Source organism: Bidens hawaiensis, unplaced genomic scaffold (genome assembly GCF_021521415.1).
Source record: "Bidens hawaiensis isolate Kalapana, Puna unplaced genomic scaffold, B.hawaiensis_p1.1 tig00010809_1, whole genome shotgun sequence".
In the NCBI taxonomy this organism is placed as follows: domain Eukaryota; kingdom Viridiplantae; phylum Streptophyta; class Magnoliopsida; order Asterales; family Asteraceae; genus Bidens; species Bidens hawaiensis.
Window position 1 is genome coordinate 82,299 of NW_027491831.1, and position 70,202 is coordinate 152,500.

Sequence of the window (70,202 nt, forward strand, 5' to 3'; positions counted from 1 at the left end):
CAGCTGGTCACTGTTATTACATGTTAGCCTTACTATCCTAGTACTAAATACTTCCTTGAGTGATGAAGTTTGTGTTTCCTTATAGAATACGAATGGCTAGAGCAAGGAAAGCGGTTGGTCAAGGAGGTCGTACGGGACGTCGTGGTAGGCCACGTATGGTCCGGGAACCTTCTGAAGAACCAGTTACTAACACGCGGGAATAAGGAAGTGCTACCGAGCGAGACAAAGGGTATGAAGTTGATCCTGATGTTCAAGCCGCTATTGCTCAAGTTGTAGCTGCTACAGTGAAGAATCTGCATCCTGATAAGTCTTTTTAAATCCATGCAAGGACTGCTGAGAAGATATGGGAGAGTGGTAGGAAGGATGATGAGAATGAGTAAGGAGACTCGAGTGAGGTTAGGTCTGTGAAAGTTGGTGAGGGAAGGAAGGGCCTAGGTGGGTGTAACTACAAGTCATTCAAAGGTCGACCCACCGAAACTGACTGGTTTAGGAGATGCAATCGCTACTCTCCAGTGAATAACCGCTATGGATAAGGTTGTGACATTTGTCAAATTTTTGTATTCGTATTTGAATTCGTTAAACCGACCCATTTTGTCGTTTCAATATAATTTTTTTGTAATTTATCAATTTATATCAATTTCAATGATTTAAAGTTCGTATCCTTTCATTTTCTATTCGTATTGTTCAATTAACGAATCTCCGAGCCTTAAAAGGTTTATAAAATGATCAAGTTTCAAACTATACGAGTATAAAACGTAAATAATCCAAAGATATTAACATATATAAAGTTTTAATCTAGTTATGTATATTAATAAAGTTTAAGGTTCAAAGAGTAAATAAAGTTTAAAAAAACAAATTATAAAGTTATTAAAGTTCAAGGGCTAAAGTGTAAAATTTCATTTAAATTATAACAAAATAGTTACCCAGCCCCCCTCCCTCTTCCTTCCACGTTTTTCCGGTAACCATGTCTGGCGGGCGGAAACCGTCGCCGGAGAAATCAAAAAAGCCACATTTAACCACTGCTCGATCCGTTAACCCGTCCTAAATGATATCTCCACTAACGCTAGACAATAATACATGATTAATATCATCATTAACAACCAAACTAACATTAATTAATCCTCGGAACTGTCGGCTATAATAAAATCCTGTTAGCTCAAATTAAGCACCAAACGATCCAACTAAGACTATAAATAGGTGATATTATAATAATAAACCGTTAAAATTCGTTAGACTTAAATATTAATATACTTTAAAATGTGTAAAAGTATATATATAAATAATAACGTATGAACTTTAAAACCAACATTATATTTCCGTTAATTAGTTAGTAATTCTCGTGTTTCTTATTTTAGCTCGTTAGATTCGATTATTTTGTTTCATATAACGAGCTTACTGTTTTATTTCCATGTTGTCATCCAAATTCAAATGTGAGTTCATCACACACCCTTTTTATTCTTATATTACTTTTGGGGGTAACATATGTATCCTACAAAACTCAATTACTTATATTTCGCTTACAAAAACTGCAATTCGCTACGTGGACTTGTGTGTTTACTTGTTACTTGCTCAAAATTACTTGCACATGAATTACTTCAAGAAAGTATGATCATGCACCCCACTTTGTGCTCAAGACCTTGTTGTTATGAGTGAAAAATGGCTTCATTATCCGAGTACGTTGGTTGTTACCATCGAAAAAGTACCTTATTTGCTTTTCACAAGTTTTCATGAAATTGTATGATTTTTATGTATTATATCAAAATCTGTGAACTCGCCAACTATTAAATTAGTTGACATTATTTTATACATATGTTACTTGTATTGTTATTAGAGGATGAAACAAGAGAAGACACTAGACATAGGATTATTAATAAAGTGTTTGGCATGTTTCATTTCCTTGTAATTTCTTATTTATAAAGAACTTGTTATTTGAATCATCAATGAAGCAATGATAATATTGTCACTTAATAGTGTCACATGTGTGTTGAACAATTCTTACGTCACATCCTAGCGTATTCTGCTTTAGTCAGGTGTTACAGATTGATATCAGAGTCGTGACTATAAGACAGGACATTAGACGTAGTGTTATAGTTAGTTATAGTTTATATTGCTTAATTGTTTAGGTTGCATGATTAGAAATTATGTGAGCCTTATGTGATTGTTTAAAGCACTTGTTACTATTTTACTGATGATTCAATTACTTCAATTACACAAGCACACACAAGTCCAAGGCTCATGCCTAAAAACAAAGATTTAGTTCGAACTACGAATGGCCTATGCTTGAACGATGAGGAATTGATGGTTTAATTGTACGAACTACGAATGGCCTACGCTTGAACTAGAATTGATGATGAAAGGTTGATATGTCTCAATTGTTTCTAGGGTTTAGTTCGCAAGGTTAGAGAGAAGGTGCACACGAGTTTAATTGAATTATTATAAACTCTATATGATATAATGCTATAATGGTAATAATGGTTGCTTATTTTGATCAACAAGATCAATTGTTGATCTTATTCCCTAATTATTTTGTTAGTGTAGCTCGTAATAGACATTTAAACGATCTTGAGAATCAACTTTTTTTAATTATACTACGAAGATTAAGGTACAAGAAAACCAATAGATCACGGGTTTGGCTCCGGATACGGATCTGAATGAGGAAACGGGTTTGGGTTAAAGAGGATATTATAATCTTTAGCTAAAGTTTCAAATTGGTCCCTGAATTTCATGTGTGGACACAATAAGTGTTAAAACTAAGTTTTTTTTTGTGGGGGGGGGGGGGGGGTGTTATATAAATCAAATTTATATTGGATAATTAACTAAATATGATAAACAATAATAATAATAATAACTCGATAAATGCGATGTGTTATTGATTACCTGAATATAGAAACGGGTCGGGTAACGACTAACAAAACAATAAACGAAAAATTCGGATTATTACAAAAGATATGATGTTGGAGGCATGAGATGGGGGGGAGAGGAAGGGAGATATGGAAAGATATATATATATATATATATATATATATATATATATATGGGATGGATCTTACGAGAAGTGATATTATAGAGAGGAGTGCGAGAAGTGAAGGTATAACTCCATTAATCCCTAATTTCACTTCCTTTCATATGATGTTACATACATATATGTAAGTTGGTTTTATTTATGTCCTAATTACACATTCAAACCTACCTACAAACATATAAATGTAACGAGCCACATTCAAACCTATGTACCTACACACATACAAACATATGTACACATATACATACATATGTACCTACACACATACATATGCACCTACACATAAGAAATGGAGTGAAATTAGGAATTAATAGAGTTACACCTTCACTTCTCGCACTTATCGCTGTAAAAAAACTTCTGAAATGATCCAATACCTATATATATATATATAGCGAGAGAGAGAGAGATGGAGAGGGAGAGACAGTGGCAAAAGAAATTCTTCTAGGTGAACTTAAGACATGAAAAAAATTAAACCAAAAGGTTTCCCTTGCATGAGCCGAAGACACACGATTAGTCTCCCATCATAGAAAAATCATAAGTGTGCTTAAATTATTTTTGGAAATTATTGAGGTACATGGTTTTATTAAAAAAGATGGAGAGAGCGTGCAAAAACGATCTAATGCGAAAGGTATATTATAATATTTTTAGGGTATTGAATTTGTGTTTTTTATATACGCGTTGGACGATATTTTAGGCATCCCAAATGCACTTTCAAAATATCTACAAAAAGTGAGTCAAGATTTGTTAGAAGCGCCTAAGTTGATAAACGAAACAAACTGGATATTGAATAATCTAACACAAAACGGGTTTGACAAGATGTTGGCAAGAGTGACATCTTTATATGGGAAAAAAACTAGATTAAGATGTTAGATATGACAAAAAGTAATGGTACTCAAAGAAACCAAAAGAATGTCATTACTAATTGATATCCTTTTGAGGTTGAACTTTTTACTTTATAATATGGTTTTAGATATGCAAATTCAAGAACTTGAAAATAGATTTAGTGAAATCTCAACTAGTTTGTTAAAAAATATGGTTGGTTATATCCTTGTGATGCGTTTTTTAAGTTTGGCATATCTAAGACAGTGACATTTTCTGAAATGTATCCGAATGACTTTAGTAACGAAGAAAGATGGTGTATTTCGGGTGACCTTACAACCTTTTATCGCACTTCAAAGTAAATGATAAATTTGCAATCTTGGTGAAAGCAGTGACACTGCTCATGTACTGGTGGAAATCGGAAAGAACGTCACTTTCCTTTGGTTTATTGAACATTGAAGCTAGCGTTTGTTTTGCCGGTTGCAACCGCAACCATTGAAAGATGTTTTTTTCTAAAATGAAGCTTATGAAGACAGATTTGTGTAATCGAATGGGTGGGTGATACGTATTTAAACAATGCTTTAATTTGTACGTTCAAAAGAGAAATTTTGATAAAGTCAAAGAGGAGAATGTAATGGCTCGACTTTAAGCTTTCAAAAACCAAATATGAGAAATTTACACCTCCGCATGTTTAAATTTATTTATTATCGTATTTTTTGTTTTTGTTTCGTTTACATTGATAAAATACGGTAAAAAAATGGACGTTACCCTGAAATTTTGGTTAGATTTGCACGGCTTGCGACCTAATATCAGTCCATATTGTGATGAGCGAAATCCTTGAGTTGAAAAATCAAAATCAACTTAATAAAACCCTGAGAGCCTAAAAGAAATCTATTTGGGAAATTATATAAACGTGGAAGAACATTTGAGTGTTGCAAGATAACTTCAAACACTATTAATCTAAACGAGTGAGTCCCGAGTCGAACGATATTGTTGTAGAAATCGGAAACAAAACCACATAAACAATTATCTTTTCTTTATTTATACTATAAGCTAGAGCTAGTATTCCAAGAAGATGCAACCGATAAAATCATTTCTGATTAATTAAATATGCATGCGATTTGTTTATTTAGTTACAGAGTTGGGTTATAATAAGAAGATTAGTTTTCCTAGGAAGGATAGGAAATAATCTTGTCCATTCATTTTAAAATTGAATGGTTGAGATTAAATTAGAGAGATTATCAAGTGTAAAATAAGGGTAAGGGCATAATAGGGATAACACATTTGTTGACTTTCTCTCTCCACATGCAAGGCACATGTCAAATTCCCCCATCATTTTAAAACGTCCAAAACATTTTTATACGACATTTTTTTTCAAAACAATTTCACCATAAAAACGAGTGTTTTTTTATCTTTTATATGAGTACCATATTGCTTTATAAAAATAAAATAAAAATTCGTGGGTTTTTACAAAGTGTGTTTTACCATAATTGTGTTTTACAAAATTGTGTTATACAAGTGTGTTTTATTTTTTCATAGTGTTTTTTGCATTGTGTTTTTTACATTATGTTTTTTAATTGTGTTTTTGTCATTGTGTTTTTATTTTCATAGTGTTTTTTCCATTGTGTTTTTTACATTGTGTCTTTTTCATTATGTTTTTCATAGTGTTTTATTTTCCGGCGAAATTTCCGAAGACTTTTCCGGCAAGATGGTGGCGGTGGGTGGCGGTGGTGGTTGTAGGAGATAAGTGAAAATTTAAGTAGATTTTAATTAAGTGTGTTTTAGTTAAGTGAGTTTTTGAAATTAAATTAAGTAGGTTTTCAATATTAAGGTATTAGACAAAACTACCCTCCTTCCTACCCTTCTTAGGAAAATTAAACATTTTATTTGATCCTTTCTCTTTAGTTACATATTAAAAGATTAGTAAGTTTTATAAAATATTATCTCATAACATGAAAAGATATATACAAATACATGGGGGCTATATGAACGACACAATTAGCTAATTAACCTACTGGGCTACTTAACCTATTCGGCTAATCTACAAGTCTATATGCCATAACTATTAACATATATACAAAATTATCAAAAGTTATAGCACGAGAAGGTTGAAAGTTTAAACAGGATAAAATCATAGAACATTATTTTTTTGGTTATAAATTATCTAATACGAAACCAACTATAACACGTATAAAAATTTCATAGGTATACATGAGTATATATGCAATTCGTTTTGGTGAGGGAAAAGTCGAACTACTAAAACCGCCAATATTGCAAAGATAGGTTCGGGAGTCAAACAAGAAGTTTGAAGTCAATTCATGTAAAAGGATGTTATGATAATGGGATTTTTTTATCTCAATATAACTTCCATTTTTAGAAAACGTTTACAACAAAGTGACAGGCAAACGGACAACAAGCTGCGCCGCTACCCTCTTTTGAATAGCAAAGCCAATCCTACTAAAACTGAAGCTTTGAGACCAGGAGTTGAAGAGGTTCCGTGTACAACACGCTGAACCCTACTCAAAAAGTTTACAGCCTCTGGGTCCAGGAAACCAAATGTATCAAAAGCAAATGGGAGAAAGACATGTTGATTATCTAAACAAGCTTTCTCATGTTTATCAATTTTGCCTGATTCAGCCTGTAACGCAGCCTGACCCACAACAAACCCATGGTCCCTGAGCCCAACAAGAGGAGACACTCCTGTAAGATCCACACAAGCGTAGAGGAGGCACTCCTGACCCACAACAAACTCACGGTCCTTGAACCCAACAAAAAGAGACACTCCTTTTAAATGGGAATTAAAAGGCTCAAAAGTGTTGGAGAACGTTGTGGGGCCAAATCCGTTAAAGCTACAAAGTTTCTAGTTCAGAAACAAGTTTGTCATTTCTGAATCATTTCTGAAAATATGGTCTTACGAACCGTAGAATGGAAATATAGTCTCAATAAAAGAGCTTTCACTCATTTCACATAACCCATAAACCAGCCGTTTGTTTTAATCTAAGGGTAATACAGACCATATAATAGTAATACTTTCCATGAAAGGTCATGTTGGTAACTAAAAATTGAGGGCATACGATCATCACTTATTTGCAAATACCTCTTTCAAAAAGTCTAGATCTACTTTTTAAGGACAAAAAAAATTTTGGAAACCCGCTTTCGGATTTCGGTGTTTTAAACACAGCATTTGAGTGTTGAGACACAAGTTTATTTTCAATACATCCGGAGTATGGTGTGTACACTTAATAATACATATGAGAGCATCTAAAAAATATTCTTGGTGTATCAGGAATTTCTCTCTCAAAGAGAGGGGGGGGGGGGGTTGATTTATAGAGAGAGAGAGAGAAAAAGTACCCCACATGCAGGTGTTGATGCAGTGTTTGCTCATATGTGAGAAGATCGTTGGTCTGGAAGGTATAACTCCATTACCTAAGCCTTGTAGGTTATGATTACTTACGATTGTGTTTAGGCTTTATGATCGGGTAGTCATGGGGATCAGGGATTTCTCTGAACATGGGTGGGCACTGTATATGTCCTCATTTGTACGTGTCAGACAGGTCTTGCATAGGCATGCCAAAGTGACAGCTATAAGAGCTATGCGTCAGTATATACTATGTGCTGACGTTTAAGAAGCAATGTTGTAAAAGTAGGTCTAAAAGGCCGAGTACTCGCTACAAGGTATGGCGTTGAGGGGAGTTTTTTTAACTCCGCCTAGTTACTTCAAAGATGGTCAACATTAGTCAGAATCACATATAGTCGGTTAACTTGGGTCTATTTTCACTTAAAAAATATAACATAATTCGTATTTCTATAATATTAAAGAAAGAATATCATTTTTTTAATTAATGATTAACATTTTTTAGAATAAATTAGTGTTTAAAAATGTAATTCTCTTATTTATATTGATATTCATTTATTTTGTTATAAATATTAGTAAACTTATGATATTTGAAATATATATATTACGCAAAATTAATTTTCTTTATATTTATCATGTCCGAGTACTCCCCGAGTACTCCGAGTACTCCCTCCAAGAGGGTCGGCCGCCTAGGGACCACCTAGCGACTTTTGCAACATTGGTAAGAAGGCACAATAGTGCTAATTGTTGGTTATAGACTGTGGTGATGCAAGGAAAAAACTTAGTGATGAGATAAACCCTAAGTCTAATTAACAAGGTGAACTGGACCGTTAAGGAATAAGCAATGTAGAGGGATTGTTAAGCTCTGAATGTGTGACTCCATTAGGTTTTATTGGATAAAGGATACTAGCATGGATGGAGAAGTGGGCTAGGTTATAGCATTCTCATCATATTCTCTAAAACTATGAGAGATAAGTTTGCAAATTAAAGGGTGAGGTTGTGAGTGTCAATCATATGGTGGAAAGAGAAAATGTAGTGATTTTTTATTAATTTGTTTGTCACTATTTATTTTTTAATATTTATTTAATTGGTTGTGAGTAGATGAGAGAGAAAACTATAATGATAAAAGTATAAAAAAATATTGTTTAAGGGGGCGGGGTGGTCCGTGAAGGGGCTCCCATCACGAGTGATGGCCTTTGGAACACCGTCGCCACCCCTTTCATCACGAGTGATGGGGGGGGGGGGGGTTTAGCATGATGGTGAACACACACACTCTCTCTCTATATATACCCCAAATACACTCATTTCACTTACACAAAAACATATATATATATATATACCAAAACCCATCACACTACCACTATCTTCACTAAATTCCATCACTAGTGATGGAATGTGGTGGGATGAGGTGGCACACCCTCATTGGGTGTTGCAAGTGATGAAAAAACAACCACCCCACTCCCGTATTTGAACATGAGAGAGAAATGTAGTGTTTTATTAGTGTAATTAGGCTATGTTTAGTCGATGAGCTACAAAATAGGACGACTTGTGACATGTGGCGCCCGGTCAACAAATGAAAGATTTTTGTTTTATGGGTGTAGTGGTGTTGTAGCCATATATATATGTGTGTGTGTGTCTAAAATCAAACAAGGAAATCACGCATACAAAATAAAATAATAATATTCAAACAAGGAAACTAGGTGACAATAAAAATCCCCCCCCCTTCCCGTTTCACGCTTTCTGTAGCCTAGGGGCGGTGTTCTCTCCCCCCCCCCCCCCTTGTCGCCCATATTTATCGTCCATTACACACACCACACACCCTTACAGAGATGAGGATGTGGGGTAGGTTGGGAATGCTAGCAAAGTTGAGGAGGAGTTATAGGAAACCCCTTTTAGTACCATTTGAGTTGGAATACGAATTTATTAAACTTTCTAGGGTTAATCTGTCTAATTGAAAGAACCGCTTTGATTGTGATCATTACTTTATGTTTAAAAGAGTATTTAGAGGAGTATGGTTTGATGTAATCACTCCCCTAGCTTATAGTCGTTTAATGATCTTCATTTGTATTTAAACCAAAAGAATGGCATTATGAAAATAATATGGTTTGTAGATGGTTTTGTATACCCCTTTCAAATGATTTGGCGTGTATATATGCCGTAAATGGTTTTGTAAACTCTCTTCAAATGAGTTGGCAAAGATAATAATGTATCTGGTTTTGTAATATTTTTCCAAATGATTTGGCATGCCTCATATATGCCGTAATGGTTTTGTTCTCTCTTTTCACATGATATTTGCATGGATACATGTCGCTAATGGTTTTATAAACTCTTTTCAAACTGCATGGCATGGATATATGCCGTAAATGGTTTTGTAAACTCTTTTCAAATGACCTTGCATTGATATTCGTAAATGTAAATTGTTTTGTAAACTCTTTTTCAATGATCAAGCATGCATTAATGTCTACCATAGAATACTTTGGTAAATCATTTATGATAATTTGACATGACTGTATGTTGTATGTCATGAAATGGTTTTAAAAATGATGAGTACCATATATGGTGCACAAAGAGAAACGTTTAAAAAGTGTGTAAATAAATTTTAACATTTTGGGACTCTTCTGTTCAGAAAATAAATTAGTCAAAATTATGTTTTCGATAAACTTTAAACCTAGCTACTTTTAGCATTTAAACAAGTGAATTGAAAATTATGTAGGTTAAACTGAGCACATGCTAGTTAAGTGTTTTATAAAGCCGGAACTCTTGATGCGATCTAGTAAATTAAAATAGTAACTGTTACTATATCACATTAAGTGTTCTGGTCATGGTGTCCAAATTCAAACATTAGGTTCATCTGAGTACTTAACCATAGCTCACGACTTAGGCTTCCATATAAGCTTCATGCCTTCGATCTTCCAAGTCTTCCACATCAAAGCCTTTGGCATTTGCTCTTTATACGCCATTTGATTCATCGGTTTTTGTGCAATTTGTTTTGTACATTTAATTGTTCTACGAATCTAGATTAATTTATCTGCTAACAGCAATGCACGTTTTTAGTTTATATTTAATTTTTTATACTATCAGCTTTTTGAAGGATGTATACAGTTTTCAAGTTTTCAGACCCGGCCCAGACGTCGACCCAGACTCCTTACCAGGTCAAAGGTCGGACCGACCCAGGAGGGCTGACCAGTGTTGACCCGGATGACGCCATAAATAATATTCTTTTTTATTTCTTTGACTGTTATTATGATAATATTATCATTATGGTTATCAAATTTGTATATAAAAAGGTGAACGATATCCAGTGGCGAAGCTTGGACGGAGGCACGGGGGGGCCAGCTCAAAATGTATACATAATTTCACAAACGAGGGGGGACCTCAAATTTTTGATTGAAAAAGGCTAAACTTATACTACGTATAAAAATTTTCGGCCGAAAACGAGTAAATTTACAATACTACGCATAAAACAGGGGATGCCAGGGCCACCCCTGGCCTCAATGAAGCTTCGCCAATGACGATATCCACAATAATTATTATTAATTGTTAAAAAACCAAATAATCTAGTTACTGGCATAGGTTATGTCACTAACTCTGTTCTTTCCTATCTTGACAAAAGTGCTCTGTTTTTCTTGACAAAAGGGCCCTGTAATAATATAAGTGTAAATATTAAAAATCATTTATTTGACTCTTCTTCTTCCCCAAATATGTTTGATCATCGGAAAAAAATACATAATCTTTTCTTTACCCTTCTTCTCTAATTTCTATTACTCCACCAATGATTATTTAAGGGTTAAAATATTAAAAAAGAAGTTATCTCAGTCATCCTATATTCATCAATTCCGGCCAATCTGATATTATCATTATAAACAACAAAAAAGCAAAACTGTTGGTCTGACCGCCAGGTCACCGGGTCCGGTCTGATCGGCACCCGTGAAGACCGGCCGACCCATTAGAAAACGGGTTATACACCACGACCCGGACCGGTATTAGTGTCGGGTCTCGGTCGGACCGGTCTGACCGGCCGGGCCGGGTTTCAAAACATTGCAAAAAGGTTAACTAGTTTCAGCTCATTTTTTTGTTACTCGTTTACTAAGTAGTAAAGTACGTTAGCATTTTATTATTAAAAAGTGAAGATACTCAATGTGTGGACGACTCGAGTCAAGAAATTTCTATTATTGTTTTCGTCGAAAGATTTTGAGTAGTATCATTATATCTAATATAAATTGTACTTAAATTTATTTCTTCATTCGGTTTTGTAAACCACATTGGACTAAGAAATTTCCTTGCATAACGGAGTATCATTATATTTAAATTATTGATTCTTTTTTAATTAAAGAGAACCCTACTCCTACCACTTTATAAGTTTATTATAGAAGATACGAGCACGAAACTAAAGGGTTAGTGGGTTGGTCTCTAATTTGGACCTAACCGAACTCAAGATTGCAATAAATATTCAGCATCGTGGCTGACACTGAATACAAGGTAATTTTTCATGATCAAATACATGGTGTAAGATGAAGTGACTTTTTGTATATATATTTAACAATGGCAACGCATCGGGCATGTCGGTAAAACTCAAGTGATGGTAAAACTTAAGCGTTAAATTGGTATGTTGATGTGATATCGATCGGTTGCGATTACATGTGTGTTATTGTACCGGAACTAAACCAAAATATATATTCGACGTTTATTTGGTTTGTAAACCCGGACAATGGTAAAACCCAAGCGTTGTTGATCGCGGGTATTGAGGTCACTCAACACGAATTTTGTTAGTTTCGGTTACGTTCATTACTGTACGGAAGCTAAACAACGGGAAAAAATTTATAAAAAGCAACGGTGAGTCGACGCGAATTCGGCCAGTATTTGTCACGTTCTTACGGTATATACACTATTAGTAAAATATGGTGCGTTAAAACCTAAAAATTTAATTCGTCAAATTAATATATTAAAAGATTAATATATAAAATAAAAATATTTAAAACAATGTTATTTATTTGGTTGGAAAACCTGGCGGTGATAAAATTCAAGGATTGTCAGTTCCTGGAATTAAGGCGCTAAGTCGAAACGAATTCGGTCAGATTACGTTTGTTACGGCACTGTGCTAAAAAACGAAAAAAAAATATAAAAATTGAGGTGAACCAATGGCCAATTGGGAGGGGGTAGGTAAACTTGCGCGTTAGTAAAACCCGAGTGTTTTCGATCACTAAAGTTGAGGCCGTGAGTCTACACTTTGTTATGGCACCGACACTAAAACTAAAAAAATGACGTTTTGTCGTTTTCCTTTACGTTCGTTATAGTAAAACCCAACAGTTGAGTCGGTAAGCCGCCTCGAATTCGGTCAGTTTTGTTTACATGTGTTGTTGTACCTGAACTAAAACAAAAGGTAAAAAGTTTATAAAAATCGACGTGGACCAATGGGGTGACGTCGATCGGTTAAACTCGAGCGCTGGTAAAACCTGACAGTTGTTGATCCTGAGCATTGAAGCAGCAGGTCTACGCAAATTCGCTTGCCTTCTGTCACCGTTACTAGAATTAAAACAAAATGTGGTGAGTTTATGCGAGTTTGGCCGGTTTATGTAGAGTTCGTTACGGTATCGATATAAAAAAACAAAATACAAATGCTTCGCACCTATACAGTGTCGCCAAGTGGCCCAATAGGCGACTTGCAGCACCAAAACTCTTAAATATTACTATTAGTAATTGTAATAATAATTTACAAAGTTTTACCATATGTTTATAAGTTATTTATGTAACTTTGTTTATTCTTAGACACAATTATGCAATTAGACTATGACGTTTTTCTAAAGTAACAAGATTTAAAAGTTAAAAGTATGAGTATTAATGTTTCAATTTTGTAACAATGTTAGATAATAACTTTAACTCCTATTAAAAGTTATCGTAATTTGCGTCGACTCGACGTTGTAACGCTCATGTGTATCAATGCCCAGGCTTTAACACTCTGATTTTACCAATGTATGAATTTTACCGATCGACAATCATCGTTTTAAATATTTTAAGTTTTTTTTATGTTAATATTTTTATATGTCAATTCAACAAATCTATATTTTGGGTTTTATTAAGGTATATTTACGAATGTAACCAATAACCACCGAATATACTTCAGCTCGTCGTCGCAACACAACCCGCCCGGTTTTGCCGACTGAATAAATATTGTTTTAAATAACTATACGAGCACCACTGATTTTATTTTTTGTTTTTTCTTTTTAAGTAAGTTAATTTGATGAATTTATTTTTTAGGTTCAATTCTTGTACCGTAACAAACGTAGTCAATACAAACCGAATTCACATCGACTCGCAACATCTGAGTTTTACTGACCAAATTCGCCGTATGTTGCGTGGAAACTAGTGATTTACCCGTGTGTTGTGCGGAGAATTTGGTCGGTAAAACTCAGGTATTGCGGGTCAATGTGATTCGGTATGTATTGACTACGTTCGTCATGGTACCGGAACTAAACCTAATAAATAAAAGACATCAAATTAACATACACAAAATAAAAAACAAAAATAAAATAAAATTAGCGGCGCTTAAATATCACATTATTTTTATATTTACGTTATTTAAGACAATATTTACTCAATCAGTAAAACCAGGCGTTGTGTTGCGGCGGTGAGTTGATGCATATGCGATGGGGATCGGTTACGTTCATAAATGTACCTTAATAAAATTCAAAATATAGATTTGTTGAACTGACACAAAAAAGTTAAAGTTTTTAAAACGATATTTTTTCTGTTCGTAAAAATTCATACGCGTTGAAACATGGGCATTGGTAAACCTGATTGTTATGACAACGAGTTGACGCGAATTCAGCTAAGTTTTAACGGGAGTCAAAGTTAGTACCTAACGTTGTTACAAAATTGAAAACTTAGTACCTATACTTGTAACCTTTAAACCTTAGTACCCAATATTGTTAATTTAGAGAACGGTCATGGATTAACTGCGTAATTGTGACTTATATTATTATAAAACTAGATAGCAACCCCTTGCGTTGCGGTGATGGACATGAATTCTGTTGGCATCAGTTAGGTTCATACATATACATACATTAACCCCAAAACACAAATTAGTAAAGATCTAGAATAGTAGTGATACCCGTATAACATATGATACAAAAATTTTACATATTTAAATCGACGTTTATTCGGCCGATAAAACACAGACGGTGAATTTGGTGGGTATCATCTATGTTATGTTTTGGAACTAAACATGAAAAATAGTTGCGTCGGCAAAAACATTGGGGTTTCGGTGATAACTCGATGCGAATTCCATCTATATGAATTAAGTTCATTACGTGTACCAAAACTAAACATAAATAATAATTTTGTCATATTTAAAAAATAAACAAATAAAACATAATAAAAAAACCTAGTCAATACATAGATGGATAACTTAAAAATCCCCTCAAAAAAATGGAAGCTATTACTCAAATACTCAAAGAGGACTTGAACTTGGGCTTACAATGGAGACTTAACTTGGAAAGTTTTGCATCAACTATCAAACCAACTCTACGATTTAGATATTTCTTGAAACTAATTATATAAATACTCAAAGTATTACTTAAAACTTTGTAACATTAAAATTCTCAATTATACTAATTTATAATATAATATATCTTTAGATACTCATTTGATCAAATACATAACTTGATATTTAACTTAGGTGATTATATATCTACTTGTTTGGTCATATTGATCTTTTTACTTTCAAACTAATATATTATGTTCTTTTATGCTCGTTTATGTTTTTCGTGTTCGTTTATAAAATTTATGAGTGAAAAAATGAATAAATTTATTACTTCAACAAATGGACATGCATGAACACGAAATTTTGTCCTTATATATGTTCGTGAAGTGTCCCTTGTTCATTAAAAAGCTAAACAGATAAACATGAACAACATATTGATATTTTTGGTTATTCTTTTCACACAATGATTTTCAAACCCATCTTGCATCAAAGATAACAATTTTCCTATTTACGAGAAGGTTAATGAAGAGAACTCCACATACATGATAACCAAAACATGTCAGCAATGGTAAAGTTCAAACCATGCTTTGGCTTTCTAGAACCCTTTTTGTAAATCACGACCCAGTAGTTGATGGCTAGGTTTGATGGCTATATATATTAAACGCTAGGTTTTCATAATTGTTTTATAGTACTAGCAAAAGTATGAATAAACATATTTGATTATCATACCTATGGATTAAGCCACGTTAATTAAAACAAATTAAAACAATAGAATGATTGGCTTGATGCCACATGGCATGATTAATCAGTAATATTTGCAAAAAAGCATTGTATATATAGTTATATACTAATTAACTTTATACTACCACTTGCCCACCTCCGTTGAAAAATGCAAAATAAAATAATTCTCACTTTTGGTCACCTTTGCTTCTCTCTTTCTATAAGTAGTCCGCATTTTGAGTTCAAAACCACATAATCCCTCTCTTTGTACTCCAATAAAAAACATGACTAGTGAACTTAGAATCTTAAATCGTGTCCTCGTATTTTTCGGGTTGATACAGGTTATAACACATGTAGTTGCTGGTCAACAGCAAGTTCCTTGTTACTTCATATTTGGAGACTCATTGGTTGATAGTGGTAATAACAATGAACTCAATACGGCAGCTAAAGCCAATTATTGGCCTTATGGGGCTGATTTCCCACAAGGTGTTAGCGGTAGATTTACCAACGGTCGAACCATTGCAGATATCATCGGTCGGTGAAGTATATCACTTTTAGATTTTTTTTTCTAGAGAAAACACAATTTAATATGTTGTTTTCATGATTACAGGTGCACTTCTAGGATTTTCTAAGTTCATTCCACCTTATGCTACAGCAACTGACCAAGAGATCAGTGCCGGAGTAAACTACGCTAGTGGTAGTGCGGGTATCAGAGAGGAATCTGGAAGTCATCTGGTAATCAAAATCTATTGGTATTCGATGATTTTGTTTTTGTTTTCGAAGCATCCATAAAATAAATTATATATAACAAAAATATTTATTAGGTAAAACGCAGTTATTAATAAGAACGTTAAGAACAAAATATATTATTCATATTTCGTTATTTGTTATCTCATTACAGGGTGATCGGGTCTGCATGGATGTTCAGTTACTTAATCACGAAAAAATCATTAATCGCCTTACAGGCTTAGACAACAACAAAACCTTTACCAATGAATACCTGAAAAAATGCATTTACTTAACAAATATAGGAAGCAATGACTACATTAATAACTACTTTATGCCTACCATTTACCCTACCAACACCACATACACCACCGACCAATATGCAACAACCCTTGTCCAACAGTACTCCCAACAACTAAAGGTACATAAACCTTAATATTTATTTTGTTCATATCAACAACACTTGTTTTTTAAAATTTGTTTCACATGATAGACGTTGTACAATATGGGAGCTCGGAAGATTGTTGTGTTTGGTCTTGGCCAAATAGGATGCACTCCAACTGAGATAGCAAGGTATGGCACCAACGGGAGACCTTGCGTACAATGGGTTGATGACACAGTTAAGCTATTTAATGACAATCTTAAGAGCCTTGTTGATGAGCTCAACTCTAACTTTTTGGATGCAAGATTCACTTTCGTCAACCTCACTAGTATATCATCACCACAGGGAGGTAAAGCACGAGTGTAAACATATCAAATTTGTAGTGTGTTCCATGTTGACTACAACATAATACGTAATCTTAAAAGGGGTCAGTTACACACACACCCTCTGACATCTAATATCACTCTGTTTTTAATGGCCATCCAAATAAAGGTTGGACCACCATTTTGGCTGAAAAAATTTCAAAATTTGACCGGCTATGGTTAGAATAGTCGTCAGGATAGAGGTCAGATGACTTTCTTACCATAAAGTTTCAAGTCCGTCCGTCTATAGTCATGACAGTCGTCATGATACTTTTCGAATGGTCGTTATAACCAATAATTTTCAAAGTTTGAGTTTTTTTTTTGGACAAAACGACAGATTAAGTGTTTTGTGGCCTCTCATTTAATGGTGTGAAATTTGATGTGGTGGACGTAGCTATAGTCTATGGCACGACCTTTTTTAAAATGGGTGGTATTTGTTTAATTGAATGTATGGATTTTGCAGATATACCAGAACCGAATGCTACTTGTTGTCAAATTAGGGATGATGGTCAATGTGTTCAGGATTCAAACCCTTGTCTTCTTCGAGCATTGACTATTTTCTATGATGGTTTTCATCCCAGCGAAATTACAAACAGTGTCATTGCATCAAGGTCATACATTGCGGTGGCTTCCACGGATACATATCCATATGATATTAATCGTTTGGCTAGCATGAACATTGAATAAGATTGAATGATGCATATGCCTTTGTCGTTCTGTTGGACGAATTAATTCAAATCTCCAAGTTATCTATCTTTTGTTTATGCATGTGTCGAATAAGGGGTTCAACCTTGGACCAAGCATTTAGTTTGATTTCGGATTGTTCCTATCTTGTTTATGCTTGAAGCTTGTTTAAGTTCAAAGCTTGTTCTATATATGTTACTTTCTGATTCATTCCAATCCAATCTTTTCATTTGACTTGTTCTTTTTAAAACCTTTTATCATTATGAACAGATCCAACAAGTTCCATGTATGCATTACAAATAAGCAAATCAAATATAAGATAATAACATCTTATAATACGTGTATGTTTGTATTCAAAGCTTCCGTTATAACAATATCCACAACTTAGTTAATAAGGATAACATATATTTTATGTGCAAATTAGATAATGTTGTTCACTACCATTAAAGGAAAAATAAAGCCCAAAAGCGAGGATCAAAACCGTCACAAAGATAGTTGTGAAGGTTTTTTTGCCAAGACAAAAATGTTGCCGCTAATATGACATGGCCGGGATGGTTTATGCCCAATCAACATGTCAATTTCAAGTGACATACAGGAAATAATGTCTTCTTATTTTCTGCCGATCAACCCTCGATTAACCGCTAGGACAAAACTGTTGCCGCTAATATGACATGGGATGGTTTATGCCCAATCAACATGTCAATTTAAAGTGACATACGAGAAATAATGTCTTCTTATTTTCTGCCGATAATCCTCAATTAATCGCTAGTCGTCACCCATCGACTTGTCGCTGATTGATCCTCACTTGTCCAAAATCGGTCAAAATTGAAAATTTTATATATAAATTTCAGAATATGTATGTTTATTTAAAAATTGACATATAAATTCCACTACAATTAATCACTATTAATCCTGATTAATATCTAGTCCATATTCCACCGCTCAGCTAGCCAAGGGAGTTCTACAACACTGATTACAAGACGAATGGAATGTTTTTGACACGTAATTTGAATATGAATGAATGTGATAGACCGTGATGTGCATGTTAGTAAGGAATAGTTGTTTTATACTTGTACATTGCGTAAATGGTAATGTATGAGAAACGATTATCTAATGATTACTTAAACTATAACTCACCGAGTGTAGCTAACAATTAGTATGCATGTAAGTTAGCGATGATGTATGAGAGTGAGGAATGGACGGCTATCCATGAAGTCATACGGTATCCCACTAGTTATGATTACCTTTGAATTTAAAGACAATTTTTATGTTAGCATGCTTATGACGATGTTGAATGATTATTTCAGTTGTTTTAAGTATTCTTTGAATAATATGTTTCAAAATAATAATAAAACCACAATTGTATATATATAAATCTACACTCATGACAAAGTTTTAAAATCAAGCATAGATATCTACAAATCCATAAAATTGCTTGAAACAGAAGACATTAATCTAAACATATATAATCACATAACAATCTATAATGCTAAAAGGCCAGTGCCTTAACTAGATGGGGATGTTTATTGGGTCGTGCGGTAGGCCATATTGTTCAAAGCTTTCTGCTAGGAATTTGTTGGAATTAATTGGATTAAGCAGACATAATTACAACTAGGGTTTTACGTCCCAACTTAACATCAAGACAAGACTCTATAATTTATATATTTTATTAAAAACTAAACCAAACAAAAAAAAGCGCTACATTAACACCAACGCTTATACTACATTAATGACAGTCCTATCTCATCTCTAACGGGCATGACTTTAATGTAATTTCAACCATAGATGATACCAACTATGACACGCCAGGTCATAACATAACAAACTGGAAACATAACAAATCTACTGACATAATCACTTATATTAATTTCACTAAAAATAAGTCATTTTCACACAAAAATTTCTTACAAATTTCATATGAGAAGTAGTTCCAACGAAAAGAATAAGCTCCAACTTTGCTACTATATTATAAATAAACATTATGCTTAGTCAAAATAGTTTTAGTAGAAAAGTTATAGGAAGTTTACAACCATGTGTTTTTGTAGCAATTTTGTAAAAAAATTGTTTGAAAACGATTTTCAAGCATTCGTTTTTCCAACGTAACTTTTTTGTTGAAAAACTGTTGGAAACTTGATTTTCAACAAATTTCTTACGAATTCAGTCGTAGAAAAAAAATCTCTTTTTCTAGTTTTGTTTTAAGTCAAGACCAAAACGGTAATACAAATAATAATTAATTGTCTCCCCTATTCAATCCAAGTTGTATCACTAACATAAGTAAACTAGTTGTCTAAACCCATTTTCACCAAGCTAATTAAGGGTGAATCCCTTCAATTGGTACCAAGCACGACTACACTCTAATGGATTATCAATCACCTGAAACAACCGAATTCCAACAATTGAGTATCAAAGACCCTAACCAACCTCTATTATTTGAATTTGTTAGGATTTTTATTTTCATCTCTTGCGACAGATTTGCTAGATTGCTCTTCATTGAGTTTGCAACTGATATTTAAACTTATTTTATGATCATTTTAATTATTTATTCATTTCTGTGGTTGATTTACGACCATCTTTTGAAGATCACAAATTTTGAGACTCATTTATATGTATATGATTCCGTTTTAGTTATATAACACTTTCATCGTTTTTAACTTGATATACAATCAAAACTGAAACATTGCAATATCTGCGGCTATTTTTGCGATTGGATAGGGAGTGGGCGCCAATTTTGTCAGCTTTCTTATTTTGACCGTAAATTGATTGTTAATATAAGGAGATTTTTACCAGAATAGGGTACTGAGAGGAAAAAATATTAATTAAAATAGGTGATTTTCTTATAAATATATTATTATTATGGTTATCAACATCTAAAATAGATTAGCTTTTTCTACAAGTTTTCCTCTTATATTATATTGTATCTCATTGTAATAGACACATGATTAATAAAATCTCCATCTTTCTCCTATCTCTCTTTCTCATATTCATTGGCTATTAGGCTTGTTTCACAACACGTTATCAGCACGAGTTGCTTTTGGAACTTGATTGCTTTATCACAAGGTAGGCTGGTATTGTCTAATTTATTTATCATTGGTCTTTATTCCCTAAAACATAATCCATATTAAGATGCATACAATTTTGGGTTAAAAGGTGATTTATATTTATCGTTTGAATAGAATTGTGAAACTGTGAACATCATCATTATATTTGAAAAATAGTATTTCTTTTTCAGCCCAATAAAAAGATAGACTCGCATCTGAAAAGATTTTAATTTTTTTTCTTTTACTTCCATGCTCACTAAATTCTTTTTGCTATGAAAAAGGAAATAGTTTTCTGATCACCGTATTAACCAAAGAAGACGAACACAAATGGTATTATTGGTTTTGTGTTTCTTGTAGTTGGTGGGCTGAACCACCCAAATCCAAGAAAACCACCGGAGACATGTACTATGTATTTTAAAACAAGCAATGCATATAAATATGGTTTTGTAATCGTTTGAAAATCCTTCCTTTAATTATCCTCTAGATTAACGATTTTCTTTAGAAAAGTAAATAAAACCTTAATAGTTATTATTTTCCCACGTCATTTAAATTTGATCTTATAATTTATTAAATTAAATAAAGAGCATTATGAAGTGATGCTGATTACAATTTCTTTAGTTATATTTTCTTTGTTGATTATAAGAATCACATCTTCATGCATTATAAAAGTTTGAAGCATTTAAATTAAAAATTTTGTGTTCTTTTGTTTAGAATTTAGAACTCTGAACTTGGATTTGATTTTTATATATAGTTAATTAATTTTCAAGTATGAATTTCATATACATGAATATATACCATAAGTTATTATTCAAGATGTATAATTTAAATGTGCCTTTCATCATATATCAGTTTTGTTCATAACGGAACAAAATATTTTTAAAATTAAGTCATATACTTGGTGTTGATAAAATCGAGAATGAAGTTTAATTGTTATTATTATTAATTTTTTTTCTCTAATACAATTTTGTTTAAAAAACATTATGATAAATATGACTTTTATGATGGTATTGCATGCTAATTTCACATGAAAAGGTTAAATGTATTTTAATTCGATTACCATAAATGTCATTTTGTTTCAGTAATACAAGCAACAATCTTTAAATTAAAAATACTAGCACCAATCAGCCGAAAGACAAGGGTACATGCACCAATCAGCTAGCGTCCCGATGATTGGGTGCTATGTGTCTTATGTCTAAGGCTTGATGCAAAACTACTATCGAGCCGGGGGTCTCACTGGAAGCAGCCTCTCTATCCCCATGGGGTAAAGGTAAGGCTGTCTACATCTTACTCTCCTCAGACCCTACCATAGCTTTGCTATTGGTGAGATATACTGAGTACGACAATGATGATGATGAAGAAGCAACAATCTTTATACGCTAAATCATAAATAAATAAAAGTATATTTTGCTTGGTTAATTGGGTTGTTATAAGAAAGGTATATAATAATTTGAGTTTTGGATTGGAACAAATTTACTTGATACTTTCCTTTTTGGTGTTTGTGTATTGAAAAACAGGTTTGTATAAAACTTATTCCATACATCATGACTCTTTTATGTTTTTTAAGAGTATGAAATAAAATACCACAAATTAGATAATTTTGTTAAGATATATTGGTGGAAGTTATGTGATAATGAAAGTGATATGACCTTTTTACTACAAAAAACAAAACGTGCATACCTTTGATTATGTAATTGATGAACCATACATGCTATAGCATAAAACGTTATTATTGTTTGTTTTATTTGATGAAACTATAATGCATACTATAATTATAATTTCTTATATTACATAATTTGTGTTTTTGATATACGTTGTTTTTAATATGTTATAGTTTATTAAAAAAACAATAGAAAATCTAAAGTTGTGCTTTATTTACCATTATCATGAAGTATTATAATCATATTTGGATTATAGTAAAAGATTCACTTACTTATTTACAATAATATGACACTTGAAGCGTCATTTTACTTAAATCTCATTATTGAAGGTTATAAAATATTAGCGTGATAAATCATACATGACTCATTCATGTAATTACTTCTCAATACTTATTATATGAAGAGAAGATTATTTACGAGGAAAAAATGGGTAACACAACTTTTATTTGTCATGCCTCATTTATGTTCCAGATATATCAATATTATCAAAAGAATATGAAACGATGGTTATAATAATGAGATCGACCATCGAAATTGTAATGATGGTCATGCTAATAATGAGATCGACCACCACATGTGGCAAAGAGATTGATCATATATGAGAACAACATCTGGAAATACAAAAGTGAAATCACATGATCGTTTAAAATGATAACACGATGTTCACTTATATTTACTATCTTGTACTAAAGAAGCATAATACATATATGATTATAAACCTAAAGTTTATGGATCATGATTATCTAATGGCGTGACCGGTTAGACCACAACGAGTCAATGATGTGATATATATTGAAGAACCAAATGATTCTTCATGATAATTGAACATGCTAAGTTTGCTCTCAAGGGAAATCATTTATTTACCAACTCAAGGAGAGTGTGAATCCCTAGATGTTATGGAATAGAGAAAAGGATACACATAACCTAATATGATACCATTTAGTGTTTTGAAAATCGATGCATCGTTTAAATGGTTATCAAGATCGCAACTTCATGTTTGCATGATTTAAGACTTAGCTTATAAGATAACACGCATATTATTCCATATTGGTATATTTACATTATGTTATAATAATGAATTTTATTCCCAAGTTAATATTGATCATTGGAATAAGTGTTGAACTTCTAACAAATTGTTAAAGACGATTACACAACGCCTATAATTGGTTACAAAGGCAATTATCACGAGAGCAAAGGTTCATGTTTTTATTTGAGTACATATGATTTTACATGTTTAAAAAACTAATTCACATCAAGCCAACAAGTTATGACACTACCTCCCCATTTTAATTGGTTTTTGGTCAGTAGCCAAGTATTTCTCATCTAATATTATATATTGAAATTAATCCACCAAAAGACATAAAGATGAGGCCACAAAGGAAGTTGGGAATGTATGCTGGCATTAAATATTATTTATGATTATATACTTAGAGCTATTAATGAGATATTTGTTTATAGCTCATTAGTTTTCACTTTAGTGAATCAACATTCCTAACATTACGGGGGAGATATAAAGCAGTTAGAAAACGAATTTAATTGGAATGAATTATCGCTGATCCTCAAACTTATATGAACTAGAAGTTCAAAGGATAATTCATGTATGAAGATTAACGAATCAATTACCAGACGATTCACTGATCAAAAGAGAGTGTCTAGCTAAGACACTCATACGAACTGCAAATGCTCCAATTAATAAATGTCCCAAAAGGACAAATGCATATTGATAATAAGTCTAACGCCCGCGTGTAGCGTTGTAGACTGATCGGTTCCAAAGGTAAAATTTCCTCGAAAATTGGAACGTATAATGAAGATGGTCAAGTCTAGATGTAGTAAAAGGCCTCTTGAAAGAGATTAGACATGATGGTTCTTGAAGAACTTTAGGTACCTGAAAACAAAGAGTTCTTAATAATATATATTGTATCATGTCTACAAAGATATATGGAATCGAAATAAAGTCGACGTCGCTATACTTTTACATATATATAATTGGCGCTTGAAATGATGATGATGAGGATCAAGATTCTAAATCTGCCTATAAAAATGATTGGCCAAAGTGGAAAGACACAAACAGGGCAGAGTTGAATTCTCTAAATAACGGAAAGTTTGTCGGACCAGCAGTCCATACAACTGAAGTTGTAAAATATGTTAGATATAAACGGGTCTTTTATGTGAGTTATAAAAATTCAATAAAGTGATATAAGGCAAAATTGGTAGCACAAGTGATATAAGGTAAAATTGGTAGCACAAGGATTTTGCAAAGACCCATGATTAATTATGAGGAGACGCATTCTCCAATGGTAGAAGCATTGACTTTTTGATATCTAAATAGTCTGGTAATAAAAAGAGAGAATTGATATGCGTATAATAAGTATTGTGATTCAGTTGATACTGAAATTTTACAAGAAAATCTATGAAGGATTTGAATTATCAAATCATGTACAGTAAGTTCTCGAGAACATAATAATTGTCGTGTATAGAGTCATATTTGAATACATTACGATTATTGAATATGTTGAACATAAATGGAACTCCTAAAGAGTTTCCTAAGGTAGTTGAATACTTGAAATGTTTATTGATACATCTTAATGATGGAATTCTTATGCATTAATAAGCATAAACATAGAAGAGAATGTACATGATGAGTACAATATCTCAATAAACAAATAATTTATATAATATGGATTTTGATATGTGATACAAAATGATGTGTTAATGAGCAAGTTTATGCAGCAAAAATCCTAGAAAAGTGAATGCGCATGCATAATTTGTCAAGTTGAAAAGAAGTCCATGATGGATTAATAAATGCATGGATTTATGCTTATTATGTATGGATTAAATTATTCGGATTGAGCTTGGCACAAATCAAGAGATATTTTGATAAAGAGGGAGATAAGTTGGATATAATTAGCCACACATTTATCAAAATTTGACTCTTAAAAGTTCATTATAATCATACAGTGATTATGTATGCATCATCAAGAGAAACTCATGAGCTTTTAAAGATAAAATTCTTTTTGAACCTTGACATGGTGTGATTATTGCTCGACTTATAGTTGGAGTATATGTGTAATTATATGTTTATAAATCCATCAAAGTGCATCTAGAAAATGTTGAGACATTTTACAATGGATAAATTTAATCCTTTTAGCACGTTAAAGGAGGCCTAACAATGACTATATCATTTCCTATCTGAATATAAAATATTATTGGTTTGAAAATACCATAATTAAATGCATATGTGCATTTTTTCGTACTGTTAGCTATATATGATTATTATTTTCTTTATTTATATTTATCGTCATGTGTCTTGCTAGGAGACATCAGAATAGGTTAAAACATTTATTTCAGTTGTGAAAGATATGTATTTATATTTTACTAACCCATCAAAAAAAGTTTGGTTAGTCTTGTTGATGCAGAGAAACACAACAAGATTATAGTATTTACCAGGATCATAGTATTTACTAGATGAAGCAATAGAAGTTTTCACATGAAGATCATACAACATTATTCAACTTAAGGATTCAAATGTCAAGAGACGGCGACACTAACAATTGACTACAAAATTTTGGGTAACTTTCACAGAATATCCATATCTAGCATTTTAATGGATATATAAATCAGGGGGGGGGGGGACAATACGCGACACACTCTTTTCCCTTAGCTATGGTTTTGTCCCACTGGGTTTTCCTAGCAAGGTTTTTAATGAGGCAGCATCTTCAAGCGTATTAAGTTGATAACCAAGGGGGAGTCTTATAAATATATTATTATTATGGTTATCAACACCTAAAATAGATTAGCTTTTTCTACAAGTTTTCCTCTCTTATATATATTATATTGTATCTCATTGTAATAGACACATGATTAATGAAATCTCCATCTTTCTCCTATCTCTCTTTCTCATATTCATTGGCTATTAGGCTTGTTTCACAATAATTTTAAAATTATTTACCAATATGAGTGGTTTGTTAAAAACTTGTATTTACCCTTAATCTTATTGAGTTATTGGATAAAAAAAGTTTTATATGTAAGAAAAATGTTTCTAATAAAATAAAATCATTTTATCGGATAATTTTTGTTTTTATCAAAAGTAGTTATAATGTTTTTTTTATTTCTTTCAATAAACATATTCAGTACATTATTGACCCAAGTAGTTTTGTAATAAAATAATTTTATCGGATAACATTTGTTCGTGTTAATTTTATTCAAAATTTTATATAATTAGTTACATAGATATAATAATTAATTAATTTTACTTTGCATGATTACGATATCAATAAAACATATTGATTTGTTTATATAAAACTTTGAATACAGGGTTTATTATGAACTCTTATACATTCTTTTTGTGATACACAGACATATATCTATATTAAAATTTTTAAAAATGTATTCACTATGAACAGTATTTTTTTATCGTGAACAATACAGGTGTTGTTGTCGTACGAATCGAACCAACTTCAACCGGACAACAATAGTGCCATCATTTGTTTTTATGGTTTTCTTGATCGATAGAAATCAGTTCATATCAAAACTTTATTTTTGTGTTTTCTCTTTCGGTTGTTATAGCAAATGCCAATAACATAACAATCCGAGTCGATACCAACCAAATTCCCATTGTCTATATTTTGCTAATTATTTTGGCAATATTTGCTACTATTTTTGCGATTAGATAGGGAGTGGATGCCAATTTTGTCAGCTTTCTTATTTAGACCGTAATTTGGTTGCTAATAATAAGATGGTTTATTTCAGTCGTAAATTTTGAATGCGTAATTTTTGCCACATAGCTCGATTAAAATGACTCGCCGGAATCATGTTTACAAATTACAAATTTTGATTAAATAGATCGATGTATGTTAAACATATAAAACCAAAAATTTAAATCCAACAAAATCCAAACAAATCGATCTTCACATAGTAAAATAAAGAATCTTGCTATTTAACTTATGTCACGTGCAGCATGCATTCATAAACAAGCAAACTTATATCTTTCTGACTTTTCAAATATTTTTCTTACGAATATTAATATAATCTAAAGGAAATATGCTTTTGCTTATTTTTCATGTAGTCGAAGTCAACACGTGCGTAATAAAATAAGTAAATGAAAGACATGAATAAATAACACCACAAGTTCAATGGTAAGACGTGCCTCTATGACGGCTAGACGTGCTTTCGGTGTTCTTCATTTCCATCTAACAGCCAAAATATGTTTTTTTTATTACAATTATGTATTTTTATATCATATTTAACAAATATTTTTTAACCAGATGATTTGTAAAGAAATGTTAAAAACAGTTCGTATAATAAGAATTACCGGTTAACTACGATGAGTTCCTAGGTGTAACAATCTGAAAAAAAAAATATTTGTGTGTCATATTAAGTCGAATTCAGTTTTTGTAATTTTGAGTAAGTACTAGTAACTTATTTGATTTCATTTTCTTTATCTGATCCAAATTTGTAATATTTTAAAGGATTCAAATCCTCGAGTAATTCGAATTTATCAAAACTCAAATTCAAACCGTTTGGCCTAACTTGACCTGAATAGTTCTTTTTTTTTTCAAATTCGGAAAACATAAATCAAGTAACCGAAAATACTGAGATAACCAGGTTGATTTATATTAATGAAATTTGGAATATTAACCATACACCTAATTAGATACTATGGTCGGTTTAAAACTTAAATATACCTAATTATTCTTAAATATACTATCATGATTTTGAAAATAATGTCATGTTTATATGTAGAAAGATTCAACGATATTCTGGCAATAAACAATGAAATGATTTGTTCAGTTCCATGGTGTGATTAATCATTTGTAATATTTTAAACATCAAACATCAAATTCTTTTTCGCCAAATATCCACGTAATCTTTCACTTGTATTGTATTGATTTGAACCACCACATTATGGTGTTGTTTACTTTTAAAGACAAAAACCGTCCGTAATCTGATTTCATGTCTGCAACTGAAGATGTGGTCTGAAGCTCTGCAATACGAAAATATAATATTGTTTTATAAACTGGATATTGTCTGCAAAAGCTGAAAATTAGTTACCTGCCATATATACCAAAGTAGAAAGAAGTCATTTAACGTCTGTAAATTGCTAATTGATGGTGGTGTACGAACTATGGAATTGAGTGGTGGTGTACGGACTATGGAAGTGGGTGGTGGTAGACGATTGTGGTAGGCGGTGAACGGTGGTGATGGACGGTTTTAGTGGGTGGTGGACGGTGATGGTGGCCGACAGTGGGCGGTGGTGGTGATGAACGGTTGTGGAGGGTGGTGGTGGGTGGTGGCGGTGATGGATGGTGGTGGTGATGGCGGCGAACAGTGGGTGGTGGTGGTGGCGGCGAACGGTTGGTGGTGGTGGATGACTACACAAGGAGATGAGGTCAGTTTAAAAGTTAATTTTTATTTGATTAAGTCAACTTTACAATAAACCAACGAAACATTAATTGTGTGTTGGCCTCCCAGGAGCTTTCCATGGCAGTTTGAATGGCCAACGAAACTAACGAATAAAAGTAACCGAGTTGGACAGCCCATGAGCTTTCCCTACATTCGCAAATTATTATCAGGGTCTGTTCCCTTAATTCGTAGATTATTATTATGGTATGTTCCCTTCATTCGCATATATTATTAGGGTCTGTTCCCTTCTTACTCGTAAAACCATACTTTCATACAATTATATAAGTACACCCTTATACATATCCTATCACATACATACAACATTCATAAGGCACACACTTACCACTTAAGATAGGTGTATTAACTAGCACGTAGAGTATACACACAGCCTCGAAAACTAACAAAGAAAAGGGGCTACAAACTCGCCTGTGTTCCGTTTCTTTATGAGTTTATGGTCACACCTCTTCTCAGCTAGGCATGACCAACTGTGTAGCAATTAACAAGCATCACTTAACTACTCCTAGTTATATCATATTTCAAAGTTAATGAAACCCCTATCTAATGGGGGTTCGTGGGGCAGTGCCCCTAGCAGCAAGGTTCTAGGGGCGGTAGCCCCTAGCAGGGTCCAAGGGGCAGAGCCCCTGGCTGGGGTTAAGTATATACATATACGTCGTATATGTATATGTATATGTATATGCGTATGTATATGTATATGTATATGTATTTACATACCTGCCATATTTGTTAATACATATCCGCCGTATACGTATTTACATATCCGCCGTATACGTGTTTACATATCCGCCGTATATGTATACACAATATACGTTCCTTACTTATACGTTGGGCACATATCGGCCGGATATGTGAAGGTCAGCTTATCTTTTACGTGTTTTTAGGGTTTTCAGCGATTCCGACACCGTCAGCCGCCGCTAGGCACCACGGTTGGCCGGATTTTGATTATTCATAACCCAGGTAGCTTCGGGGTGTCAAAATCCAAGCTTAGGTGGCCCTTATGCTCGTTTTTGATTGATTAAACACCCGATAAAAGCTAGATCTAGATCCAAACGGCTCATTCGGAAACACAACTGCAGAGATTTATATCTCTAGTAACTGAGATGAGATCTGCAAACATGAACTTGACCGCTGCTGAGAAAAATAAAAAACTGGTCAATTCCCTGCCATAGAGTTGGGGTATGAATGTTGATGTGATTAAGTGGATGAATGATCTCAACAGGTTAACTCTGTCAGAAGTCATGGCAATCATCAAAGCTTGTAACATGAATGACAAGCAACGTGCCATAAATCATGCAAACTCCTACAATGCAGCCGGCTACAATGTTGCCTCTAACAATTCTTTCATTTCACAAGATAACTTCTCAATGTTCAATTCTTCTCAGGGGCAGTACACTCCACCACATCAGTCTCAAAATAACTTTTCTATGTTTAAGTTTGCTCAGGGTCATTTCACTCAGGCACCACCATAACCAACTCTCGTGTTCTTTCCTCAACCTGTTCAACAATCTACTTCTGCTGCTCTGCCCCAGCCATCTGCTGCACCTTCTAGTCAGTCTCCCAATCAGATTCCCTCTATCTCAAAGGAGACTCAAGAAACCATTGCTTTAATGGTGGGATTCATGAATTGCTACAACGCCTTTCTTGTTGGAGATCTGGTTCAACCAGTTGTAGCTGCTGAGTAGGATCAAATTCATCCTGATGATGTAAAGGAAATGGATATCTCTTGGCATATCGCCATGACAATTTTTCGCTCGTAGAATTTTACAAAGAGTATGGGCAGAAACAACTGGAATGTACCAGCTAATAAGAATGTGGGATTTAACAAAGATGCTCTGAGATGCTACAAATGTCACGAGCCAGGTCATTTTGATCGTGAGCGCACTAAATTGAAGTTGTTGAAGAACAGAATGTTGCTGAGGAATATCAATAATAAGACTGCAAACTTTGCCCAAATTGAAGTTGCTGAAGAATAGAATGTTGCTGAGGAACAAGTGAAGGAACTTCAATGGCCTTCACTACTTCCAGCTCATCCGAGGTAAGTTCTGAATAATGTTCACAAGCTTGTATTACTAAAGTAGATTTATACAAATCCCACAATAGTAACTTGCTTAGAGAAATGAAAGGAATAAAATCTAAAAATTTCACTCTTAAGAAAACTGAGAAAGCTTTCAAAGATAAAATTGAGGCATAGAAAATGAACTTTTCTAAACTTTAATCTGATTTTAGCATAAAATGCTGTCACCACTTAGATGCCAAACAAAAAATTGCTGAGTTAACTGCTAAACTGGAAACCTCTAAGTTAGAGATCATCAATTTAACTTATAATTTTGAAAGAGTTGCACTAGACTATACGAAATTCGAAAGCTCTAGTGTTGTTGTTAAATTCATGATTGAAAATCAATTATGGAGGAAAGAAAACACTGGTGAGGGTATAGGGTACAATGTTGTACCCCCTCCATATAACGAAAACTACACTAGTCTTCCTCTTACCAAAGAGCAGGAAGAAATGGTAAAAACCATGCAGTATGGTAAATCAACTGAAAATGGCAAAAATGCTCCTAGTTCAGTAAAAGCTATTGAATCAACCTCAGGGGTGAATGATACTAATGTGTTTACTTCACGTGCAGATGAAGTAATTGTCGAGGATTCGACTAATAGGGATGTTGATTTGCCTGTTTTGAATAATAAAGACATTAATTCTCATATTTCTTTAAATTTACCTGCTTTGAATTCTTTGACTTCGAATGTTTGTGTGGGCTCTGTTTTTAAGAGCAATGACAATTGTGTGGTTGATTCCTCTAAAACTTTGAAATCTGGTGGTGTGTTTTTGAATAAATTTGATAAAAATAAGAGTTCTCATAAATATTCGTCACCTAAGTTTATCAAAGTAAAGCAAGCTAGCTCACACAACAGATCTAGACCAGGAGTATACCATAGTGAATTTTACATCAAACGTCAAACATATTTTAACTGTGTCATTCCTGGTCATATTGCTAGAAACTGTCCACACCGTCCATATGTCCCATATTATGGATATCATTAGAGGTATTTGTCTCAAAATACCGCTCAAAATAAATCAAGGTATTATAAGGCAAGTCCCTCTGACGGTGATTGGACAAGAAACAAGGCTTATAGGTTTAGTCCTCATCAGACCAAGCCTAACGTGTTTCAGTAGCGTGATAGAACTCTGCTTCTGTTTCAAAAACCAAGTTGGTTTCTGAACGGAAACAAGTTCGGAAGTCAAAGTCACCTGTGTTTCCCGCTCGCAAACCAGAGACTAAGTCATCCATTCATACAAATAACAAAGCTTCTAAAACAAGATATGAATGGTTGCCTAAATCTCCGGTGATCAAGCTATCAGGTTCAATCTTAGATAATCGGGAAGATATGTCATGGAAACCCGTGACAAGTTTAGATAATTCAGGTTTACCCTATATTACTATGGACTGGGTACCAAAAACTAACTAATCTCGCACATCGTGCAGGAACCGCTATGGAGGAATATCATCAGACCTTGGTATGTTGATAGTGATTGTTTCAAGCACATGACATGAGACATCTCCCAACTACACGACATTCAAATCCTTAACACGAATATGCTTCCTTTGAGGAAGGAGAGAAGGGGAAGATTACATAGAAGGGTACTGTAAGTAATGGTGTGCTCAAATTTGAAAATATTAATTTCGTTCCTGAGTTGAAGCACAGTCTGCTCAGCGTCTCGCAGATCTGTGATAAAGGTTTTTCAACCCATTTCACTAACAAAGAGTGTTTTATTTTAAAACTTGGTATCATCATACCAGATGATTGGGTTCTTGTTCGATCATAAAGAAAAGATAATTCTTACGTGATCGACATAACAAAAACGTTCCAAAGGAAATCTCATGTGTATTTTCTAAAGTGTCAGAACATAATGCCATGCTTTGGAATCGTCGTCTTGGTCATGCAAACATTAAAATTTGAATCGTCTTGCTAAAAACGACTTGGTACGTGGTTTACCCGTAAATCTCACAAGCCAAAACTTGTTAACACCATTTCATCAGATTTCCAATTGCTACATATGGATATGTTGGGACCAGTTCATGTTTTGAGTCTTTCTCGGAGTTCTTACTGTCTAGTTATTACTGATAACTACTCACGTTTCACTTCGGTGTTTTTCTTGTCAAATAAGAGTGATACTGCATAATTGATAAAATGCTTTGTTGTGCTTATGGAGGATCAACTCAACTTAAAGATAAAGGGTATTCGCTGTGACAACGACACGGAATTCAAGAACTCAACACTAAATTATTTTTGTGCCGAAAAGGGATCTCTTCGACAATATAGTTCAGCTTGGACACCGCAACAAAATGGAGTTGATGAAAGATGGAACATGACTCTTATCGAGGCGGCAATAACTATGTTGTGTGATTCAAAACTGCCTTTGTTCTTCTGGGCAGAGGCTGTTAACACGGCATGCAATGTTCAAAACCGAATGCTGATAAACAAATCTCAGATGAAGACTCCGTATGAGATTGTTTACAGTCTCAAGCCAACGGTTGCCTATTTTGAGCCTTTGTATGTCCATATACTCTGCTGAATCTTGAAACGACTCCAAAGTTTGGAGCCAAAGCTGATGATTGTTACTTTGTTGGATATGCTGGTCGTACCGCCTACAGAGTCTACAACAAGTCAACGAAGCAGATAGTGGAATCTTATGACATGCGCTGGCTAGTAGAGAATGAGACTGATTCTCATGTCGGTCCTGACTGGTTATTTAATTATAATGAACTCTTTAAGCCTTTTAATGTGTTTTCAGTTGTCGATACAGAAATTTCGGGTGCTGGTGCTTTAAATTCTGCTGATGAAGAAGAAGACATACCTACTAACTTCATATGTCTCCAGTGCTGGGTATTGATCGTTTAGAATCATTGGACACCACTTAGCCGTTGTCAGCTAGTCAACAAAAAAATGTTACCGAAACTATGTCTTCACCAGCACCTGTAGTCAATGCTTCATTAGTTGAGGGGGAGAGTACGATTCGTCAAATTTTGGAAGCACTCTATTTCCAGATGTCATACCAAATGAATACATTGCCAGTAATTCGTACTCACAAAGTACGACGACATATGGATGGAAGAACCCTCTTTCTAAAATCCTTGAAGATACAATAAATTTGCCTTCTACGAGCTCTGTTCCCGGTCATTCAATTCTGAGAAGAATCCAATGAGATCATCAACTGACAATGTCATAGGTCCTCTTGAAACTGGCGTGTCAACCATAAGTCAAACATGTCACATCAACAGCTGCTTATTTTCTTGTTTCATCTCTCAGATTGAGCCTAAGTCAACTGAAATGGCACTATAAGAGCCAAGCTGGGTGGACGCCATGCATGAGGAATTGAATTAGTTTGAAAAACTCAAGGTTTGGAGTAAGTGAGTTGTCTGTTGGAAAGAAAGCATTAGATACAATATGGGTTTCCGTAATAAGCAAGATGATACTGGTATTATTGTTTAAAACAAAGCACGGCTCGTAGTTCGTGGATTTCGTCAAGTTGAAGGCTTAGACTACACTGAAGTGTATGCTCATGTGGCTCGACTTGAGGCCATTCGGATTTTTCTGGCATACGCTTCCTTCATGGGATTCACGGTTTATTAGATGGATGTCAAGACAACGTTCTTGTATGAAGAAGTCAAGGAGGAGATCTATGTGGATCAGCCACCAGGTTTTGTTGATTAAAAGCATCCAACTCATGTCTACAAGCTAGACAAAGCTCTTTACGGTCTTCACCAAGCACCTCGGGCATGGTATGCTACCTTGACTGCTCACCTACTGGGGCATGCCTACAAGAGATGAACCATTGATCAGACACTGTTCCTTAAAACTGTTGGGAAATATTTGATCCTAGTTCAGATCTATGTGGATGACATCACCTTCGGGTCTACTAGTTCAGCACTATGTTCTGAATTTGAAGAAGTTATGAAGAAGAGATTTGAAATGAGTTTGTTGGGGGAGATGACGACTTTCCTTGGATTACAGGTTCGTCAGAGTTCTAAGGGAATACTGTTGCATCAAGGGAAATATATCGAATATATGTTAGAAAAGTTCTAATTTCAATATTCCAAAAGCGCGACAACTCCTATGGCGGAAAGACCTCTTCTTTCATCCGATCTAGAAGGGAATCCCGTAGATCAAACTTACTATCGATCAATGATCGGATCCATGATGTATCTCACCTCCAGTCGCCCTGACATCATGTTTGCTGTCTGTCTATGCGCCCGCTTCCGGTCTAATCCTAAACTCTCTCATTTAATTGCTCTTAAACGTATTTTTAGATATCTTAAAGAGCAACCGTAGTTAGGTCTTTGGTATCCCAAAACTCATATTTTGATTTATATGCTTTTGCTGATAGCAATTACGGTGGAGATGATATTGACAGAAAATCTACGTCTGCTGGATGTCAATTCTTGGGGGATCGACTCATTTCATGGCAGTGCAAGAAACAACAAAGGTGTCTACGTCCACTGTCGAGGCTGAGTATGTTGCTGCGTCAGCCTGCTGTTCACAGGTAATCTGGATGCAACATTAATTGCTGGATTACGGTTTGAAATTTCTTGATACTCCAATCTTTTGCGATAATGATGATGCTATTGCTATTGTTAAAAATCATGTTCAACATTAAAAAACCAAGCACATTGACATTAAAATTCACTTTATTCGTGACTGTTACAACCGGAAATTGATTCATCTTGAGCAAGTTCACACAGATAACAATGTGGCGGACTTATTTACAAAACCAGTGGAAAAACCATATTTAATGTGCTTGTGGGGTTTCTTAAAATGCTTCGTTTCGATGGTTGAGTCTGTTTGAGGTTAAATTTGTACATAAATGTTTTCATTTTATTTGGTAAAAATTTTTCATAAATTAAGTGGGAGAAAATTAAAAATTCAAAAAGAGTGTGTGTGCGTGTGTGTGTTTTATAAATTAAAAAAAAATTAATATAAAAAGTTTTACATTTGCTTAATATTACGTCGGTTACTCAAGTTTGAGGGACATATATTTGTGTATGTTTGGTCCGGTCATCTACTTGTAGATATATGGGATAACCATTCACTTGAAGACTGAAAGCAACTTGGGCGATTGTGGTGTGTTTTGTTTTAATTCTTTCGCTTAAATTATGTCGATTACTCAAAGTTCGAGGGACACGTATTTCTATATATGTTTGGTCCCGTCATCTACCTGTAGACATACGGGATAGCCATTTACCTGAAAACTAAAAGTGAATGGGGCGACTGAGTTTAAAATTGTCTTCTATAACAATAGTGGGAAGTGATATGATTATTTGATTTAGAGCTTTTTAGAAGCATAAAAAATTTTATATGAAAATTGATCCAACCTTTGGAAAATGATAGGAAAATTGATTCTATGTGCCTAATGTGTGAAGTTACTAGGCTTAAAAGGCTTTAGAACAGTCATTGATTTGCATGGTAGCTTTCCATGATGCGTAAAAGTTGAAGTGATATAAACTAAATCTGCTAATCTTACTGTGGAGAGACATTTTGAAGAAATATGCATGTTCCCAGATATATCTCTCCGAATGATAGGAAGAAAAGTAATTACCCATTTATACACGAGCCCGCTAGTGTTTTGATCTCCAAAATATTATGTTTTTGAATTATATATATAAAAAAAATATTGTGTATATATAATATTGTGTTACTAAATTTCTTTTTTTAAAAGCTTAAAGGGTCAAACTAGAACTACAAGGGTGGGACATTCAAATAAGTCCTAAACACTCTGAATGTAAGGCATGTAAGTCCGGATGGCTTGTAAGTCCAACGTTCAATCTTAAAGCTTAAAATTTTTTGTCTGTATAAAGGAAATCTTTTGATTAAGCACTAGGTGGCTGGAGTCAAATTGGGGTGATTTGGGGAAAACCAAATACGCTTTGAGAAGAGATAGGAGGCATCACAGGTCCATGAGTGATGTCCATCTAAGATTTATGCTTAGTTGAACATAATTCGTATCACTGATGCACTGAAAATCATGCTAAGTTTACTATATCTGCTATCAACCTGTCTCTCTAGTCCATGAGTGATGTCCATCGAAAATTTATGCATAATTTAACATAACTCGTATCACTGATGCAATGAAAGTCATGCTAAGTTTACTATATCTGCTATCAACTTGTCTCTCTATGTCATAATAACACTGAACATGAATAATTGTGAATGCATTTTAATCAATATGATTTCATGTTCGGATATTTTCTTAAGAGGTTGTGTGTTTATCAAAACTGAAATCTGATCCCAAATTTGCTAAATTACAAGAAGACCGAGTGATTAAATTTTTATTGTTATTATTCTACTTTTAATTTTGTTTTTATCATTATTTGTTATTAATTTTATTTTTACCTCATGATTACTCTTGTCGAAACGAATGCTATAAGAGATCGTTTTTATTGCCATGGATCAAGCCCATGTTTGAGTTTGAAAATCTGTTCTCGGCCCATGTCTTAATGGCCCATTAAAATTTTTGAGATGTAAGTAAATTGGTACTGATGATCGAGCCCATGTATATTGTGTTTTTGGCCCATCTGGGTTCTCGGCTCATAAATATTTTTGAAGCTTAAAAGGCATAAACCTGCATTGTTGATGTTACTATCCTAAATATTAGATTACCTAATTCTCTCTAGCCGAAAACCCTAAGCCTCTAAGTCATTCATCTTCGTTCTCATCAAAATCTTACTTGATCATCAAATAGTTGATAAATTAAAGGTACATGAAATCTTGAGAAAAGGGTTCTCGGGTCACTGTTGGACATTCTCTGGACGGAACGAACGGTTGGGCTTAATTAGATGATTGAGCTGTGAAACTTGTTTAAAATAAAGGATTGTGATGACTGTGTGTTGTGTATTTGATGTATTATGAGTTTTCTTTTAGTTGCAGGTTTCACCGAAAATGGTGTTTTTGATGGTTTAGGGAAGATGACACGTATTTCAAGACGGAACCTAAGGGTTTTAAGTGTTTCAAGGTCGAGATCTTCATAGATCTCGGGATTTAGGGTTCTCGGGGATGTTTCACCGAAAACCATTGGTCAAACAGAGAACTCCTATGATTATCTGAAATATCAAGGGTTCTCGGTCAAACTTTGACCGAAAACTAACTTTGATTAACCGAGAATTTATGTTCTCGGTTGTACAAGATCTTTCTTGAACAGTGATGGACAGGAAACTCATCTTGTGGAACAAAAACTCGTTTATTTGACAGAGAACTCAATTTATGGACCGAAAACCACCTATTTATCAATTAAAATTGACATTAACTTACAAATAAGGACTAATATTATCTAAATTTGTATTTTTGGTCCCTGTTCTTTAACCAATATATCAATTATCTTTATAATACAGAGTGATTATCCAGTTGAGTGAATACACTATTAACTTGACTCGTTTGTTGCAGTCATGGCGGATTAGGCACCATTGAAATTTGTGGATACTTACAACATTGCTGGATGTTTATATGATCCACCTATCATACATAAGGAATTCAAGTCCATGATAGTGGGGCTCAAGACGTGCATGATTTCTCATGCGACGAGAAACCCCTTGTCATTTGCAAGAAGATGGTGACAGAGTTTTGGAATAATCCTTCCATTAACCAGAGGGGTGCTAGGGGAGCAATAACAATTGACTTGAAGATCCAGAAGAAATCTATTATCATCTCAGAGGCTATTATTCGTAAGTTTCTGTTATTTGGTGACCAACCCGACTACCCAACATAATACTTTAATGATGTTGTTGCTGAAGTAGCTCTGAGAATGGGATATGAAGGATTAGTCAAATTGGGAAGATTTGCTGAAATTGAGGGTGTCCTTGCTGGTTCCAGTGCCTCAATTGCTGATGAGCATGTGACACATGATCAGAGGTTCACTGCGGCTTATAAGACTATTTCTGACGATGATGAGTCAGATAGTTCTCGATCACAGCACATGGAGATTGAGCACCAGGAAGAACAAACCATACCTACTGATGATCAGTTGAAAGACTTTGAGTTATTTAAAGATCAGCTCTATTCGACTGCATTGAAGCCTCCTCATCAGTCTTTGCGACACAAGTTGAACATCTTCAAGAAGAACCAGCCACTGATCTCATTCCAAGAAAAAGGCGAAAGAAAGATTTAAGACCGGGTGTGCTGGATACAGAAACTACACTAACAAGCCAACACAAAGAACTTGAGCCTGAAACTACTGAAGCTCAAGTTGATACAGGTCTGTCTACTGCTGAACATCGAACTCAAGACCAGATTTTTGATGATATTTCTCATGAGTTCGTGTTTGAAGCCAATCTTCATTCTACAGACGAGCCATCGAGATCGTCTGACCTGATTGGTCAATCAAGTTTAAGAGCCATTGACAAGATCGCCCACATTCTGGCGATGCAAGATAAATTTTTGCAAGACAAGGTCAAGGGGATCACTCTTGATGCTGAACCTGTTGATGCACAGTCCTTACAATGACGAGTCTTTGAACTTGAACAAGACTCGGTTGTGAAGGATGTACGAATTCAAGAGCTTGAAGCAAGTAACTCTGATAAAGATTTAAAGATCAATGAACTTCAAGCAAATATGGGCGGCCTCACTGCTATGTACTTAGACCTCCAACAATAGCTTATTCATATATGAAATTTGGAGATGAATTTAAAAGCGGTGAAGACATTGCTGAATAGACAACTGTTGATAGTCAAGGTGGTGGTTCTAGTGCGCGTCTTTCTTCAAATATAGATGCTTCTGAGACACTGTAACAATACCTTTCCGCCCCTCCAAAGACTGATGAACAAAGTGCGAGAATACAAAATAACACTATGATTATGAAGAACTCGAACCAGAATGTGGAGTCTTCTGATCACCCTGATAAATTCATCATTGAATTCCAAAAGGGATTTTTCTGACAAGTATGGTGATCGGTCAGCCATTGTGTCGTGGGGATTTGATGTTGATAAAGCTACGTGGTGGGTGAAAAGGAGGTCTGGCAACACTGAGAACTACAAGAAGATGAAAGACTTTGGATCATGGACAAAAGTTGATCTGAGTGACTTGATCAATGCTCCTTTTCACAACCCAACATCGACAAAAAGGCAATCGACTTCTAAAACTTTTTGAGGAGTCAAGTTGATCGAGGGTTCCCCAATATGACCACAACATAATCACTTTTAAATAAATCCAAAGGGGTACGAGATCCGAAGACCGGGAAAAATATCAAGACTCTTAGCAACTTTGGATGAGACAACAATTGTCATCATTCGTCTATGAAAATGGCAGTTTCGATTTGTTTTTCCACGCTACTTATATATTGAAGTTTGGTGAGAAAAATATCAAGACTCTTAGCAACTTTAAGATCATGGCTGAACCACTGTATGAGCCTGCTGCTAAGGAGTTTACAAGAATGGTTGGATCGATTATTCCTACAGGCTTATGGACTGGTGCTTACAAAGAGGCGGACGCAAATATTCTTGAGCTCAATTAATGTTGAAGATACAAACCAAGGGGGGATTGTGGGGCTAGTATTGATGTGGTTTGTACATAGTTTGGGCTTACATTGTAAACCGAGATCACATGGATCTCGGTGGTCTTTTGGCTGGTATTGGGCTTATATGTAGTCTCTATATAAACCATTTAACTAGGTTTATTATAGAGTGAGCTGTGTGAGACGTGCGAGTGGGAGACAAGTAAAGTATTGATTGTATTGTAACTCGTTGTTCTTAAGCACCATACGTTTAATATACGTCTGTTTTGAAACATATTCATCGTGTTATCGTTGTGTTTTTTTACATAATTGAATCATCTCATGTTAGTTTCCGCATAATCAAGAGACTAGGTGATATCACATCGAAAGATCTGTTCACAGGACTTACATTAACTAGAACTCACGCAGCGTATCTGACTTTTTCGTATGCACGCAGGTAAATAGACTGAAACAGCTAGCTTGAGGGAGACACATGGCAGGATCTGAAGAGGCTGGCATCATAAGATTTGTCATGATGTTCTATATTTTATATTATATTTAAAAGACAAGTTATGAATGTTTGTAATGAGTGGTTGACTTTTATTATTATTCCGCGAAAGTTTTAATTAACTATGAAAAATAGAACTATTTTTATGAGTAAATCCAACGACAAAGTAGGGCATAAGGATCGGGCCCTTACAAGTTGACCAAGGGAGTGACGTCGGCCGGTAAATCTCAAACGTTGTCGATCTTAGGCGTTGAGATGGAGGGTCAACGCAAATTCGGTCGGTAAATCTATGCGAATTTGGTGGGGTATCGTCACGTTCGTTACAGTACCAAAACAAAAACTAAAAAAAACCGGCACCTGGTTGTTTTCGTTATGGTATCAAAACTAAAATAAATGGCATTAGAACTCGAGCCTTATCGGTTATGCGAATTCAGTCGATTTTCGTCACGTAAAAAACAAAATTGGCGTTTGATCGATTTCCGTTACGCTCGTCACGCCTTCCAATACTAAGACATAAAAGAATTAAAATGACATGGACTAGTTTGGTGCCGCCACTTGGCCTACATAGGGCTTAGCGGCACCAAACTTATCTTTTATTATATATAGTAATTCTAAATGTGCCCATCACCGGATAATCCATAAGTTTGTAAATCACCATCATGATAACTTAAGTTCTATATAATTAATCCTACAAGAAACTAAACCATAAGTTCTCATACAGTTTGCGAGAGGCGTTGACTTTGCTTTTACTTTCACTTTTGGTTAAGATACAGATTCTATTTTTCTTTACTCGTAGTACTATCCTCCATTTTATATTTGTTGTCCATTACTTTGTAGTGTAGGCTTTTCGTTACCTTTTAGTTATAGTTTAAGTTCGGGTTATTAGGCATCTTATGTTTTATATTTATTTTGTAGCATGCAATAGACCTGAAGTCTTGTACTCTGCATTGTATGTTCCTGAATATGTTTAGTTACATGGTTTTTATTTTAGTACTCTATTACCGAGCATTTTTCTGACTTGTCGTGACAGTTCACAATTAAAGTTCACGACGTCTCTAACTAGTATTTGTGTAGTATTATGGCCACTTAGGGACGTATGAATCGATCATAGTTCTGTTCTGACTTCTGACTCCCCGTTAATGGGGGATGGAAGGATGTGTGTACGCCATACGCCCCATCTTATATATGCATGGAGTAGCTAACTGTGTACCCCCTCTGCTTCTAGCTTTGGGTGTTTCTGTGTTACACAACCAATTTTATTACTGTTACATTACAATCGCGTAGTTTAGTATATGTATATGCTTCCGTTATAGTTCTGATATGTTTTAATATGCATATGTTTGTATGTGTGTGTATCTGATTAAGTTTCAATCATGTATCTAATTAGGGTTCTGATTATGGTAAACATTTGTTTTTGTGTCGATGTGGATCTCAATTTTTTTTCGTATCAGTTTTAGTATCAAGTTGGTTTTTACTACAGTTCAATGTATTTTGTTTTATGTATGTATGCCTTTACATGTATAATCATTCTTTTCATTAGTGGACAATTTTTGTCTCACCCTTATTTTCTCTGTATGTTTTTTTCTTATTTGTTAACATGTAATCCGGGAGAGAGTAATGAGGTTCAAGATTTTTAAAGAGTTTACGTTCATTAGAGTAAATTTAATTTGGCTTAGGTATTTTTGGATTATGTTTGATACATACAATAATAACACGTTGGCCCTAGTCGATTTGGGGTGTTACATATATATAAAGTGGGAGATTTTGGATTTCAAACATAAAATATGTTGTAATAAAATATGATATCTGAAAACTCGTACTCCAAACACTAACTAGAGTTGAACCAAATGATAAATGTCAAAAGGATAAACATCTGACTCATTAAGGGCTTGATATGTTCTTCTTGAGGCTATCTTGTTTGCGGCTTCAGTAGAATGATATGCATCCCAGAAGAAATATTTGTTCCTATCGAGACATGGAACTTCAAACGGTAGACATGTAAGAGCACCATTATTCAAGCCCATTCCACAACACGCGCTATCGACCACCCTAAATCCTATATAATCAACAGAGAAGTAAATACGCCGATGTTTATAACGATCATATAAACCAATTAGTTCATCATGAAATGAGGCTTAAAAATATTGTGACAGATTTTAAAGATAAAAAAATGGTTTGAATTTTTTAGTTCAAAGTGACTTTGATAATTAAAGTAAAGAAAAAGCGAGTATAAAATTAAGAGTTTATTATATGGCTAGAGGCTTAAACATATTGGATAATGAGTCTGATAACTTTTACCAAAAGATGAAGGTTGCTGGATGACTTCCATGCTCATATCATAGAAGTTCAAATAGATAAATTTTGCATTTTGTAGGCTAGTGTTGTTGTTGAGCTCGTCGACGAGTAACCTCAGATAGTGATTGAATAGTTGAACCGCTGTATTAATATGTTCTACACATGATTTATTTGAAGAGTAACGCGACATCTCATAAGGGGTGCAACCGACTGGACCCAAGCCATTCAAGGCTACCTTCCTTGCGCCATAATTGTACAATTCCTGTGGTGTAATTAAATGATAGAAAATTTATAAGGCTACTGGTTATTTACTCTATTACAATAATGAAGCATTGTAAGGAGTCAATGCATGAGTGACAAACCATAGCCTTATGATTATGTAAGCATTGCCTTGAAGAGTACTTAGGAAATTCATATTTAAAAGGATAAAATTTTTGTGACCATTTAGCTATTTGTGTATCTCGATTTACTAATCACTGCGCATATGTCAGATAAAAAATATGACCATGGCATCCCCATGTTGTGCTCTAGTAGTGATAGTGAGGTGGGATATATTGGAGGTGTCAGGCTCAAACCTGGTCATCGCCCGTCTATCATCGGTCACAGTAATTTACCTCCCTCATGTTGGCGATGGGAATGGTGAGCGGGCATATTTATTAGTGGGGAGGCATTAGAATTGAACTCACCAGAATCTGGCTTCTATATTGTTGAATGAGGAGTTTGGTGAATTCCTCAACTGTAAACCTGCTGCTGGTGTCATACACAGATTTTATGAAATAGTTGTTAAGGTAATCGTTACTTCCGAATCCTATATGGTAGAAGCACTTCTGTAGGTAAGTTGATGTCAAATCAGGCCCTCCAAGAACATCGCGGATACTCAACACCGTCAATTTGTGATTCTGAAGTTGCTGATCAAAGGTTATCCTGTCACCCTATAAACCATTACAGAATTGGATTAAAGCAAATGATCAAGCATGTGACTGTAAACTAGAAGTTGTATATGGTTGCAACTACGAGTTGAAACATTATTAGAGTACTAATCAAATTCAAATCACCAGATGGCGGCCTGTTTCGTGTCGAATTCCTGCAGCTGCTGATGCGTAGTTTAGTCCAAGTAGTATATTGGATCCATTTGAAAAGGCAAACGGAGGAATGTGACTAGTAAAACCTAAATATTCAGCTGCAAATGCATGGAATAAAATGTATCACATTAGTCCAAGAATTTGAAAAAGAAACAGGGAAAAACATCAACATGTTCATTTTCTGACCAATGAATTTGGCTAAGTAGCGTTGATTTTTTTTTAAATATCATTTTAATGGTTTGTTTTTAATAAAAAAATTGTTTTTTCGGGCCATAAACTTCCACGTGGCACACACATGCATCGCAGCATAGTAGATTCAGTCTGCTACAACAGAAACTCTTAAAGACCGCAACTTGACTTGAGATTCCAACTTGGTAGTTGCTGGTACCCCTGGCGTAGTAGCATGGATGCTCTCCTGCGACATTTATGGGTCCGCTACACCAATTCTAGAAAAATGGTGAAAAGTCTAGTGCAAGAGATCATATTTGTTGTGTATGGATTGAAATTTGCTATGCCAATGTGTCCTGTCAAGCCCGGGCTGATTATAAATTTTTAAAAAATTTAAGACTATTTTATCAAACTCATTGGTCAACATGATGATTGTGGTGACTTTTCCTTTATCATTTTACACCATCAAATAAATGTTGAAAATGAATATAGAATATAGGCAACCAAAAAGAGAATTAAGGCTTGCTAAGAGAAAATTATGCAAATCACATATCTAAATACCCATGAAATCAGCAAAGTTCCGGCCGTTGCAAAACCTTCCAGTAGGCCCGGAGCTGAAATCAATGCCGTGAGGAAGGTAAATGGCTTTGGCAAAGGTAACTAAACGGTTATTGTTGCCATTATCGACTAAAGAGTCTCCAAAAATGAAGTAACATGGTATTTGTGGCTTTCCAACTACCCATGTAGGTGAGACAAAGCCGTAAAACAGTATGAACACAACAAATTCGGTGTAGGTTGCCATGTGGGACCGTTATTTAGGATCTGGTAGAATGTATGACTCTAAAAGAGTAAAATTTATAGTTTTCTAGATTTGGTGGTACTTGAGACATGGGAACCTTCATGGAGACAGTTATTAACGGCCATCATTTACTGAACTATCTAACACACGTTTTTGTTGTGATAAAAGTTGTCATTTTTATGGTATTATGGTGGCTTTATATATATATATATATATATATATATATATATATATATATATATATATATATACTAGAAGAGTGCCCAAGCGATGCAGCGTGAAACCGGAAACACATACTTTTATAATCATATAACAAATTTTTGGGTGTTCATTATTTTGTTTAAAACTGTAATACTGTTCACCAGTTTGGTTTCACGGTTGAAACCGGAGCTGACCATACATATTAAAATGTTAATTATTTACTTATTTAACATTAGATATAATATATATTAGACATAGTTAAAATATAGTTAATAGAAGTTTTATTTAATACGAGCAAAATCGTCTATCACAACTTTAATTTAACCAAATTTTCAGTATGGTTTTTTATAATCTTTGTTTTTGTTATGATTTCACATTCAATTTATTCTAATAAAGTTTATTATTCATGTCACCAAAGTTATCTTTGTTCATAGTATGATTCTCTTAATAACGTATTAGTTGATGTTTAGTTTGAAGTTAATGCATATGCAGATTTATAATTCTTATTTTAAATTTTAAACTCAAATTTTTTTATCGAAGTAAAAACTATATCGGAACCTAATCGTTGGTAATGGTTCGGTTTAGTTGGGTTTTAATTAGAAACAGTTTAGTTTCGGTTTTCGACGACAACAAAAAATGGGTAAAGTTGGCTCATGGTTTAATTTAAAACCATCAAAAGCAAACCGCAAACACGTTTGCATAATTTTTTTTACTTCGAAAACTATAGCAATATCATACTCAAATTAAAGATAATAAAATGCTTGTTTTTATGATGTAATTTATTTTAAAAAATATTAACGTACGAAAAAGTTATGATCGTTTTAAAATCGTGGGGGTAATTGGGTTAAAAGTGAAAATAAAATAATATATAAGTAAAAGACAAAGGACCAAAGTTATAACTTTAAGGGATGAAACTTGTAACTATTTTGAAGAATTGAAAATGCATGTGAGATTTTTATGTTACAATTACATTTTTGTCCCTAATTAGTCTTGTACATAATGCATTAATTCTTGTAAATTATTTAAAGATGGCGTTTTAATTTGACCCTCTTTGGTGCATTATATAGTAATGATATATATATATATATATATATATACACTAGACGGGTGCCCGCGCGATGCTATAGAAGGTGTACCCTAAGCTTTACAAGTTGTGAATTACTAAAAATGTTGCTGTCTTAATTTGCCCATATTTCATGCATTATATATATATATATATATAAACGGAAAACATTTGTAGTATTACACATCTGAATTTACATTTTTTTTTTAAATTTGAAACCATAGATTTGTTAAAACAGCTAGCAAGACGCTATAAGTCAAAAACAATAACCAACCTACATGGAGAATAAGTGACATGGATCAATGAAAATAATTCAATGAATTCAAATCTGTTAATCAAACTTGTTATTAGTTATTTGGTTTATTATTTACTAATTATGATGAAAATAAGTGACATTAATTCTTGTAAATTACTTAAAGATGGCGTTTTAATTTGACCCTCTTTGGTGCATTATATAGTAATGATATATATATATATATATATATACTAGACGGGTGCCCGCGCGATGCTGCGGGAAACCAAAATCCTAGTAATAATGTAACAATTACGGATGTTCAAAGTTCGTTTGAAATCTTGAAAACGTTTAAACCAATCGCCACTTTTGATTAGCTGGTTTCTGAATGTTCAAACCATAGAAAACAGTTCGGTTTACGGTTTATACCAAAAATAGGCCATAAAAAACCGAATCGGACTGTAAACTTATTATTGAAACTCAATGCGTGAAACCAAACCATTAGTAACGATTCAGTTTAAATTTTCGACGCTTTAGTTTTCGTTTTCAATGAAAAAAAATCAAAATAACGGTTTAGCTCACTAATTAACTTAGAAACCGTTAAAACGTAATTGTGAACGCCTATATGTAACATGTTAATTTTTTTTAATTGAAAAAAACTATAGCAATACAATGCCCAAATTAAAGACAATAAAATGCTCGTTTTTATGGTGTATTTTTTTAAAGAAATGCATCAACGTATGAAAAATTTACGGCCGTTGGAAAATCGTTGATGGGAAGTTGGTTACAATAAAAATAAAAAAAGAATACATAGGTAAAGATGAAGGTTTAAAGTTGTAATAATTTTTTAAATTTATAAAAGTTAAGTAAAGATGAGGGGGCAATGTTGTAACTTTTTTCATGTATATTTTCTAATGGACAAGTTTGTCCTTATCTTGCATGCTATAGAAGGTGTACCCTAAGCTTTACAAGTTATGAATTACTAAAAATGTTGCTGTCTTAATTTGCCCATATTTCATGCATTATATATATATATATATATATATATATATATATATATATAAACGGAAAACATTTGTAGTATTACACATCTGAATTTACATTTTTTTTTTAAATTTGAAACCATAGATTTGTTAAAACAGCTAGCAAGACGCTATAAGTCAAAAACAATAACCAACCTACATGGAGAATGAGTGACATGGATCAATGAAAATAATTCAATGAATTCAAATCTGTTAATCAAACTTGTTACTAGTTATTTGGTTTATTATTTACTAATTATGAATGTTAGATTGTAGTTTGAATATTAGAATAGTTGTTGACTTTTTATTATTGTCATTATTTTTTACTACTGGTTGGTTTGTTTATTATTATATTTATTGTTGTGTTTCTATACAAATTGAGATCAGGTTTTCACCAATCCAACACACAAAAATAGTATTCATTCGTTTAACGAGTTATTTACTGTTTGTCAGTTATATTTGTGTTACTTGTTACTATGTTTCTTCTAATTTAAACGAGGAAAAACAACCATGAAATACATAACATAATTTTTAGCCTTTTGTTATTGATTATCAATTTTCTTTCATTAGCTTCAAGACTTGAGTTCATCTAAGTCATTGGTCTTGTATTTTCTTCATGTGCTTTAATTTTATTCAAAAGTTCGGGTATGATAACAGTAAGTCCGAGTAGATAACAGTAGCTCTTTGACACGTTGGAGGTTCAAGCGAATTAACAATCCCACATCTTCGCACCTTATAGTATAACATCAATTATGTCAAAAATTGGGAGACCGACATTGATTAAATAGGTTAGAAGTGAAAAAAATTAGTATTTTAACATACCTTTCTACCACAACAATAAAACATCGACCAAGGTTAAATGATGTCCAATATGTTTGAACGATGGTTGACGAACCACATGGGCAAAGCACCATACCGTAGTTCATTAAAGTTGAAGATGAGCCGTGGAGAATGATATGTTCATTTAGGGTTAGAGATGACTTTTTAATTTTTATCTACATATTCTAATAAAGTAAAATAATTGTGACACATGTCAGTTTCTGGTTAATCCTCACAATGTTTTTCCCTCCAAAACTAATATATGGCATATATCAATGATTATTCGCTTTCCTTTTACACTTCATTTATATTATATCTAATTAAATTATTCACTTTTCTTTAAACTATATTTGTATTATATCTATACACTTTTATACAAATAAATATTTACATATTATACTAATGTACATTGCTAGAATATATTCCATCAACAGAAGAGAAATGATTTTGACGGGAATTTTATATTGAAAATTAACCTCAGAATGTCATGTATCCATAATTATTTTCTTTTATTAGTATAGGTAGATAAGACTGTTGTAATAGTTGAATAACAATGTGTTTATAAGGACAACATGAAAGATGCTCAAAAAGAAAAATCTGATGTCTTTTTTGTCTATGACCGGGTATGGAATGTATAGCATTTTTGTGAAAACTATTTGTAATACATTTTTTTACATAATATAAAAAAACTTAATTATATTTTTTTTATTTGTTTTAAATTATTCATTGTAATTCATATATTAATTTATCCCGTGTAACACACGGGTTTCTAAAGCTAGTATGTAATATGCAATGTCTTTTTTAGTTTGCTTATGTATCCCAAACTAATCCAATTACAATAATTTCAAAAAAGGTACTAAAGTTGCGAAATTAAAAAGCCACATGTATGAAAATGACACTTGGCTCAAAATAGAATATAGATAAAATAAATGAAATTACCAATATACCCTTGACTTAACGGGCAAAATAAACGGGGTTAGAAATAAGTACTAAAATAACAAGTATTAGAAAAATGAAATACCCATTTACACTAAAGTTACGTAATTGGAAAAAAATGCATGTAAAAAATTGAACCATAACTCTAACATTACCACCAAAGCAACTTCCTTTTTTAGTATCCTTGTTACTTCCAAATCAATAAATACTAAAAATATTTTGAAATATTATTTTTAATAAACTTAGTGGTTGGCATTTGGCCGGTTGTGAAGCTTGGACAAGCTTGTTGGGGGAGGGGGGGACTAAAAATGTATTAAAAAAAATCATAAACGCGAGGGGCTGGGCTCAATTTTCAGTCAAAAAAGGCTAAATTTACACTACGTATAGAAATTTTCGAACGGAACGGGTAAATTACACACTACCGTGCAAAAAATAAGGGTAACCGTCACCCCCCACCCCCAGCTTCGTCAATACATGTGGCAGCCACTTATTGGACCTATACTAATATATATATATATATATATATATATATATATATATATATATTTATATTTATCATAAGTTGTTAGTTTTATTGTAATTATTTTTATGGTCATGCCTATATTAGTAAATTAAAATCAGTTATCCAATAAGTGGAACAATATTATTCTTGTCCAATATCAATTAATAATTCATAATATTTTATTAGACGGGTGCCTGCGTGATGAAGTAGGTAACACTAAATCCTAATAATCACATAACAATTATAGATGTTTATGGTTAGTTTGAAACTTTGAAACTATTCAAATTAACAATAATCGGTTTGGTTTCATGGTCGGTTTTTTCTTTTAACTTTCGGTAATGAGATTTCTAAAATTTTAAACCATAGCTAACAGTTAGTTTACAGTTTATGTCGAAAACCAACCATATAAAACCTAACGGGACGGTAAATTTATAATTAAAGCTCCATCCGTTAAACTAAACCGTTAGTAATGATTCAGATTAAATTTTCAACCGTGTGTTTCGGTCTTCAACGACAACAAAATGTTACTAACAATTTGGCTCATGGTTTAACTTAAAAACCGTCAAAATCGAATTAAGAATACCTATAGGTTACATGTTAGATTTTTTTTATTGAAAAAAGATTATAACAATACCATACTAGACAATAGAATATTCATTTTATGGTGTACTTTTGTTGAAAAAATATTAACATACGAAAAACTTATAGCCGTTTAAAAATCGTTTGTGGAAAGTTTAAAATTGCAATTAAAAGGAATATATGAGTAAAGATGATAGGCCAAAATTGAAACTATTTTATAAATTTACAAAATTTGAGTTAAGTAAAGGAAGAATATTTTGTAATTATTTTTAAGCATATTTTTATAATAGACAAGTTTACTCTTATCTTAGATGCTTTATGAGATGTATCATTTGTATTACAAGTTGTAAATTATATAAAATTTTAATGTCTTAATTTGTTTATGTCTCATGTATTATATGTAGTATTATAAATTATATAAAGCATGTGTGTGAGTCACGAGGGTAAAATTTGTCTGCTGAAACTAGTAATTAATTCATATTCATAAATCATAACGAAAGTGTGACAGTGCACGACATTACCATCCAGCAACTTAAAAGGTATAGTGCCGTGGATGAACAACTTAAGAAACTCTCTTTAACTGTTTTTTATCGGTTAAATAAATTAGTTGAGTAGATTGAATTTGATGGACTCAAAAGGCAAAATTGCTTAGCTGAAGTTGATTTTCGGTTTATATGCACATTTTGGCAATCTAAATGCAGCGTCTCAAGTACTAGTGTATTAAACTAGGATCGTGAGAGTACATTAACGCAATCATTGCGTTACGTAATTTTCTAATCTTATTTGGAAACTTGTTTCAATAATCTAATCCGAAATGCAAATAGTAGAATGATATATTTGTGTGCAAGAGAATATGACAGGTAAGTTATGAAAGGGCGATGCACATGTAAATAATAAAGTAACAAAGAAAAACGAATAAAATGAAATGGAATTAAGGAGATCAAGGCTGTTCATAATTTGATTTGAATTCGAAACATTTAAGATTTGATTTGATTTGATAAGAATTAGTTTTAAAAAAAAATTAAAATCTATTCGTATTCGAGAATAGTAATCGAATACAAATTTTCATTTATTATTCGATTCAAAATTCAAATTCAAATTTAATTATATATGTGGATAAAGGATACAATACAACAATCCGTTATCATACATTACGTACGCGACACCCTTACACTTTGATTTCAAAAACACGCCAACCCAAAATTCACAAGTACGCAATATGTTCGTCGTCCACCGCCTCTGATGTCCCGTTAAAGTCCACCGTCAACTATCGCGACCATCATCTACCGTCGTGAGCACCATCCTCTTTCGTCAGGACCATCTATCATTGTTTACAGATCAGTTGAACAATTTCTATTTGAAATTGAAATTGTTGAATCTAATTGATCAATTACCTTGAAATTAATAATCCAATTAAACATCAATTTGAAGCTTCAATCGATCAATTTTGAGTTTTGAGTGAAGGGTTTTAACCATGAATGTATCAGGATTTAAACGTTTTAAGTTTTCAGCCTGAACGTTTTAAGTTTTAAGCCTGAACATTTTAAGGTTTAACCTTGAACGTTTTAAGGTTGCGAATTTGGCTTGAACATTTTAGGCTTTTTAACCATGAACGTATTTCGCGTACCTAATGTACGGGCCAGATAAAACAAATATGAATACATCAATTTTAGAATTGTAGTATACTTGATGATGTATCTTATGAGAAGAAAGAAATTGGAGATTACATTAGTTAACTGATATTACCAAATGAGTAGATTATTAAAGGTCAGGTTTGTTACATAAAGTGAAATGGTTTGTTTGAGTCGAAGGTGAAGCTCGTAAAAAGAAACAAACAAAATAAAAAACTAAAATACGGGATTCAATAACAACAAAGCATTTAAAACTAAACAACTAACATTCAAAACAACAAAGTACAAATTGTAGCAATACAAACCATCTAAACATCAAAATAAACCACTCAAATTGTTCCGAAAGTCACCAAAATAAACTTTTCGTGTCCACGTGCATTTTAAACATCAATGACTCTTTTTTTCACTGATCAACTTTTGAAACCAACAAAGTACATTCATTGATGTCATATTCAAATATGCAATTATCGCTAGTCTGTAACGTGTTTGCTTTCTTGATGTCGTTCCATTTTGGTAAATTATACCTGAACTTCGAAGTCGATATTTCAAAGTCGATACTTCAGCATAATGTTTCATTTTTGCTTTACGACCTTGGGGATTGAGCAAAGTGTAGGTCCCAAAAAGGCCACACGAACGGATTTTGCACTTGATACATATTGTCGAAGCAAGTGTGTTAAATCAAACGATCGAATATAAATAATATAAATATAATAAAGATAGTGAACGATCTCGTTGTCGGTTAAAAAATTGATAACATTAAACAAGAACCGACCCACCCAAGGTGAGCTCCCCTTGGGTGGATGATTTACACCATACAACACACACTAAATTGAAATACAAAGTTATATTTATAACCAAACAACTAACATTTTAGAAGATCTTCTCCCGTTGCAGCTAAACACGTGCACTGAAGCTCTCGTCTCGTAACATAATTTCTCTCCGACATTAATTATTAACTTGACCATAATATATTTAATGGGTTTCTTAACTTGATATCGAAAGTCATTAAAATTGGCCTTACAATCACCTCATTGACTTATGATTTCAAAAACTTTGTGAACCATGTTTCGCATCTTCACAAATCAACCCGATAAAGCCGAGGCGTCTTCAATAACCCCCTCAAGGTATGATCCACCAGGAACAACGATCAAATGACAAAGCTTATTATTTCCGTGAATGAAATTATTTATGTAACCCACCCCTAATAAATAAGTATCCCATATACTCGTAGCCACATTTTCAGGTTTAGAGCTTAAACAATTTAATTCCCTATTAAATCCAAGTTGTTTAAAAATTATCACCTTAATAAATAAGCATCTCGGATGCTCGTAGCCCACATTTTCATGATCCAATTCCCTAACGCCTTGAAAATAATAATAATAATAATAAGATTCTTTGAACACGGTCCAATAATGACGAAAATCCGAGAAAATATTGACTTTCTTCAGTTTGGTCAACCCCGAAAAGTAAACATACTCGGCCCAGATAAAAATTTAATCCAATAAATCCATAAGAGTAGCCCAAATATATGATCAATCAAGCCTAAATAATGAACCAACTCAATATGCAGCCCATGCAGTTAAGTCCAAGAAGCCTAAGCCCAAGTCCAATATATATTAGGGCACAAAAGAACAACATGTGACAATAGTGTAGTAGCTCCCAAGCTCCAGCCGCCACCATCATTTTCTTGCGCCGGAAAAATGACTTCTGCCAGCAACTCCGGAAAAACGGTCTCTGACCACTATCACAACCGTCACTGTCACACCCCAACCTACGTCGAAAATGCCGGGGCGAACTGATTGCTGACAGCTTTTTAAAGGTTACTATCATACAACATTATTTAATGACAATATCTATTGATTATATTAAGTAATCATGTACATCAAATTAACCAAAGTACATAAATAAAAATTTAATATTCTAATTCTTGCGTCTTCTTCTCTAGCATGCAACCTAAGTTTTCTTCAAATACAAGCTTATGAACCACATCCCACGATAACCTGCATATGCGTTAAAAATAATATAGTTTGTCAACACAAGGTTGAGTGAGCAACACACCAGTTTAAATGTACATATAGTATATAACAAAAATATGTAGTTGCAATAAGTCATGTGAGAATAACAAATTAACCAAATGAGCAAGTATAACTGAGATGTCGAGAAACACAAAGGCTAACGACTGGCGTATAATCATACTAGACTAAGTTTATGTTGGAGCTCTCCGAATGCGGAAGCATACAAAGCAAGTAAACACATAAACAAGTAAGGTATAAGTTGTTAACACATAAGGCAATAGTTGCAGTTTTGAGTATAAGTATATATATGAGAAATATAATTTACGCATATGTCCCAAAAACGTGAGAAAATAAGTAAAAGAGGTGAATGTGGTACTCACCTCGATAGACGAGCAAAAGGGAAAGGAGAAATATTAGGAATGATGATTGCGGATCACTCGTTGGCGATAAAGCCTAATAAAGAAAAATAAATTACGAAGATACTAAATAAATGAACTAGATCGGATAAGAGAATTCGATAATTATAAAGCTATTAAGTTACTATTATATTCTTTTTAGTCATCTAAACTTATATTTGTAAACTAATTAAGAAAATAAATATTGATAACTTATATAAAGAGATTCGAGGTTGAACGGGTGTTCGTAAAATAATAATTTATATAAAGTTTACAAGTAATGATTACTTATCAAAATAATATATTAACGTATAAAACGAATCATTTCTAAATAACTTTTATTTATAAGTTTTACTTTTAGTTAAAGTTGTAATAAATAGTATACATAAATATTTATAAAAAAATTACATTTGTTTTATAAATACTTGCCAAATAATTATGTAAAATAATATGGTATTGAAATATATACATATATATTTTGTTATGTATTTTAAATAAACAAAACCTTTATCAAATTATTAATAACTAATATATACATATACATAAATATAAATATATGCATATATTCATGGTTATAATCAAATTTCGGGATGACAACGAGTTATTATGTCGGTTTTAATAAAATATTGATTATCTATTGATTACTATAATTATTATTTATTAAAAGTGATTTAAAAGGATAATTTATAAAAAATATCACTAAAACCTGTAGACAAAACCTCAACTCTAACCCAAGAACCCTAGAATCACCAATTGATTAAACCCGTTTATATTTTCTAAATTAATCATAGGGTTATTGTAAGGTGTTAGATGACTATCAGAACCATGTATAATAATACCTGAAACGATGATCGGATGTGTGTTAATTTGCTTAAACAGGTGGCGGCCAAAGGGGTTCCGGTACAACGATCCAGCAACTACGATAGACTAATTAAATATAGGGTTTTGATTCGTGATGGAATAAGGATTATGTATGTAGATTTAATTGGACTTTGGTGATCGATATATTACGTTTTGAGAAACAGTTAGGACGGTGTATTATAATTAGGCATTACGTATAATTTTTGATTGTTTAACATAATTAAGATCGTCGGTGAGGACGATTAAGGTAAGGAGATTAATATACCCAGATCAATTCCATAATAGACGCGAGAATTAAGGTGCAAGCTAAAGAACGGGTCGTGGGTTAGGGTTTGGTTACGGGTCTGGGTATGGGTTAAAGGATGTATGTGTATAATTTGCAATGAGGTCCTCAAAGATTATAGGTGGGATCAATTTTTGGTAAAAGATTAGTTATGGGTGATTTTTGTCATAAATTGAAAGTTATAAACATATCTTAAATAAATAACTAGAAATAATATTATAAAAAATTATGTACTAGATAAGTGCGATATAATTTCTCGAACATAATAACAGATCGGGTAATATGTGTAACATCGAGCCAAAAATGTCAAAATCCAAAGTCAAAGGACCAATTCTGCCAATTTCCAAACTCAAGGGGGCCAAAATGTAAATTCTGATTTTCTGACCCATCGTGATACGAGACGGATCAGAAGAAAGACCCATCGCGTATCGCGATGGGCTGTCTGACACGTTGTGACACGTGTGCCATGTGGCACACGGTGGCACCGTCTGCCGCCACGTGTCACCACGTGGCAACACTCCTGCCACGTGTCGCCACGTGGCAAGTCTATACGATGACTGGCCAAGCCTACGTCGCACTACGCGATGAGCGAGCCAAGGAACCCATCGCGTACCACGATGGGATCCAAAATCAGCTCTATAAATAGCAAAGTCCGGGTCTTCACAATTCCACACCAAAATCACACACATTACTCTCTCTCTAACTTCTCTCTAGACCTCGAAAAACGTGTTATCGATCCGCCTGGATAAACGTGTCCAATTTCTAGAATTCCGTGCCATACTTTGATATCCGTACCACTCCACAACGATATTCCGAATAAGAAGGTGGTGCGGTCCCGAAGTCCCAAGGATCATTTTGAAGTGCGTGTCGTGAAGAGATGGCGTCTCGATAAGCATGCCAAAGAGAAGGTGTTGATCAAGAAAAGTTGATAAGGAAAATAGAGTCGAAGTGCTGCCCAAGTGTGTAGGGTACATTGAGCCAAGAAAAGTAGGCATAATGCCTGAATAAAATAATAATAAAATATTATAAAGGCTTAATACCCCAAGTCGAAGTTATTCTCGATAAACAATGAAATATATAACAAAGAAAATAAAGAAAAGAAAAAAGAAATATATATGTGAGTATATATGTATATGATTATTCTTTGTTATAAAATATATTATTTAAGTATAATGAGTATACTTAAATAATAAAGAAAAGAATACGTTTCTTAAAGAAGAAGAAACGTAGGGTTTTTATAAATAAACTAAAGGTTTATAAAGATTACTTTTTAACTAAAGGTTTTAAAGTAAAAAGAGATATTGAACTAAAGGTTCATCGAGATAAATAAGACTAAAGGTCTTTAGCCGGATCGTGTATCCGACTAACAAAAGTTATACTGGTACTATAGGTGCGAGATAGCACGGTTCACGGACGTTGTTGGAATCTGATCCCATTTGAAAGGTGAATACGCCCCACTTTTACAAACTAGTTTTCAAACAATCACACGTGTTATGTGTAAAACTTTACATGAGACTAAGTGTCTCTAAAAACATTGTAAATAAGAGTATAAGCCTAGCCCTCAGGCTGTAGTATACGTTTGTCTGGATCCTTACATATGTGGAATGCGGTGGGCACATCGCACCACGCCTGGTCACGACCTCCAGCCACGATGGGCCGGACCTAAGTTATGTCCGAGTGAGACTGACCATGTGTATATTTATGGTACCTAAGTTATGTCGAAACGCTGCGGTGTTTTGCTGAGGTGACCTAGAGTAGAGACTCGAGTTTATAATGATGTTTTAACTTGATAATTCCTAAGCCAAGATGGGCCGAGACTTACGTGGTCTCGAGGGGTGATTAAGTAAAGGAAATATTTTAGCGTCAGCATATTCACCAGCATTCGTTGCTGACGTATTTTATTAACATTTTGCAGGTAACCAAGATTAGAGCTTGAAAGACGAAGAGCTCAAGAATCCGATGGCTCGGATAATTTTGTTTAACTTGAATATTAAAATAGTGATTTTGTAAAACTATTAAACAAGTAAAACTAAACGAGACTTTCGTCTCATCTTTTGTAATGTAAATATTTATAAATTCGATCCTTATGTTTTTATAAGACTTCCGCTAATAACCGTTACTCTGATTTATATACAAATGTGGTACCAACTATTGATCACACTCTTAGGCCCAAGTTGGGGGCGTGACAATATGATTAACGGATATTAATTTATAAAACCCGAGTTGTTACAGTTGCCGTCATCCATTGGCACAAAAGTTGATGCCGTTGCCCATACCATATCCCCCGCGACCACCTTCTACTTCTTCAAACTCCAGCCCCCACTAATATGAAACATCCACTGCAGCCCGATTTTGAAGATTGCCGGAAAAGCGTCCTCTGGCCAATCGTCGCTGCCAATATCAACACCGCAGCCATCCTCCAATTTAGCCAGCGCCGGTAAAATGGTCTACTCCGGAAGTGCGGATTCTGATGACCAACTAGGGTTCTGGCGCCGCATTTGCAGGAAATTCGTTCTCTGGTTTTAAAAACGAAGCCACCACCACTTTGTAACCGCCACCATCTACACCAACCACCGCTACTCTTCTTTTACACCCTCAACTCAACTGAATCTTCCCTGGTGATAATCTCTGGCAGGAATTCAACATTACTTTCATCACCAACTTTAAACAAGCAGAGAATCCAAATCTATAAACACGAAACGAACTTCAAGCATGCTTATTTCCAACTTTATTTCCAAGATCTTCAAACTTTATTTTCTAAAATTTAACGGGTCTTCAACGTCTCGGTTCGGGTAATAGCGGAAATAGAACACCAATATCAAGAGAAAAGTTGAATAATAAGATTCGACCCGCTCTGATACCAATTGTAGGTCCCAAAACAACCACATGAATGGATTTTGCACTTGATACATATTGTCGAGACGTGTGCGGTAAATCAAACGACTGAACATAAATAATATAAATATAATAAAGATAGTGAATGATCTCGTTGTGGGTTAAAATATTGATAACATTAAACAAGTACCGACGCACCCAAGGTGATCTCCCCTTGGGTGGATGATTTACACCATACAACACACACTAAAATGAAATACAAAGTTACATTTATAACCAAACAATTAACAATATTCTAGAAGATCTTCTCCCGTTGAAGCTAAACGCGTGCACCGAAGCTCTCTTCTCGTATACGAATTTCTCGCTGACATTAATTATTAACTTGACCATAATAATTAACAGGCATCAATCTTAGTAGCAATGTTTGTAGCAATGAGATAAGCATTCCATCATATGCATCAATCTTAGTAGCAATGTGACACAGAAGACGCTTCAATAAACAAATGTGAAATATATTTTAAACTTAAGCTAATACTGTTAAAATAAAAAATATATACTTGTAGATAAAAAAGAAAGTTAATTAACAATTTACCAATTTAATGGTGATGTTCACGTGGAAGAAGATTTTAGAGTCATCATTTTGCTCATCAAGAAGTATTGGGTTTTCGAAAGTACCTTGATTGTTTAATTGATAGTTGAGACATAGTTGATTTGGACCAATAAGGATGTATTCTGTACCATCTTCATGAAAGACGTTAATTTGAAATGTATGACCCGATATCATTTCAAACACAACAAACGAACCACCTTTCAAGTTGGTTTGTTTAGAAACCTCATTCCATCCATCCTCTAGCCTATAACCTATTCCAACCTGATAACATGAAACTTCAAACATGAATCTAACTAGAGCAATGAGATCGAAAAGCAAACACATCCGGTTATCACCAAAATTTTCAAACACGTATCACTCAGGGAAATCCTGATAAATTTGTTAATTATTACACATTTGAATTTGAAAACGTACAATAATTAAAAACTTAAATTAAAATTTACCAAGTAATGGAAGCATCGGTTTCTCATCGGGATGCAAACATACTACCGGATTGATCATTAAAATTTCTTTTGAAAGTAAACATATTGAACGTAGATGTTGACTTAAGCTCAAAAACAACATATGTTCCAACTTCCATACAAGATTCTCTGACCATTTCAGACGAACCTGTTCCAAAATAAAAAGTCATCAAGTTCTTTGCCTATAACAATTGAAAATGTTTACCACTTTGATCATGAATCCATCAACAGCCAATATTAGATTTAATGTCGGCAAACATTGGTTGAACAACTTTAATAATGAACTATAAGTAAAAACAAAAAATATTCTTAGAATGCATATGCTACATAACTACAAAATGTTTAATAATCCAAAAATTGTTTATAACGTATCATGTTACTCATGGAAAAGCTGTTTACATCCACCAAAAACTTAACCTTTATTGAGACGTGACATTTTTATATGAGAGTAGTCTGCATATTCAATTAAAAAAGATTATAAAACATATTTGATCAATTAATAAAACTAAAATCTAAGAAGTTCATTATAATCAATAAACAACATTAATGAAAAAATATGAATGAAATATGAAATTTGTTTTTTAACATAAGCTACTAAAGAAATGATAGTAACCAAACAATATAAATTAAAGATAATCTATTTTAACAGGGTTTAGTTAAAATTTTTATCAAACTGATGTTTATATTCCTCATTTGTTATTATTGATTAAAAATTGAATGCTATTTTTGCAAAAACTTAACATGGTAAAAAAATCCCTAAAATAGTTTTCGAGAAAATTAACCAGGAGAAGCGATTTCTATAAATATCATCACTTAGATATTGATAGAAAATAGGGATTACAAATATTCAGGTTTAAAATATGTTGATCGATATTAGACAACAACAAACTATATAACAGATGAACTGTGATGGAAACCAAACACTGAATTAGAAACAGAAATTCATTGAAATTGTTACCACAAAACTTGTAATCTACGATTGACAGAAAAACCTTCGTAAGAGATTGAAATCGTTGAAGCGGTATTTACATCTCCGATATACGGTTATGAAGTTCAGAAAGGGAAAGGGATGTTTGAAAGACACTTGTGGGTTTATGTGTATTCTTATATGTGGGTTCGATGGAAAAATGAGATATTTGAAAAAGTGGTTCAAATCTACCTATATAATTAAAAAAAAGGTTGAAAGTAATTATAAGAACATATAAAGAAACTCAAAAGTAAAAAAAGTGAAGTACCTTGAAGACAAATATATTAACCAATAAAACACTAGTGATATAGGTTTTGAAATACAATTTCTGAATTTGGTAGATACAATTTACTTACCGATCCGATTCTAACAATTAAATATATTGACCAATATTATAAGAACATGTAAAGAAAATCAAGTAAAAAAAGTGAAGTACATTGAAGACAAATATATTAACCAATAAAACGCTAGTGATATAGGTTTTGAAATACAATTTCTGAATATGGTAGATACAATTTACTTACCGATCCGATTCTAACAATTAAATATATTAACCAATAAAATTTTTGTAATATCCCGAAATTTTCAAGAATAATATTATATATTGTTTATTTATGAAGGGGAAAATTTACTTGAATTGGTAGAGAAATAGTAAAATGACAAAGATGGTTCAAGTAGGCTAATTAGATGGGATTAAGTATGGAACAAAAAGGAAAGATCGGCCTTAGGTTCATGGTCTTAAGGGAGTATAAATACCCCTTAAACCCTAATCCTTTCCATTTTTATCTCTACACCATAGGCTACACCTTGAAAAACACGCACGAACACTATCCTATAACCCGAGCCAAGATCCGAAGGTGGAAACCAGAACCCGTTGGTGCTAGATCGTCGTGAAGAACCAAAACAACATCAAGGCTTAACCGTGTTCGTAGTTCGACTCCTTTAAGGTACGGTTATAATTAGGAATTGTTCATTAAGGTTTGAATTTGTTTAAGTAGTCCTAGATCTGTATACGAATGATAAATACGAATCCAACATAACAAACTCGACTGAAATTGGTTAACAGTTGATAGATTAATCGAGGGTAAACAAGTCGTATGTATATATGTATAATCGCACCTTTTAAAACGTACTAAATGGATGATTAATGGGTTGGGGGTTGTAGGTGCTGGTTAGACGAATCCAAGGATACCTAAATCGTGATGTTTCGTTGAGAATCGAGGGTTTAATTGCAGATTCAGTATATGTTGACTGCGTCTGTTCTTATCAATTTTGACTTTGACCCTATAGCCAAAGATCTGGATAAGAACTGTTGTTAGTTAGTTATGGACGACCAATTCGTTACGCGTACATAACGAAAGGAACTCATTCCTGTAAATGGATCACGAATCTATCCATTCGTTATACTAAGTTAACGAAGTAGACAATGAACCAGAATCACGAATCGACTAACGAACCAGATAACGAATCAAGTGATTCGTTACTCGCCAGTTCGTTACGAGTAAGGTAACGAATCAGGGCATGTCAGATAACGACTTGGAATGACGAATCAGATGGTGATAAGATAACGAATTAAGCTAGCGAATCAAGATAACGAAGCAGATAACGAATTGGACTATGATCCGATAGCGAATTAGGCTTAATTCATTATAGCTAATGAGATGGAGAACTATATAATAAATTAGAATCCTAGTGGAAAATGTGTTAAGACAGTTAATGGAACTAAATAATAATTCGTTACAGCTCGACCCCAGCCAGGGGCTCGGCCCCTTGGACCCTACTAGGGGCTGCCGCCCCTAGAACCCCGCTGCAATGGGCGCTGCCCCCGGACCCCGTTCTTTGAGGGTAATGATTAAACTAGAAAGACGATATGGAAAGTAATAGTAATTGATACATGTAATTATTATACAGTTAGCCGTGCACAGATCAAGAAGGGAATAATGATTAACGGTGAACATAACCAAGTTCAGGTGAGTTTCTAGCCCCATTTCCTTGTTATGTTTTTCGGGGCTGTGTGCATACTCGATGTGATTAGTTAATACACTTACCTTAAGTGGTAAGTGTATGCTATATATGATATCTGATAGATATGAATGATTGTTTGTCGGTACGCGAACGATCTTCGGATATAGCACGTACTGTCAGGTTATACATAAAGGTATGAATGTTATATGTAATGTTCGGATGATGTATGAGCGTTATAGATGAATGCTTGTCGGGGCGTGAACGATATTCGGATATTGCACGTATCGACAAGGAGTATGATTTTTAAATGAATGATGTGAAGAACGCCTAGAGTGTTCTTATGCCACGATGTGATTATTGTATATGCAAGTAAGTGTATGGAGGTACAGGAATGGCAAATGAGTTCTATATTTGACTTAGTAAGTTAGGATGGCAAATCCCTCTAACTTCCTTTGGGCATAGACTTGGCATGTGATGGCGTAGTTAAGGACGGCGGGCCTTATACGAGTTATATACGATATATGAGAACGTAGTTAAGGACTGTGGACCTTATACGTGCTTATGAAATAGGAGTCAGCATAGGAAAGGACTACGGACCTTATACTTGATGTAATTGTGTTGTGATAGCATAGGGGAGGACTGCGGACCCCTTACGTGCTAAGAAATAGGTTTTAACACAGGGAAGGACTGCGGACCGTGCACGTGTTGTTAATATAGGATGGTACAGGGAAGGACTGCGGACTTTGTGCGTACCATACATGGTTAACATAGGTAAGGACGACGGACCTTTTTCATGTCACGACCCTGAGTGTAGGCAAGACGGCGGACTATGAACATACTCTTGGTGGATTGAGGTAGATAGTAGTAAGTATGTATGTAGAACAGAAGGTTAATTGGTTAAGTATGAATATGTATCTTCAGATATGTAAGTATGTATGATATGTGTATGTATTGCATGTTACCTGATTAACTAGAACTCACTCAACGTATCTGACTTTTAGTATGCACGTAGGTATACATGTTTATCGAGATGGCATGAGAATGACACATGACATGGATTGAACGACTAGCATCTAAAGATAGAAGAAATGATGTTTTAAATATGAGGCTTTACGTTATGGTTTTAAAGAAAGAATTAAATGTTTTGTAACGAATGGCTAATATTATGTATTCCGTGAAAGTTTTAATAAACTCTAATTTGTGGAACTGTGTTTATTAGTAAATCCAACGTCCAAAGAAGGGCACCGGGATCGGGGCCTTACAATTTTGGTGTATTCAGTGCATACGTTGACATTGTTCTTGCAAATTCGTAAAATATAGTGAAAACATTTTACATGTTTCTTTTATGTATGTTAAAATAAGGTAATGTGACAAAATTAAAATTAAAAAAACAACTATATAAATAACTAACATAAATATGACATAAAATTTGACAATAATATTAACAAATTCATTACAAATTTCTAAACACTTCTTTGTATATAACATTTAAATGTTGTATTTGAAAGATTACCATCAATATCTAAAACAACAACTTTGATGCCATCTCGTCTTCTAACTCTCTATAATGCAACATACAATTGGCCATGAGTAAAACTGGTTTTTTCAAAAACAAACAAACTCTTGATAGTGACTGTCATTGACTTTTGTTTATGGTCATTGCAAAACACACGGCAAGGGGAATTGTCTTCTTTTTAGTTTAATAATGTGAAGTTTTTTGTCAGTAGGTATCAAAGTAATTCTTGGAATATAATGATCTTCAATGTGACTTCCAGATATAATTTCTAGATGTATAACATGATTCCCCAATGACACCACCTTTAATCTAGTTCAGTTACACATGCCACTTTTTTGGTTAATATTTCTAAGAAGCATTATAGGTACACCTACTTTTAATATTAATTTATGGTTTGACAAACCTGAAGCTTTGATTCCATTAAGAATATCGAGTGAGCACAAACTTTCTCTAAATTCTGATTGATCATATATGTTGGATATATACTATCTGAACTTAGATATTGTCTTTCATCACCAGGAAATATTGAGAGAAACCGATCATTAATTGCTTGAACAACATCATATTTTTGAGCGAGTATTGCTCTTTCATGAATGAAATTATGTCTGTTGAAATTATCAAGAATAGATATATCAGATCCGATATAGCATCTTCATAATCCTTGATGAGAAGGTCTTCCGGTATATCTATAATTGCTTCACATGTATTATGACCACCAATATTACCCTCCCCTCAGGGGCGGATCCAGCTTATAACTAGGGTGGGCCGGTGACCACCGTCCGGCTACTGGTATGCCGCGTTTACAGGCACGCACAACGCATATTGTGACTCAACAATTAGTCCATGCCCACCGTTCGACACTAGTCCGTGCCCACTGTTGGTTACCTTCGTCGGATTTACAGGGATGTTTTGAACTGCTGTGGTCCGATGATACTGTCGAAGAATATGAAGAAAAGAAAGATAATATGGAAGATGAATAGTGTAGAATTAAATACCCTTTTTTGTTTGACTTTTGAGTTGTGTAAACATATATATATAATTAAATTAAAAACCCTAATATTATTTTATAGTATTATTTTTTCCTTTTTAAGCTTACTGTCTCTTTTGATTTTAAATGTTGTAGAGTTAATAGTTTATTTTTGTCATTTTATTTATTTTTTGTTTCATATATTAATAGAATTTTTGTGAATGAACGTTTTACTTTTATATTTTTCATAACAATTTTATTATTTGATTAGATATATAATTTAGTTTGTTAAAATAAATAATATTATTATATGTAAAAACATTATAGGTAAAAACTTCTTTGTTGAAATATAATTTGTAACCCTTTTATTATTATCAACTATTGTTAGTAAGTTCGTGAAACACATATATATAAACAAAAAATATATTGTGACATTCTGATTAAAAGTTTCTGGTTTCGTCACTCAAGGACATAATAACGACCATGGGGCTTGGTGATAGTATATAATATATAAAGAGGTTGGTCCAAAGTGCAACATAATTATTATATGTACATATTATATAATATGTGTTTTAACTTTCAAAGATGGTCTGTAAAAAGACCAAATTTATCTTTTCATGTGCCCCGAAAGTTCATTACGCTATGTTCCTCCAAAATGGTTGGCCGGTCTTATTCTCATTGACCCGACCCATTTTAACCCGATTCATTTTGTGCCCCCCTGTGAATATTTCTTGATCCGCCACTGCCTCCCCTATATCCAAAAGCCAATTTTTAAACTTCGTTGTCTTTTCTTTATCAAATGAGTTGTTTGAAGCAAACAAACTCAAATTCTTTTTTAGTTTAAGGACCCTTCAATGTCTCCAAATGTATGACGAACTTAAAGAGGTATTTACAATTTGTCGTCTACTTCCACTAGGGACAACAATAGGTAATATTTGCCGAAAATCTCCTCCAAAAACTATAACCTTTCCACTAAATGGTAATTCAAATTCCAATATGCCCTTTAATGATCTATCCAAAGCTTCAAACCGATGTTTATGTACCATTGGTGCTTCATCCCAAATAACGAGCGACTTTTTATGTAATAAATGCGCAAGATCACTATCTGGCTTTATGTAAAAAATTGAATCTTTAACTAAATTAATAGGAATGTGAAAGCGAGAATGTGCTATTATTCCTCCTAATAGTAATACAGATGCAATTCCACTTGAAGCTACACAACAACCTTTCCTACAAATCTTATGCAAATAACATCTTCCAAAGAAAAGTTTATCCCGTCCCACCGTATCCATAAACAAAAAAATACTCCTTTTTTGCTACCAACCGTTGTGATGATTTTTTCATATATAAGTCTTTGTTCATCGGTTAGTAAAGAAAAAAATTTACCAAACTCCAAATGTAACACCTGCTTGTCGTATGCCGGTTCCTCACTAAGTAGAAGATTGTTTGCGGAAGATATAGAATCGTTATCAGGAAAAGGCATGGTTGAAAACCTTTTTAGACTGTTATTTCTATGTAGAAACTTTTCAAGTTCAAACAATGTAAGCTTCTTTATTTGTTCTTCACTTAGAAGTAAATCTAAAAGTGTTGGTCAAATTACAAACATTAGATAGATATACTATTTTTTAACTATAACAACTTGTATATATAAAAATATAATTGTTGATACCTAGTTGCTTTAAAAGACGACGTTGATTGTAGAGAATGCCATTTGATAGGTAAGCCCACGTTCTTTCCCATACAACTTCACGTCTAGACATACTTGTAGCGAATAAACTTCGTAAATAATAACTATTTCCTGAGAAACTTACTTTTGAGATTGCTTCAACATATTCATTATCATCATCCAAAAGGCCATATGCATAACATGCATCTCTAATGTAGGATATAATGCATTCTTGAATGTTTTAATTTCATCAATTGTTCTTGGGCCTCTTACATTGTTTAGAAAAATTCTTAAATAATACACTTCATCAAGAGGAGGAGAAACGACATGAATTCTACCAATTGAAAACCCTTTTTTCCTTCTTTCCCACTTGTGTTCATCGATCTTCCAAACAACCTGTGTAGGAAATTCAACATAACTAAGTTTACGTGCTTATGGGTAAGATTGATTTGGATATCATCCATTCAAAAAATATTGAAGCATCCGCTGAAGGTTTATCCAAGACATCATCTATATCATCAGAGTCTTCATATATAACCTCTTGTTGTTTCTAACAACTCGGATTTTTCAAAATTAACATTTTATATCCGTTACCCGACCCGTTTTTATGTTCCGAAAATTTTATTAATAAAATATCGAGTTATTTAATTATTATAATATTGCTATATTATTGTTAAATTATTTATTTAATATATATGTATATCTAACTTTCAAGATACTACAAATTTCACCCTGAACAAAACTATTACCTATTATTGATCTCACCTTTACTCAACAAGAACCTAATTGCAATTTCTGGATATTACATCATCTAACCCATTTACCCACTATCCAACCCAAACCCGTGACCCGTATAACGACCACGTATACCCAATATGATTTGTAATTCTTATTTTACTTGGCCGACACAACCCGTTCCTTAATATACATGTAAACAACCACCATATTCAATCAATCCTGCAGATACAATCCTTATTATAAAGTTAATAACACATATCGAAGATTATTAGAAACAAAACTTATTCAATAATTATATGATCTTGCTTTGTTATATCTTTATCATTGATGTACATAAATGTTGGTTGTTATTAAATAAATTAATTAGATTTTGTCATATTAATTTCATGATAGTACCTTGAGAGCTGTGAACACTGAGCTCACGCCCCGGCGTTTCCACCTTATGTCGAGGTGTGACAGAGTGGTATTAGAGCTGAAGGTTTAAGATAGGTCGTTAGTGGTGCCTTAGAAATATGCTTAGGAGCCCCATACGTGTTTATCTGGTTGCATTATGTGTTCAAAAATAATTTTTTACAGCTTTCTTAGATAATTGTTTAATTATTTTTTATTATTACATTGTCATGCACACACACACACACACAACTCCGAGGCTATGCCTCAACCTTTAAAGATAAATTTTCTTTATTAATTTAAAGTAAATAGATTGCCATTTATTTTTGGAAAATTCCTTAAGAATTCCCTACTTTTGTTTTTACTCTTTTCACCTTAGGGCTAGGTTGTGTGACAAGTCCTGTAGTTGTAGTATCCAGAAGGGGGAGAATGCTGTGAGTTGGGCCTTGGCAAACCGGTTCCAAGAACCAAATGTAAGACGTTATTCATTACTTAGAGGATGGCCACAATACTCAATCTTATAGGCCAAAGCGGGATACCACTGTCATACAACCAACACCATAGGTTGTTTTTATACCGAATTCACAGTGGTTCGTGGCTAAATTTGATCTTTTCCGATTATTGTGTTATATTATTTTTAAATGGGAAATTTGGTGAAAAATCCATGGTATTCATGGGCACTCCTACTATTCATTCATCAACTTGTTTTGAATGTTAGTTTGTTGGAGTTCATCATACGTGGTGGTTCACGGGATGCTCCAACTACTCATTTTTAACTCGTTAGTTCGTTATTTAGTTGGTACAGTTAAAATGTCATGGAAAGCTCATGGGCCGTCCAACTCTATTGTATTGATTATTCGTTAATTAGTTGATACAGTTAAAATGCCATCCAACTCAGTTGTTTTTATTTGTTAATTCATTAGGCCATTCAAACTGCCATGTGAAGAACACATAGCGAAGATTATTAGGAACAAAATTTATTCAATAATTATACGATCTTGCTTTGTAATTTCTTTATCATTGATGTACTTAAATGTTGGTTGTTATTAAATAAATTAATTAGATATTGTCATATTAATTTCATGATAGTAACTTGAAAGCTGTGAACACTGAGCTCACGCCCCGTCGTTTTTGCCTTAGGTTGGGGTGTGACATTGTCCCAGAAGATGAAAAGGAAGCCTGATGACTAAAGGCTTCCTATAATGAATGTCAAAGAGAAATTTCTCCATGATGATTCGTGTGCAGATATGTATCTTCAACAATAGTAGTCTTTTATTTCATCTACTGATTCCTAACGGTCATATTGTTGATTTCTTTGTACAAAACAAATAGAAGCGCTATCTTGGCCTTTGTTTATATATTTAAACAAGACAAAATAGCAAAAGACGTCATTTATGTTTGGTCTGATTTTCATTTGGCGTCCTTTATCGAAACAAATAGTAGAAGACATAACTCATCTATCAAATACCTTTCAACTTACGTCCTTTAGCACTAACCTAGTTAAAATTTTCCGTTAACTTTGGTCATGTGCTTTGCATAGGAGGGAAATGTGGTCATTTTACCCCTTTAAGGACTATTTATGTAATTAGATTAAAGATTTCTCTTTAAGTAAAAAAATACTTTTATTTTTTAATAAAATAAAAAAAATCCACTCTCACACACACCCCTCTACCATCCCCTCCCCATAATCATCTTCATCACCATCCAACCCATCACCACCAAAACCCGTTTCCTGACGACCAACTCCCACCCACATCGGATTAGAACCGGCCGCACATGGGGCAACGACCAACTCCTACCCACACGAACCGCCGCCACCACCTGTCAAGCCAACCACTTCAGTTCGCCATCAATTGGGTTAGTGCTTGTGTGTTTTAGGTTCGCAATCATCTAACGAACAAAAACCCTCTTGTCAATTTACATTGACGTACGCAAATAGTTGAGCAATTGGAGAAATCAAAGTTAGGGATTTTGTTGGATATGGGGTTTTAGTGGGGTTCCGGCGAGGTTAAACAAAGGGCTATAGTGGATTGGGGATTGTGGTATGTGGCTTTTAAGTTATTGTGGATTGGTGGCAATGGTGGTTTCTTGTGGTATGTGGCTTTTAGGTTATGGTGGATTTGGGTTCTTGGGTCGAGTTACAGATCTGACAATGGTGGCGTTGGTTACTTATGGTGGATGTGGTTGTGGTGGAGTGTGTTGTTGACAGTGGTGGATGTAGTGGAGTGGGTGGGAGGTGAGGGCGGTGTGGTGGTGAAAGATGGTGTTGATATTTGTGAAAAGTGGGTGGTTGCATATATATGGTGTCCGGAGATGTTTTTGAGATAGAGAGAGGATGGTGGTGGCCGAAGTTGGTGATGGTGGTTGCAGTGGTGTTGAGAAGGAGAGGGTATGAAGTTGTTGTACATATAGAGAGAGGACAAACTTTATCTTCAAATGTTTTTATTTTTATCTGAAAGTTTAAGTTATCTACACAAATAGTCCCTTAGGGAGTAAAAGAAGAATTTACCCTCATTTTCCTTGCAAATGGCCATATTTAACAAGAAAACTT

At 33.7% G+C, this 70,202-nt stretch overlaps 2 protein-coding genes across 2 annotated transcripts; one reads left to right on the forward strand and one right to left on the reverse strand.

Annotated features, from left to right (window-relative positions):
- The first annotated feature begins 15,635 nt into the window (after positions 1-15,635).
- On the forward strand, positions 15,636-17,716 carry LOC143536457 (GDSL esterase/lipase At5g45670-like). The gene is made up of 5 exons (XM_077030442.1): positions 15,636-15,930; positions 16,007-16,131; positions 16,298-16,543; positions 16,616-16,853; positions 17,330-17,716. The coding sequence occupies exons 1-5, from the start codon at positions 15,681-15,683 to the stop codon at positions 17,551-17,553; spliced, it is 1,083 nt and encodes a 360-aa protein (XP_076886557.1). The 5' UTR covers positions 15,636-15,680; the 3' UTR covers positions 17,554-17,716.
- A 24,492-nt stretch (positions 17,717-42,208) lies between these two features.
- On the reverse strand, positions 42,209-45,087 carry LOC143536458 (GDSL esterase/lipase At1g29670-like). The gene is made up of 5 exons (XM_077030443.1): positions 44,760-45,087; positions 44,004-44,128; positions 43,635-43,880; positions 42,952-43,210; positions 42,209-42,709 (listed from the first exon to the last, which is right to left on the reverse strand). The coding sequence occupies exons 1-5, from the start codon at positions 44,998-45,000 to the stop codon at positions 42,486-42,488; spliced, it is 1,095 nt and encodes a 364-aa protein (XP_076886558.1). The 5' UTR covers positions 45,001-45,087; the 3' UTR covers positions 42,209-42,485.
- Between the last annotated feature and the right edge of the window lie 25,115 nt (positions 45,088-70,202).

What these genes read in the sequence shown, in the direction of transcription:
- LOC143536457 (XM_077030442.1), top strand. Translation starts at nt 15,681, where the DNA reads ATGACTAGTGAACTTAGAATCTTAAATCGTGTCCTCGTATTTTTCGGG. An exon ending in AACCATTGCAGATATCATCG is followed by an intron (nt 15,931 to 16,006) that starts GTCGGTGAAGTA and finishes TCATGATTACAG; the next exon opens with GTGCACTTCTAGGATTTTCT. An exon ending in AGGAATCTGGAAGTCATCTG is followed by an intron (nt 16,132 to 16,297) that starts GTAATCAAAATC and finishes ATCTCATTACAG; the next exon opens with GGTGATCGGGTCTGCATGGA.
- LOC143536458 (XM_077030443.1), bottom strand. Translation starts at nt 45,000, where the DNA reads ATGGCAACCTACACCGAATTTGTTGTGTTCATACTGTTTTACGGCTTT. An exon ending in ACGAAACAGGCCGCCATCTG is followed by an intron (nt 43,881 to 44,003) that starts GTGATTTGAATT and finishes AATGGTTTATAG; the next exon opens with GGTGACAGGATAACCTTTGA. An exon ending in AATATAGAAGCCAGATTCTG is followed by an intron (nt 43,211 to 43,634) that starts GTGAGTTCAATT and finishes ATTACACCACAG; the next exon opens with GAATTGTACAATTATGGCGC.